This window comes from Ammospiza nelsoni, chromosome 8 (assembly GCF_027579445.1).
Source record: "Ammospiza nelsoni isolate bAmmNel1 chromosome 8, bAmmNel1.pri, whole genome shotgun sequence".
NCBI classification, from domain to species: domain Eukaryota; kingdom Metazoa; phylum Chordata; class Aves; order Passeriformes; family Passerellidae; genus Ammospiza; species Ammospiza nelsoni.
In genome coordinates, this window is record NC_080640.1 from 32999791 (window position 1) to 33069859 (window position 70069).

At 51.2% G+C, this 70069-nt stretch overlaps 1 protein-coding gene and 1 pseudogene across 1 annotated transcript; both read left to right on the forward strand.

Annotated features, from left to right (window-relative positions):
- Positions 1 to 10220: 10220 nt before the first annotated feature.
- LOC132076169 (protein ecdysoneless homolog) lies at positions 10221 to 19543 on the forward strand (annotated as a pseudogene).
- Positions 19544 to 32803: 13260 nt separating this feature from the next.
- LOC132076537 (protein ecdysoneless homolog) lies at positions 32804 to 39409 on the forward strand. Its single transcript, XM_059477672.1, has 12 exons — positions 32804 to 32996; positions 33149 to 33297; positions 33427 to 33581; positions 33671 to 33812; positions 34735 to 34863; positions 35010 to 35135; positions 35865 to 35950; positions 36646 to 36752; positions 37171 to 37348; positions 37794 to 37861; positions 37939 to 38159; positions 38694 to 39409. The coding sequence occupies exons 1-12, from the start codon at positions 32804 to 32806 to the stop codon at positions 38904 to 38906; spliced, it is 1767 nt and encodes a 588-aa protein (XP_059333655.1). The 3' UTR covers positions 38907 to 39409.
- Positions 39410 to 70069: the final 30660 nt, after the last annotated feature.

Sequence of the window (70069 nt, forward strand, 5' to 3'; positions counted from 1 at the left end):
GGGAGCTCGGTGCTGCTTGGGCTGCTGTGACAGGGGTGCAAACTGTTCATTTGCTTCTGTTTTACGAGAAGAAGGCAAAGCTTCTTCTTTCTTTCTTTCTTTCTTTCTTTCTTTCTTTCTTTCTTTCTTTCTTTCTTTCTTTCTTTCTTTCTTTCTTTCTTTCTTTCTTTCTTTCTTTCTTTCTTTCTTTCTTTCTTTCTTTCTTTCTTTCTTTCTTTCTTTCTTTCTTTCTTTCTTTCTTTCTTTCTTTCTTTCTTTCTTTCTTTCTTTCTTTCTTTCTTTCTTTCTTTCTTTCTTTCTTTCTTTCTTTCTTTCTTTCTTTCTTTCTTTCTTTCTTTCTTTCTTTCTTTCTTTCTTTCTTTCTTTCTTTCTTTCTTTCTTTCTTTCTTTCTTTCTTTCTTTCTTTCTTTCTTTCCCCGTCCCCTTTGTGTTTCTTCTTCCTTTCTTCCTCCCCTTTCCTTTCCTTTCCTTTCCTTTCCTTTCCTTTCCTTTCCTTTCCTTTCCTTTCCTTTCCTTTCCTTTCCTTTCCTTTCCTTTCCTTTCCTTTCCTCTCCTCTCCTCTCCTCTCCTCTCCTCTCCTCTCCTCTCCTCTCCTCTCCTCTCCTCTCCTCTCCTCTCCTCTCCTCTCCTCTCCTCTCCTCTCCTCTCCTCTCCTCTTTCTTGACCTGTAGTTACTCAGCACAGCAGCTGCAGGGTACAGAGTCTGTGCTTGAGTCAATAACACACAGAAAGAAGCAAGTCCGCAACTCTGCAAAGAGAACAGGAAAAGTTACAAAAATAGCAAACACTCGCTTAGTGTGTGCTTTGTTTTTCCCCTCCTTTTTACCATTTCCTGCCTACCTGTCTCTCTCTCTGTGGTTGCTGATGTCGTGCTGGAGCAATGTGAGAGCTGCCCCTCAGCATTCAGAGGCAGCTATTCCGTGGCTGTTCAGCTGTACAGCGCTGTTACTCCAGTGTGAGCCCACGCTGCCCTTTCCCTGCCCCTGCAGCAGCCCCAGCAGTCGGGGCACTGCGGGAAGGGCAGGCTGGGCACGGAGAGGCGCGGCTGGCACCGCCTGCCCTCCCGGCAAGGTGCACGAAAGCATCTTCACCGAGGGACAGCGAGCACGGCTGTCAGCACTGACAGACCTTGGGAGGGCCAGGGCTGCCTGTGCAGCACCGAGGGCACCAAAGGGACAGCAGCCACTTCTGTCACCGAGCTGCCAGGCTGCAAACCACGGGGGATGCAGGGCTGGGCTCCCAGCGCTGTGGTTTTTCCTTATTCGGTCCTTGTTGTAATTTTTGTCTAGGTCTAATTAACCTTTTTAAAAGAGAGGGTCGTTTCTCACACTGATTTCCAATCTGCTCTTGTAGCAGCATACTGTCAGTAGTACTGAAGGTTGTTACTGTGAGAGGACAGAGAGCTGGCAAAGCTTTGCGAAGCTTCTGCTTCTCCTTCCTCTGCTTGAAAAAGCCGAGTCTCACAGTGCAATGCAACCTCTGTTACTGCCTGCGGAAATTTAGTTTGTGTGACTCATCTTGAAAATGTGACTGAGAAAACACCTCAAATGCAGTGTTGATTTCTTTAATGCTTCTCCTGAAAAGAATTTCTTTAAAGATTTTCCTGAAATCGTTGGTTTGCAGTTGATTTTGATGCTGAAACCATTCATTGTAGCTGCTCTGCACGCAAATAAGGAAACCTTTAGACATGTTTACTCTTAGTGTAAGTATAACAGAATTTTCAGTAAGTTCTGCACTTTGTAGTAGCAGCCCTAGAATTTGCGTTCATCAGTAATTGTTGTGGTTTGCAATAGGAGGAAAATTTCTGTTGAACAGCAGAGAAGCTGGACATGGCTCTGTGAAACACACAAGTTAAAGAGGAAAAAACCCAGGAGCCTCCTCTTTCTTTCTTTCCCAGTGGGCGAGGAGGCGGCGGGCCCCGGGCCCAGCCCCCGTCTCGGCCGGGCCGGGCCGGGCAGCCCTGCCCCGGGTCGGACCCGTTCCCCCGGGCCGGGCCCTTCCCCCCATCGGCCCCGTTCTGTTCTGGCCGGGCCCAGCAGATCAGGGCAGGAACGGGAGGAAGCTGCAGAGACCAGAAAGGAGCAGGGCTGGCCCGGCTGTGAGATCTTACCAGGAAATCCCTTCTGCCAGCGCAGCTGGAACCGAAACCCCAACAGCCCACAACCCACAGTGAAACGGCCGCGAGAACACAACTGCGAAAAAATAGAGAACAATCATGAAACCAATCCTATCAGAGTCCCGGCTGCAGCGTCCCGTCACAGAGACCGCAAACAAAATGTTAAATCTTTCAATACTTCAATCCTCCCTCGAGTAGAAGAAAAACAAAACAAGCCAAGATACAAGCATATAAAAAACCAGCATACAACCATCAAAATCAGTAAAGAAGAAGTTAAATCCCAAATTTAAAAAAAGGCAAGAATACCTTAATTTTAAAACTGAAATCCTCTGTTAAACTTTGAAGAAAAAAACCACATTTTTTCCTATAACACATGAAACTATAGAAAAATAAAAGTATTCAAATAATATCAAACCTCCTTCAAATCATAAAACCTCCATATTAAAATAAACAAATATTAAAATAACTGTAATCCCATAAAAATTTAAATTAAAAAAGAGAGAAAAATAATACTATACTTTCAGGAAAAGAAAAAAAATCTCTCTTCCCAGAGATCCAAATAATTTTAAAAATAAATTATAAAAGTTTCTACCTTTAAACAACTCATCTTAAAAACATTACCCTGTAAATCAACATAATCCACCAATAAACTATTAAATAATTTATAAAAATAAGGAAAACTTCACAATAGCAAAGTTCCCCAAACAACTACTATCCATAAGAAAATTTAAAACCACAAAAAACCTGTTTTATTTTATAAAAGAATAACAATACCCTTAAAAAAAGGGTTCTGTTCCTAAAAGAACTAAAAAATTATTTTAAAAGTAATAAACTGACTAGAAATTTTAAGTTTAGTTTCTTCACATTATCATTAAAAAATGTAAAGGAAAGAAAAGTGTTCTGAAAAGTTTATTTTAATACTTACTACTTTTTTTCTTTCAGTTACTTTCAGTAAAATTTTATATCCTTTGAAGTTTTAAAACTACTTTAGCTCTCTCCTAATCCTATCTCACAACAAAAAGTAAATACCTTAGAAATTAAGCAACACTAAAACCCACGACACTCAACAACACATTAATTAAAAAATCTCAAAATTAAAGAAATCTGAAATTGACAAACCAGCACCACTCCAGTAGTGTACATCCAGCAACACTTCATGTATAAGACAATTGCCAAAAAACAAATATTTCAAGTTGGAACTAAAGCGTTTATGGATTTTATGTTCTTTTGTGTGTCAGAGAAAATTTGGGATTAAAAGATGAAAATCTGCCTCTGTTGAAAACAAAGAGAAATTTTACTTTTATATGTCCCTCATTTTACCTCAGATGTCTGTGATTCCTTATTGGTTTTGCCCCCTGAATGTGAATGCAATTTTCAGCACCAGCCGGGCTTTGCTGGAAATGGTATTGGGGACCCACAAGAAAAGTTCCTCATTTGAGTGGCTGAGACCATGGTGAGGTTTTTAGCATTTCCTTCTCTCAGGTGGGATCTGATGCCCTGAGGTGGCCTTGTCTCCTCAGGGATTTCATGCCCTGAGGAAGCAAAGGCTGATGCAATGTGCTTGATCCTCTCCTGTCTAATGGGGAGGAGCAGCACCCAGCAGAGCTGGAATCACCTTCTCCATTCCTGATTTCTGCTGCCAACACATCACTGGGCTCACTCAGGGTCCAGAAGCCACTTTTCTTTTTGGATGGATGGCCTGAAGGCACCCAGGGGCTGCAGGCTGGGGCTGCCTCAGAAATCCCTTTGGCTTGGAAGGATCCTTCTGCCTGAGAGCTGAATTGAGAAACAGACAGATGTAGTGAGGCAGGGAGCTCACTCAGAACTGTTAGGAGGATCCCAAAGGAAAAGATCCCTGGAAACGACTGCAGCTGTTTTTATAACAGCAAACTTCTAGCGGAAGTTTCTGGACTCCAGGGGAGCCATGGAATAGTTTAGCAGTATCAGAAACAGCAAATCCACTCTTTGCCAGGATTTAAGGTTAGGGTTAGCAACTAAACCTAAAATTCTTGCAGTGGCACTAGGAGTAGTTCCTGTCACCATGCTTACCCAGCAGTAAGCACACATGACCACAGGATGTGACATTCTCCTGTTAAACAAAATTAATCACAGACAGCTCATTTTCTCCACGTGACCCTCTGACAGCTGGGTCTCAAAGGCTTGGTTACTCTGCAGGGATTCAGATGCTCCTAGAATCTCTAGCACTGCTGTAGAAAACTAAATATATGCCTTGTAAAAGTGTACCTTAAGTCAGCACTGACAGCTGTAGATCAGAAAGTGACTTTCACTCTGACTGAAGCAAAACTTCTTTAGAAAACAGGAGACCTTACTTTGATGAGAATTCTTTATTAGAAATTGCACTCAATTAGAAATTTCCACTTTATTAGAAATTTGCACTCAAATTTCCATGTATAACACAGACACCTTTCCCCCTTTCAGTCCGAGATGAAATCTTGATGAACACCTTTGTTTCAAAGTCCCTGTCCCCCTGCAGAGAGCCCTGGAGCTTTCCTTTCCCTGTCCCCAGGGCACTGTGGGCTGCCCTCCCCAGCACCAGAGCCACACGTTCCCCTGCCCAGGTGAGGAGTGAAAGGGGCCCTGGACAGAGCACAAGCTGCTGAGGCAGTGGGCTCGGGCTGTTGTGAGTTCCTGCCCCAACAGCCCATGGGAATGCAAGGGGTGAAAAATGCCCCGAGTGCTGAGCACCAGCAGTGACCCTCAATCAACCTTCCCAATGCTCTCCCTCGAGCTCCTCAGGCTCTGGGGAACACAGGACAGCAAAAGGGGCTCAGTTTGGCCCTGGGAGGGTGAGAGGCAAGCAGCAGAATCCAGCCTGGTCTCTCTCTGACCTTTCCTTTAGCACAGGCCTGTGTGTCCCCAGCCCAAAGGCACAGAGGGGGCTCTTTAAACGGTGCCACAATGTCCCCGTGCCCACCGTGTCACTGTCCCACGAGGAGAGAGCCCGGTGGCATCAGGGCCAGGAGAGTGTGCCCGAGTGTGCCCGGCCCTGTGTGCCCGAGTGTGCTGTGCCCAGGTGTGAGGGCCCACGTCCTGCTCTGCCATGGGCACTGTGTGTGTGTGCTGTGCCCAGGTGTGAGGGCACACGTCCTGCTCTGCCATGGGCACTGTGTGTGTGCTGTGCCCAGGTGTGAGGGCACACGTCCTGCTCTGCCATGGGCACTGTGTGTAAGTGCTGTGCCCAGGAACACAAGCAAGCACAGGCGCACACTCCAGCCACAGAGAGCAGTAGATGAATGAAAGATAGGAAAGGTGAGTTGTATGGAGTTCTGTTGGGCTTTATTTCAACTACACACTAAAGGGCTGCAGGGACAATTTTAATTTCATTTATTATTAAACAAATCAGAGCAAGAAAGTGAGAAGTATGCCAAATCCTAAAAATGAACCTTGCCCACATTGTTCGCCCCTTCCTGGGCTTAACTTCATCTCCGATCTCCTCCCTCCCTCCTCCCCACATAGTGGCACAGAGGGATGGGTTGTTTTGGTTTGAAAGACAGGGATCTGCTAAGGAAGGCAGGAGCCTACCTGGCAATGGAAAGTGTAAATCTCTCCCCTCTAAATTATTATAATTTTGAAATTAAGAGGCTCTCAGGCAAAGATATGAGAATATTCATACAAGCCTTTATTAGTATAAAAAAGAATAACCAAGTCTAACGCGCGGCGCTGCCCGAGCAGGCCCAGCCCCAGCCCCGCCTCTCTCGCTGCAGTTCCGGGCGCGGCCGGCAGGGGCGCTGTGGGCAGCGGCAGCCGGGTGTGAGCAGGGCAGGGAGAGGCGAGCTCAGGATCCCGGGCACCCGAGCAGGGGGGACAGGGCCCTGCGGCACTGAGGGGTGACACTGAGGGGCCCGTGCAGGGGCTGCTCTCACCAGCACAGGCTCAGCCCACAGCCCCACAGCAGGAGAAGCAGCTCTGGGCTGGGTTGTGGCGGTGGCAGAGAATTCCCTTCCCCAAGCAACGTCCTCCAAAGACGAGAGAGAGAAAGAGAGAGAGCAGCTGAGAGACCCTTCCTCACAATCAGGTGCCTGATGGCAAAAGTTGGCAAAAAAGTTGCTCAAGACTTGTCAGTGGTTATTCTTCCTCTTCCAAGGACAATCCGAAAGTGTCACATTCAGACAAGTTCGTGATGATTTCCAAGCTCCCAGGGAGATTTGGATTTCCCATTAGAGCTCATTGTGTCATGAGGGCAATGCCCTCACTGCAGGCAGCATCGGCGGCAGGATGGATTGCAGAGACTTTTCCTTTGCAGCCCCAGCCCAGCGCTGGCACTGGGGATGAAGAGGCACTGAGGTGGCCCTGAGAGGAAGTGCAAGGCACAGGGCGCAGCTGAGGAAGGACAGCGCTGTGCTGGGCTCAGAGGTGAAGCTGGCACTGCCCAGCATGGAGAAGGTCCTTTGTGCAGCCCCTGTTACAGGGGAGCTTGGGCCTTGCTGCAGACATACGGACGCTCATTGGAGCAGTTCCCACTCCTGAATTTATCGTCAGCCAGGTACACGCACTCGGAATTGCCAAAGACAGGAGCCCTGCAGGGAGGAGCAGAGGCAGCGCTGGCTGCCAGGGGAAGCCCTTGTGCCCCTGTGCCCCCAGGCCCTGCCCGGCTCCCCGGCACTCACCGGGAGCTGTAGCTGCTGCCGTCCCCCCAGTGCAGGCGCTCGCCCCGTCTGCGCAGCCCGAGCCAGAAATCGCCGTTCCCGCGGAGGCGGAAGAGCAAATCCTGCCCAGGAGAGAGGAGTGGGAGCTGCCCCGGCCCCTCGGGGGGACACGTGCCCGGGGCTGCCCCCGCACGCCGGGGCTCCTTCCCTGCAAGGCCCCGGCCCAGGGCTGCAGCCCCGGCCCTGCGAGCACCGAGCCCGGCCCAGGAGCGCCCCCAGGCTGCCCTCAGCCACCCCACAGCGCCCGCAGCCCCTCACTCACCATGGCCTCCTCATCCTTGGCAATGGCCAGGGAGGCATTGAGCTCGGAGCACCGTTCCTGACCCTGCTCCCACGTGCTGTAATCCCGTGAGAAGTAGTAGCAGACCCCATTGTAGCCCACCCAGCCACGGGGACAGCCCAGAACCAACAGCGGTGTCGCAGGTGTGACTGGAACCTGTGGTGCTGCAGGGGGAAGAGGAGAAGGTTTTGAGGATTCCCCTGTGCAGGGAGCAGGGAGCCCGCTCTGCCCCGAGGGGCTGGGCCCAGGCTGCTGCCCCTCCCTTACCTGCCAGCACAGCCAAGGCCGCCCCCAAAGCCAGCACCAGCACCAGGAGCAGCAGAATCAGCACCGCCGTGCCCACGGGATGGCATCTGAACCATTCACCTGGAGCAGGAAAGAGCTGCTGGCTGCCAGAAGCAGAGCCGGCCTCGCAATCTGCTCAGCCCATGGCCAGGGAGCAGAGCAGGGAGCCCTGAGGCAGTGTGGGCCTCCCTCAGCTGGCAGCCAGAGAGCCAAGAGCCTGGCCACAGGCAGGGACACAGCTGTGGGCACAGGCTGCAGCAGGAGAACTGCACAGCCTTGGGGGCAGCTGGGGCTCTTGCTTCCAGCCACGGATGGGGCCCAGCAGAGCACGAGGCCTCTTCCAGACTTCGGGAAACAGCCACACACCTGCCAGCCCTGGCCTTGGGAGGGGATACGGGCCCCTGTCTAGAGGGCACCAGGGTGGCCCTGTACTCACCCAGGAATCTTGAGAGGTTCCTTCTCTGTTCATTGCCCGTTGCTGCTGTGCCCTGGGGAGCCAGGGGCTCCCTCACACTCCCATTTTTGGTGCAGAATCCATTCTCCACATCTGCACTCGCTGCACGCTCACAAGTGGCATCCCCCTGCTTATGCCAAGAGGCTTCTTCGGCCCCAGGCAAGTGTGGAAGTGCGGCTCCTAGTTCCTCCTGGAGATGCTCATTCTCAACTCCTCTCATGGAGCAGAACTCTCTCTTCTTCTGCTCAGAGGTGTCATCTCTCTGGCTGGAAGAAGCAGCACCTTGCTCTCGAGACATCAGGAATGCTGACAGATCCTTTGCGAGCTTGGCCTCGGGAACAGCTTTCCAGCCGCGCTGATGGCGCCCTGAAAGGGACACGGTGAGAGGTCGCTGCTGGTGCCGGCCGTGCGGGGGCTCAGGAGGGCGGTGGCAGCTGTGGCTGCGCTGTCGCCGCTGCCCAGAGGTGCGGCAGCAGGTGCGGAGACAAGCGCAGCCTCCGGGAGCTCTGCGGTGGCCGCAGCCGCGGCCCCTGTGGCTCTGCAGCCGCTGCAGCCCAGCTCCGTGCCGGGCCGGGCGCTGAGAGCGCCTGCGAGCTGCCGGCTGCTGCTGGCCCGGGGCAGCTGCGGCTCGGAGTCCGCCTGCCGAGGGGCGAGAAGCAGCAGCCCCGGGCTGCTCACCATTGTGCCCCGCATGATTCCCTGCCCCGGCGCCTCGGAGCCCGGGCACACCGAGCGCCGGCACGGCCGCCGCGTCTCCCTGCCTGGGCACACGGAGCGGCTCCCGGCACAGAGCGGAGCGCCGAGGAGCCTCGGCCCCGGAGCAGGCTGCATGCACCGCTTTGTGCCCGCACTCGGCGCCTGCAGCGCTTTGGGCTCTGAGGCACTGGGTTCAAGTTCATGCCGTGCCAGCCCCGAGCCGGGCACGGACACCTCCCGCCCGAGCAGCGGCCCCGAGCCCGGTGCCGCACGGGCGGGAACGGTGCCGGGCACGGAGCAGCCGCCTCCGTCCTAGCGAGAGCAGCCGCGATGAGCCATCGCTGCCGCGGCACCGGCTCCATGCCGGCCATCCAGGCAAGGAGGAGAGCGCGGGCAGCCGCTCCCTCGGCTGCGATCCCAGCGCAGGGGGCACACGGGGGAAGCCGGCACCAGGAACTCGGCAGAACCCCCCGGCCCTCAGCGCGGCCCCCTCCGCCCGCAGCGAGCCCCGAGCTGGGGCAGCACCGACCGCGGTCCCACCTGGGCTGCAGCCGCCGCCTCGCCGGGGTCCCGGTAGCACCGCCGCTGTAGAATGAGATGAACCCGGCGCCCGCCGCCCCTCCCATCCCGGCCAGGTTCCTGGAGCACTCGGGCTGGCGCCACCGGAATGAAACTCCACGAGAGCACTCGGGCTGGTGCCGGAGTTGGGCTCGGACGTCGCTGTGGGAGCGGCTTTTGTGCGGTTTGACCAATCAGCGTGCGGGGCAGCAGCGCGGGGCGGGGAGCAGCGTGGGCGGTGTCGTCCTGGGCCGGGCCGGGCCGGGCCGGGCGCGTTATGGAAATTACCGGAGCGTTTTTGCTTTCTTGTACGAAAGTCACTCTCTGTGCCACATTGGGAGCCAGATCCAGGGGCATCTTCAGAAACAGAAGCGATGCGAGGAGAGGAGTCAGGTCACTCCTGTCCGGCAAAAACCTTGCTAAGAAAAGGGCCCCAGGCCGTTGCCCTGGTGAAGAACCGGAGCCCCGGGGAAGCCGCTTCTGTGGGTCTGTACAGGGAATTGCGGCAGGGATTCTTCGGCCGGGCTGGGCCCGGCCAGGTGCTCGGTGCCAGCAAAAGCGCTCTGTGCATCTCCTTCTGCCCCCGGCAGAAAACCCAACACAGCAGGAAAAGCCTTCATTTGCACAGTAGATTTTTAACCATCATATTCACATCTCCAGGACTTGTAGAAACCATTCTAATTTCAAGAAAGGAAAAGTGTCTTGGATATTTTTCATTTCAGCAGGAGCCTAAGGAAGCCCTCAGCAGCAGGAGATTGGGATAACTGCAACGCTGCTTTCTGGAGCAGAGGGAGCCGGATGCTCCTCATAGCCAGACCTTCACCCACAGCAGCCAGAAGGTAGAAAAACAAGGACCCAGCAAAGCCTTAAGTGGTGAACGGGTTATCAAGGATTTTGGAAGGAAAGAACACGGTCTGGGAAACAGAACCTGGAAGGTGACAGAGGAAGGAAAACGGGAGGCAGCTGCGGCCTCTTCAGGTTCGAAAAGAGAAGAGAAAAGAAGGGAGGAGGAAAGGAAAGCCTGGCACTACATTCTAATGCAGCCGGCCCAACCGCTTTGGTCTCTGCCAGTGAACACGCAGCGGCTCCAGGCACAGAGCGCAGCGCTGCCGCCGCCATCGCGCCGCTCCTCCCCGGGGGCGGAGCGCTTTGGGCCCCGGCGCGATGGAGGCGCTGCGGCGGCCGGCGCTGCCCGAGGTCGCGGTGCGCTCCCGCCTGTTCGCGGCGGCGGCGGCGGGCCCGGGCGGCGAGGCGCTGCTGCGGCGCTGCGCTGAGCTGGCCCTGGTGCGCTTGGCCCCGCTCCTGGCCGCCTGCGTGTGGCAGCGGCAGCCGTTCCGCCTGCGCTACGTGCCGGGCCGCGGTGAGCCGGGAGCGGGCCGGGAGGCGCGGCGGGAGGAGCGCCCGGAGGCGCCGGACACGGCCGGGGACCGGGAGAGCGTGAGGGGGATCCGGTGGCAGGGAACCCGGGAGCCTGTGAGGGGAATCCGGCGGCCGGGAACCGACGGCGTTTGAGGGGAAAGCGGGGGTGGGGGGTGGTGTGAGGAGAACCCGGCGGCCGGAATCAAGGAGCGTGTGAGGGGGAACCGGGAGCTTGTGAGGGGCAACCGGGAGAGTGTGAAGGACAGCTGGCGGCCGGAGACCGGGATCTTTTGAGGGTAATCCGGCGGCCGGGAAGCAGAAGCGTGTGAGGGGGGTCTGGGCCGTGTGAGGAGGACCCGGTGGCCGGGAATCAAGGGCGTGTGAAGGGAAACCGGGGGGGTGTGAGGGGAACCTGGCGGCCTGGAACCAGAAGCGTGTGAGGGGGAACGGGGATCGTTTGAGGGGACCCGGCGGCCGGGAACCGGGAGCCTGAGAGGGGGACCTGGCCGGTTCGAACCAGGAACGAGTGAGGGAGAACCGAGGCCATGTGAGGGGCACACAGCGGCCGAGAATCGGGATCTTTGTAGGAGAGACCGGCGGCCGGGAACTGACGGCGTGTGAGGGGGACCCGGGGCGGGAGTGTGAGAGGAACCCGGCGGCCAGAAACCAGGAGTGTGTGAGGGGGAACCGGGATCGTTTGAGGGGAATCCGGCGGCCGGGAACCGACAGTGTGTGATGGGGAACTGGGGTGTGAGGAGAACCCGGCGGCCTGAAACCAGGAGCGTCTAAGGGGGAATTGTGGCGTGTGAGGAAGATCCGGCGGCCGGGAACCGAGGGCGTGTCAGGGGGGGCCCGGCGGGCTGGAACCGGGAGCGTGTGAGGGGGACCCGGCGGCTTCCCCGACTCTCGGTGTCACAGCACGGGTTAACCCAGTGAGGCATCTGGTGCCACCTCCCTGCTGCAGCCGGGCCGTCCCCGAGCACAGGACACAAGATTCTGTCAGCAGGGTCTGGGATATCCGCAGTGAGGGAGACTCCGTAGCCCGTGTGGACAATCTGTTCCCGGGCACGGCGTTGCTGAGCCGCCTCTCCTCTCTGTGCCCCGTGCAGGCGAGATCCCGACGCACTTGGGCGGCACCGCGGTGTTCGGCGATAACGTGGAGGATGAGTGGTTCATTGTGTAGCTGCTGCGGGAGATGAGCAGGGAGTTGCCGGGACTGGCAGCCAGGTAAGGTGGGTGCTGCTGAGCTGCTTTAGTGGGAGGGCTGCCAAGGGGCAGTGCCTGTGCTCTGAAGGTCCTGTCTTACCACGGCCCATCCTTGGAGGTGTTTCCCCATCCCAGACACGTTGGAAGTGTCCAAGGGCAGGTTGGATGGGGCTTGGAGCAGCCTGGGCTAGTGGAAGGTGTGCCTGGCTGTGGCAAGGGTGTTGGAACCCGGTGTTGATCTTTAAGATCCCTTCTAACCTAAGCCTTTTTATGGGTTTGTGAATATTAAAAAAACCCCAGCAGACATGGATTCAGAAGTGTGCTGTTGTGCTCTGCAAGGCTTTTCCTGCTGAATTTCCAATTTCTCCTTGGCCAGTATTGATGACAACGATGGAGAGTTTCTCTTGGTAGAAGCAGCTGATTTTCTCCCAAAGTGGCTGAATCCTGAGAACATAAAAACAGGGTGAGTAAAACTTGTGTGCAGTTGGCAAGGGGGAGCCAGTGGCCTTTTCTGTAGCAGCTGGAGTTTTCTCTTGCACCTCTAGCCAAGTGGTCTGACTGCCTCTGAAAATCCAGAGTGCTGTCTGTGCCTGACTGTTGTTCCCTTCAGGAGCACTCCTGTATCCACCTGAACTTTCAAGTTCTGCTAGAACCAATTTTTTACAATATTGTGGAGTGTTTAGGCCAGAGGATTTGCTGCCCTCAGGGTAGGGAATGCTCAGGGCTGGAGTGTTGCTGTCTCTGTAAGGACACAGGCTTTGTCTAGTCCAGGTGAAATAAAGAGCAGACACCTTCACCTGGGTATGGATGGTTGCTAATGGCAGTGGATTGGAATGGAGATCATTAATTTGGTCATTAGCAAAAAGTTGTTCAATTATTTTTCCCCTACTCCAAGATTCTTACAAGGGCTGGAACACAACACCAAAATGAATTTCAAGTGTGTCCCTGGAGTGTCAGGCTCATACTTTGCTTTGTTTGAGGGAACAGACAGAGTGAGGGAGTTGAGAACGTTGCATTCAGGGCTTTTCTTAGGATCAGGAACCAGCAGAGGTCACATGTGACACCTGAAATGCTGCTTTTTAATGCCTGGGATGTTCTGAAGCAGTTAGGCTGTGCTGGTTCTCCTGAAGCACTTCTCCATTTGAAGAGACATGTGTAACAATTATTCTTGTTAGGGAAACAAGGTATATTTGATGAAATTTGTTGTAGTTCAAACAGGGATTTTTCCTGGTTGGATCGTGGTCTCTGGCATCTCAAATAACCTTTTTAGAAAAGCTCTGCTGCTTCCTGCCTTGGTTCTCTGTTTGTCCTTTCTATTGTCAGTGTCCAAGCAGATGCATTTGTGTGTGCAGTGAACTGTTCCATGGCTGTGTGTGTGAGTGCTCCTGCCCTGTGTGACGGGAGCATTCCTGCCTGCCAGGTGTTCTTTTACAAAGGAGAGCTGCACATCATTGCGCCGGGGGAGCCCTGGGAGCAGGGCTGGGCCCTCTCTGCTCCCCGTGCCACGGTGCCGCAGGCGCTGGCTCTGTTATCCACCCGCGCCGAGGAGTTCCTGGCTGCAGAGCCCATCAGAGCTGCGCTCAATAAACGCCTCCATGGGTACGTGGGGCTGCCCTTGGCTCCTGCAGCTGTGGGGTTTGGGTCTGTGCCCCCTGGGCTTTAAATGTTTCCCCAGCAGATGGGATCAAGTTGGTTCCTTTTTTCCTTTTCAGAAACCAGCAGCTGGAGGTTTTTCTGTGGCACTCTTGGAAAGAGGGGGATCAGTGTCCTGTAGTCTGTGGTGTGGGGATCTGAAACTGGTTCACTGCTGTAATTCCAGCCCTGACAATGACAAGAGTTACTCTTCCTTCACATCTTCCTTAGACTGAAACCTCTGAAAGTTCCATGATCTTTTAGGAGCCCTGTGCCTGAGGAACAAGAGGATTTGATCCAAAATATAGCACCAGCAGAATTGTCAGGGCTTCAGCTTGTCACAGCTGTGCTCCACCCTGTGCTTTATTTTTTGCAAGGATTTGACAGCAGATATGGCAAAGAATACTGGATAGCTGGATATGTTGGTTAAGTCCACAGGGACTCATCTTACCCATGTGGGGGATTCAATTTTATGAGCCATGTACACTTCTATAAATATGTATGATAGAAACAGCCATTCTAGGCATTAGACTGGCCAGGTTTTAACTCCAGACTAATCTGAGCCATGATCCCAGTCAATACTAAAGGGAAGGGGCCTCCTGCTGAAGAAGGAGTGGTTAACGGGCAGTGCCCTCCCCACGCTCTGTTGCCGCTCAGGTATCCCGGGAAGATCCAGGCCTCGCTGCACCGAGCCGGCTGCTTCCTCCCGGCCGGGATCGCGGCCGTGCTGCGGCTGCGCCCGTCCCTGGTGGCTGCGGCCGTCCAGGCCTTCTACCTGCGGGAGCCGGGCGATCTGGGGGCCTGCCGGCGCCCGTTCAGAGCCTTCCCTGCCGAGCAGCGAGTGATGGCCCTGGTAAGTGCTCTCAGAGCCGCTGACGGCCCTGCCGTGTGCTCCTGTAGGCGTGAATTTCCAGGTCCTTGCATTGAGAGCTGCTCTGGATGGGTGTGGCTGGACTTTCAGGGGGCTGATCCTGAGAGAATTGTTTCTGAATCCAGAGGTTGTGATAGCAGTTCCTCTGCTGAAGTGCCTGCTCAGTAAATTGATCTCCTTGTGTGATCAGAGCAGTTTGCCAGCCCTGCCGGCCAACGGGAGCAGTTGCTCCCAACCAGTGGTTCACTGCCAGGCTTTTCACCTTCTCAGCTGTGCTCTCACAGCTCTGGGAAAGCTTTTCTGAAGTGTTGTGTGAGCACTGTCCAAGCAATGTTGTATCTGATGCATTTTGTTACAGAGTTGTACCAATAGACTCCTGAAAAGAAGCTTTAGAGTCAAATTTTGGACTTCAAAACTGTTGCTGAAATCTTTTAATCGAATGTCATTTTAATTGAAAATACACCTTGTTAATGCGAATACAAAACACTGAGGGTTTTTCCAAATGTATTTATACTGACAAAAGTTCGTATTTACTTGGGTATTTCAATTTGGGACAAACTTGGTAAAGCCTGAAAAGCAATTTATCAGAAAAATCTTTCTAAGATGTATTTTGAATGCAGTCTCAGGCACTGCCTGTAATATGGGTGCCTTCAAAGGCACTCTGGTGACCTGGAGGGAGTTTGCTGGCTGTCCCCAGCCCAGTCCCGCTGCAGGGAGTGTTTGTTTCTGCTCTGGCTGTTGCAGGTGACTTTCACTCGGTGTTTGTATGCACAGCTGGTGCAGCAGCAGTTTGTTCCAGACAGACGCAGTGGATACACCCTGCCCGCCCCAGCTCATCCTCAGTACAGAGCCTGCGAGCTGGGCATGAAGCTGGGAATGATTCCTGGGGCATTTTGGCCTTGGCTCATGCATGTCCAGGGAACGGGTCCTTGTCTGGAGGTTGCCTGCTTGTCCAGAGAAATGTGAGCAAAGTCTGTCACACCTTGAGAACCTCTTGTTGTTGCATCTTTTGTCTGCAGGCTCATGGCTTTGAAATTTTGTGCTCCAAGAGCAGTAAAGTGGCTCCTGACGCCAAGAGAAATGTGTTAAGGGGTCCCCTGTGGGAGAGATTCCTCAGGAGCTTGAAGGAGAAGGATTATTTCAAGGTCTGTGAGTATTTCAGTGTCTGTGGCTTTTAAACATTGCAGGAAAAATACATTTTAACCCTTGAACTGGTGTAAGGAGCTTGAATCCTTATCTCTGTGGGAAATGAATTAATGTGTTTAAAGGGGACATGTGCAGTTTGTTCCCCTTTGAAAGGAATTTATTTTGGAAATTAAAAAGGAAAAAGCAAGATGTGGGGATTGATTCATTCATCTAAAGCAAGGGGAGAAATACACTTGAGTGAAGAAAACCCCCATATGTGATTGTGTGAGGTGTAACTGATTTCACTGGTTTACATTTCATTTCTACCCCTCTAGAATTCAATATTCTTCAAGATCCATACATAACACCATAGACCTATCTGGGCCTATGCAAGTGTAATTTTGATGTGTGTGTGGTTTTTGTGGGTTCTGGTGAGGTTCTGTGGGTTTTTATTTTAAAAGATGCCTTTGACTACTTCTTTGAAGTTAATAAATTGGACATAAATTGACTACCTACTTGAGGGTTATAATATTGGACAACTTTATTGAGATTCTTAGGTTAATATCCTTTAATATACTTCAAATACAGGAGTGCCCCTTTGCTGTATTGGGTTCCAAATGTACATGGCCAAGAGTTTTTAGTTGTTCTGGTTCTCTCAGCTTTTCTGTGTGACCAACAGTCACCCTTAGGAAGCCTGGAATTGTTTGGGTTCATGGCTGTGACTTGCATTCAATAGGGAGAAATGGAAGGATCAGCCAAGTACCTGGAGCTGTTGCACATGGCAGAAGATCACTTCCAGCAATCTGTTGCAGTGCCAGAAAGGTGAGAGCTGCTTGAAAATCATGAGTGTCATATACCCTACAAATCCTGTAAGTGACCTTTGAAATCCTTGTGACAAACACCTGAACCCTTTTCTCCACTGCACATTGAAGATGGGAGCTGTGGCCAGGACACACAAGTACTAATTCCTCTGGAATGCTCCAGTGGGAGAAGTTCTGGCTTGAGTAACTCTTTTATCTTGGTTTTGTGAAATGCTGAGCTCTTCCAAGTGGATTCCAAGTGGTGACTGCAATGCAATTTTTGCTTGGTTGACTGTAGAAAGTGTAGAAAAGTTTCATAGAAAAGCAGTGCCAGTGAATAATGAATACAGGGTAATGTGTCTCCTTTGCTCAAGGAGCTGGCTGTGGATTTCTCTGGAAGATCAAATCCAAAAGCTAAATCACTACAGAAATATCTGAGGCTTTGCCAGCCCATAATATCTTGATGTTATTTTTTGAGTTTCCAGTCTGTGGTGTTTGGGATCTGGTAATCTTAATATTTACCAAGGCAAATGAAATGTAAAGAAAAAGAGCCTTGGCCAATGCTCTTGGTAGTGCTCTGGTACTTCCCCCAGATTCATTTCCCTTTTTGATGTGTTTGCACAGAAGGAAAAATGAAGAATTCAAGTGAAAACCTGAATGCAGAGCATGTGATCCCATTGAATCCATTTCAGTAAATTGATGTTGGTTTTTCTTCCAGCTGTGATGAAGTGAGCCCAGGTGATGAAATCCTGGCACTACTACAGACAACCCCCATTGATCTGAAGGAATTGGAGAGAGAAGCAGCTTGTCTTCCTGCAGAGGATGGTGAGCTGGATGGGGAATTATTCCTATTACAGATGGTTATTTGTGGGGGGAGAGGGGCAATGCTGACAGCTGTGAAGGGAGAGCAAATCCAGCCTTCCTCAAGACTAAACACTGGGTTGGCTCTCCCAGTTTAGAGTGAGCCTTTCTTCCTCCACTGAGTGGCCAAAGGCTTCCCAGTGACTGAATGGTCTCTCTGAGTTTGAGCTCTGCAAAGCAGAGTTTGTAAGTAGTGACAAGAAATCTGCACTCAGTTCTTCTCAGCCTCTCTGTGCCTTTGCTGTGTGTGAGCCAGGACCAGCACAAGAGCTGAACTGCAGAACTGAGCTGCAGGATGGTTGCAGCCCTGTCAGTCAGCTGGTTTGGGCCTGTGGGCCAGCAGGCTTGTGCAGAGTAACAGATCTGTGCTGTGTCCTTGCAGATGACAGCTGGCTGGATATGACACCAGGTGCTCTGGATCAGATGCTGAAGGAGACAAGAAATGAGTCCCTTCCTTCCCCAAATGAGGAGGAGCAAAACTATGGCTTGGAAACAGTTGCTGAGAGCATGAAGGCTTTTGTGTCCAAAGTGTCCACGCACGAAGGAGCAGAAATGCCATGGTAGTAGCACCTGGAGTTTGGCTCTGGTGTGGAATGTTGCACTGTGCTGCAGCCCTGTGCTTGGTTCTGTGATGCAGAGAATCAGAGTTTGAAGGTGCTGTGCTGAGCAGGGCCTGAAGCAAAGGCAGAGCAGTGACCCTGTACTTGCTTTAAATCAGCTTGGTGCCACTCTGGCACTGGTGCAGGTTCAAGTGCTGCAAGCTGAGCTGCTCTCTGTCCCTCAGTTGGGTTTTGTGGTCTTCACAATTTTTCTCTTTTTATGCCAAGAATTCTTCCACTCACTGTTTGATGTCTCATCCATACAGGCTTCAAACTTCTGCGGATTTTTAAATTCAAATGTCGAAACTTCAATCCTGTCTTGAGAGACATCATTATGGCTTGTGCCTGTGTCAGGCTTAGGCAAGCATAGAAGCTTTATTTCTTTAAAAATATTTTTATATTTCAGGTCATCTGATGAATCCCAAGTTACCTTTGATGTGGATTCTTTTACCAAAGCCCTGGACAGAATTTTGGGTGAGATTGCTTCTTTCTTTGAAACAAAAGCCAGCACTGATTTCTTTGCTGTTGTACTGACACCAAATCATGTGCAGGGGCAGACTCGGAGGAGCTGGATTCTGATGATGTGGATGAGGAGGAGGAGTTTGGTTTCTCAGATGAGGATGATGAAGAGCTGGATGCTGGGAATGGAAGGCAGGAGCAGAAGGTGTCTCCTGAGGAGCTCGTGGGCAGTCTCAAGGCGTACATGGAGGAGATGGACCGTGAGCTGGCACAGAGCAACGTTGGGAAAAGTTTCAGCAGCCACAAGAGAGGGGTGAGTGTGCCTTGAGCTCTGATTTGCAGCAGTAATTTCCAAGCAGGAAATGTGCTGCAAGGGGCCATTCTGAGTAATGGGATTGGAACCTTCCCACGTGCAGGCAAAGTGTGCTGGACCTGCACCATCATACATTTCTTATAAACTGAAACTTACCTAAACTTGGAATTTGCCCGTCTTTTCCAAGGCTTAGTTTTAGTTTGCCCATCTTTTCTCTGTTTTTGGTAGTAGGGCAAGCAGCTGCAGCTTCATTTGTGAGTTCCTGTAGTAGCTTTCTCCCATAGGAAGCTGAGCCAGGACTCAGCAACACTTTGTGTCCTTCTCTTGCAACTTAATGTGGGTAATGGACAGTGGTGATTTCCAGCTGGCATGAGCATTTGGTGTCTGAATTCCTGTCTGTCAGGACTCAGGAGTGTACTGGACTTTGCTGGCTGCACAATTGTTGTTTCTTTTCTCCTGTGATTTACCCTTTTTTTTTTCCCTTAAATCTGCTCATGCAATTTGATAAAGCTTTCTCTTTGTACTCCCTGCAGGCAGGTTCTGTTGGAGCAGCCCCATGTGAGAGTGCTGGCCCTGACTGTGGAGCTGAGGCTGCTGAGCTGGCAGCCCTGGATGTGGACATGAACCTGGTGGCAAACCTGCTCGAGTCCTACAGTGCCCAGGCTGGCCTGGCAGGACCCACCTCGAGCATTTTACAGAGCCTGGGGGTGAATTTACCTGAGAGCACAGAGCTCACTGGCAGCTGAGCAAGGCAGGGAGAGCCTTGGCACCAGACATGGCTGCTGGGGAGATGGAGCACAGACACACGAGCAGGATGGGGGAGAAGAGGCCAAAGGTTTGAATTTGGAGCATTCTGTTCATTCTGTGTCACTTCAGCAGAGTGAATTCACCTGCAAAAGCTTCTGTTTGCACACTGTCTTGGGTGGAAATGAGATTTTCCCAGTGCTAGCACAATTCCAGAAAACTGAAAAATGATGTTGAATGCATGACTCAAATGATGTTTTCTTTTATTACAAAACCTCTCTCCCATTTTTCCATTCAGTGATCCAATTTGCCACGTTTCTAAAATGTCCTTTTACCCATTGCTGAGTGGGTTCAATATGTGGGGAGCAGTTCTTGTTCTGAAAATGCTGCTGCCTTCAGGGGCAGGTGGGAAAATACCACACTGCAGGAAGAGTAATTGGATCAAATTTGTAAATATTGGCCAGAAGTATTTTTAAATTTTATTTCAATAAAAACAAAAATACAACTTGATTACTGAATTTTTTTTAAGATATGCATAACTTCCTCGGTTCTTGGAGTGAAAGTATTTTTGTAATTGTTCATTTTCTGAATGAATTCCATTACTGCTGAATGTTGATATACAGCTACTGCTGGCATGATGTGAGCCCAGGCTGAGCAGTTTGGGGTTTTTTCAGTGAAAATGTGGCTGGAAGGCATGCAGCCTGTTGCTTTCATGTGGAATGAGCAATCTTTTCTAAATATGACAACTTTAGTTTCAACAAGTTAAATTTGCAATAAAATAGATAGAAATTCTTGATACACAGACAACAGCAGTGCAGTCCTGCTGGGTCCAAATCAGCTTCTTAATTTCTCTTTATTTCATTTTCATTCAGCAATTAATGAGTTGTCCTGCACTGATGTTGTGTAATTCACTTTGTCAGCAGTTCAGGGAGAGCACTGGCAGGTTGGACAGCGATTAGAGATGGACACCAAGAGCTGGGAAGTGTGAAGAAGGTTCTGCTAAATTTCAAGGAATTTGGACTGCTGAGAGGTGAGAGACTCAGACAAATCTGTGGTGGAAAAATGGGGTTCACAGAGGTTTTTTAATTGAGACAAGGCTAATGAGCAGTTAGTGGTGGAAAACAGAGGTACTTGAACCTTGGGAAGGGTTGGTGTTTGACCAGGAAAGGTGATTTACTCTGAAAATACATAAAATTCTCTACTGATGAGTAGCTAGATCAAGTTTAGATACTTTAAAACATAATTGAGTTGAAGAACATGATCACATTGAGCTGCTGTGTGGCCTGTGCTATAGAAAAGGTCCAAATAGATGGAGGGGCTCCCTTAGTGCATGAGGAGAACTCCTAAGCTGGGTTCAGAACAAAGCTGCTCTTTTGCAAACACTCCAGCTGCTGTTGCTGCTTGGATAATCTGACTTTTCCATCAGTGGGGCTGGGATTTCTCTGGGGCTCTGCTCATCCCAACTCTTTCCATTTGTTCAGCAGCTTCCCAGGGGAGCCCTGCAAGGCTCTGGGAGTGCTCCCAGCAGAGTTTGCCATGGCAGAAGAAGCATTTCCATGCTGCCTCTTCCTCTGCTTTGAGGTAACACACCAGGCATCTCCACTTGTAATTCTGAGAGTGTTTTTAGTGAAGGAAGCCCGATGGAATTAATTAGGGAAGACAAGTGGTGTGTGGTTCCCTTTCAATGGATTTCTGTCCAAGTGTATTCTGAAGTTGTTTAACTGGTTAATTTTCCCTTATAGTCTGTGTTTCACCTGGGGGAATCCCCATTCACCTGCAATGCTGAGGGCATCAATGGAAAGGAACCCTGCCTTGGCCATTATTTCAGGGCTATCAATGGATGGGGAAACTCCACTTTCTTGCTGAAACAGATCAGGGAACACCCTTTGTGATGGGATTCTATAGATTTGAAATGAGAACAGACAATTTTCAATTTTCATCCTCTTTAAGTTTAAATTGACAAGGAATCTTTATTGTCGCTTATTTTTTAGAGTTTAAATTGGTAGAAACCCCCACTGATTTCATTGAGGGATTGATACTGAGGGTAAAAAAAAGGGCTGGATAAAAAAGGTGGCACTGAAAGGTAAGAAAAAAAAAAGTTTAAAAAATATTTGCAGAAAAGGGTGAGAAATCAAAGTAGGAAAAATAGGTGGCAAGAAAGGGCAGAATAAAAAAAAAAGGCGGAAAAAAAGTGGCAAAATCTGGGGAAAAAAGGCATCAAAAAAAGGGGGAAGAACGGACAGGAAAAAAGTGGGAAAAAATAGGACAAATAAGGGGGAAAAATGGCAGCAGGAAAAGGGGGGAAGAGTGAAAAAATTGAGATGGCATAATGGTGTAAAGATGGCATTTAGGAAGCAGGAAATCTCTAGAAAGGTGAGGAGAAAAGGGTGCAAAGCATGAGAGGAAAAAGGATGGGAAATATGATGGGAAAAGAGCAGGAGCCCCAGAGACACCCCCAGAGCTCAGGCCACCCTCCCCAATGCCACAGACACCCCCAGGTACCCCCAAGAGAGCCCCTGCAAACCCCACAGACCCCTGGGCCTGGGTTCCTGCAGGAACACTGGGGAACAACTGGGCTCCTTGCAGCGGGATGGAAACAAGGGCCAGGGCTGGCAATGTGTGCCCACTGTGCTGCCAGGCTGGCAATCAGCTGGGTGGGGCCGTGCCATGGCAGAGGCTCCTGAACAGCTGCCAGGTTTGTGGGCTGCAGCTGGAGCTGAGAAGCAAAGGGATTAGTCCAGGCAGGAGAACATCCCATCGTGGGGCACTGCTGCAAAGTGGGCATGTTTGGAACAGAGCCTCTCCTTCAGCAGGCCAACGCTGCCAGATGGAAATTGCCAAGGGCACGAGGCTGGCAAGTGAAGAGCAGAGCTGCTGTGAAGGGAAAGCTCAGTTCATTCAGAGAGATCACACAGGTCACTTGAGTGCAGGTAGGAAACAGAAAATGAGAGATTTCCATTAAAACCTTTGTAGTTTGGTGGGGAAATGGAGTCGTGATACCCAATGGCTGCAGGGATGGTGATCTAAATTAGTTCTGAGCCGGCTTCTGTTGTGGTGTGCTGTAATGTCCCATTTTGGCCTTCCAGGTCATTCCCCCAGGTGTGCCTATACCTCTCTCCCTTCCCCCTTGCCCCCATGCTGAGTGAGTCCTGTCAATCAGGTTTAACATTCCTGCAAGGCGTCGTGTGGTTGGTCAAGTTCAAAGGATGCCCCTATGCCCAGGGGTCATTGGCCTGTCTGGGTGTCATCTTCCCCTGAGACCCTGCCCCTCTCACCTGGTTGGTGGCTCACCTGTACCTCCCCTCCCCCTGTCCTTGAGCTTAAAAGGTGAATGAGACCATGCGGCCGGGATTCTGTTGGAGCAGTTGCTCACATTCAGACCTCTGTAACCATGGAATAAACCTCTGGATTTAAACCCTCCAGCAGAATCATCTCCCTTTTCTCATCACCATCACCTGAAGCTAATCCTCCTGAGGTAAACGGGGTTCCTAACAAGCCTGGACTTGTTCAGTGCCCAGCTGCAATCTCCAGCAAGCCAAGGTATCTCTGGGGTGATACACCACAGTTGCTGCCTTTGGCCCAGCAGCAAGGGTCAGACTGGCCCAGGCACAATCTAACTGGTAATATTGGGAGCCTTATTCCAATAGGCTTCCTTTATTTTTTAATTGGTGAGTGTTGTTAACCTTACCTGCAGTTATAAGGCCAAATAGTTTTGGAATCTATTCTGGTTTAATCTAGCTGTCCTCCATGCTGCATACTCACAAGCAGCCATATTGAACTGTCATATGATGTGTGAATTTGCTTGTGTCCCTATCCCAAATGTCATCCTGCCTGGGTTTTCAGCTTCTTTTTAACATGCTAGTAAATCTTCTGTGACCCTCTGCAGTATTTCCGTGGGTAAACCACTGAAGACCACAAGCTAAAGGATGCCACCTCCAGCTGAGCACAGGGAGCAGTGGGAAAGGATGTTCTATCAGCATTTTCTGTCCCGGTGCTGATACTGTTCTCCCTGGGAGGGAGCTGGGAAATCCCTATTTCTGCTCCTGTGCTCTTCCTGATGTTTGTCAGATGTGATGCAAACCCCAGTTTTCCCCCTGTAACGATGATTCTGGACATCTCTGAGTGTACCTGCTGGCCTTGGAAATGCCACTGATGGTTATTGAGGAGAAGGCAAGTCCCAGCATTTCTGTGTGGGAACGGAAACGTGTGGCCGTCCCTCAGTGCAGCTCTGTCAGTGACAGCAGTCAGTGGCCATTCCTGGTGCAGTTCTGTTATCATTTTTTCTTATGCCATTCTATTTTATTCCCTTCACACTTCCCACCCTTTTATGTGCTTTACTTTGTAACCAGCACTGCCCCAATGGTCCCTGGGTGCAGCTCCTTTAGAGAACAGGGCCCGTCCCCACAGGCGGCTGCTGCAGCCAGGGCAGGGGCAGGGCAAGGCACATCACAGCGCTGGTGGTGCTCAGAGAGTGTTGGCTTTTGCAGTGCAGGCAGATCAAATGAATCCCAATTGTCAGAGATGTCCACCACTTGCTACTTGGCCCCTCTTTTCCTGCATGGATTTGACAGCTCTTCCTTTCCTCGCACGGAGCTGGAAAGCAAAATGCCCACCTGCCCCATGGCCATCCCCACCACCTTGTCTCTCTTTCTCCCTCCTCCTCCTGTCCCTGCCAGCTCCAGCAAAGCCATTTCCCCCACTGGCACCAGCTGCCTCCTGTCCCTCGCTCCCATTTTGCCCACTCTGAACTCCTGGAGCCGCCTGCCCGCGGAGCCGCAGCCGCCGTGGGGCCGGGCAATGGTGCAGGGAATGCTGGCAGGGATTCTGGGGCTGGGCTGGGCCAGGCCAGGTGCCCGGGGCCAGCAAAAGCGCTCTGAGCCTCTGCTCCTGCTCCTGGGCAGGCAACAGAACACAGCAGGAAAGGCTCGGGGCTCTCAAGAAAGGCAGCCAGAGATCTCTCACCCAACATGGGCATAAGAAGCTTGGAGTGGGGCCATTAATTTCCATTGAATATATTATGAAAAAAATTCCAGCAAGGGAGTGAGTAGGCTGCCAAATCCTAAAAATGCACCTTCTCCACACTGTTCTCTCCTTCCTGGGAGAACTTTATCCACAATTCCCTCCCTCCTCCCCACACAGTGACACGGGGGGGCAGGGGCTACAGACACATCATGGCACTGCTTCCTCCTCAGGGAGACAAATCTGCTGTACTTTGTTATCATCTTATCACAGGGGTTCCAGACTGTTGTCTCCTTATGGCAGATGTTTCACACTTTCTTGGTGTTTTCTCCTGGGCAGCTCCTCACAGCACTGACTCTTCATTGTTGACAAAGCAGCCAACTGACTCCAGTTCCCTTCCCAACCTGCCAGCCCACTCTTTCATAGCACTCTTCTTCTCATTGGTTACAGCTGTGGCCTGTTAAAATCAGGCCTGTTCCTAATCTTTGCTAATTGGCCCAGCTGCAACTCCTTAGGGGCAAGATTACTTTCTACACCACCTTTATTTTCTTATGTTCTATCCCCCTACACTGCTCCAGCCTGGGATTCCTCCCACAGGAGGACAGTCAGATCCTTTGTGACAGTGTCCTGGTTCAGGGCAAATTTGGGCTGCACTAGGAAAGCAGATTATTTGGCCCCTCCCTGCAACCAATTTGGGAGGAAATACCTCTTTGGAGAAAAGTGGAAAAAACCTATTTATTAAACAATAAAACCCCTTGCTGCTCCAAAAGAGATGACAAACTGAGAAAGCCCTCCTCCAGGCTGCAGTTCAGCTCACTGAGTCTCCCATCAGTCCCTCTGGTGCTGGAAATGTTGTGCCCCAGGCCCAGCCCGGCAGGCTGCAGGTGTGAGCTGCTGCTGCTCTTCTGGGTGTTCAGTCCAGAGCAGGTTCAAACAGGTCCGAAAAAAGGGAAAAAGGCAAAAAAACAGAGTCCAGGGAGCTTCCTTGCCTCAGCTAGCTAAACTAACTAAAAGCCAAGGAGAGCTCGATCCCGTTGTCTGTCCATCTGCAGAAAACACAGTCCAGGAGCAGGAATGTGGAGGAGTGAGAGCAGTATCTGAAAACAAAATGTGCGCTTCTTCTCTCCCCTCCTCACTCTCTGGAAGACGTCTTAAACACACAAAACTTATTATTCAGCATAAACAGAACAAAACGATTGGGGATAAAAGCATCATATAGTCAACTTGAACAGACAGACAGACCGACCATTCCCCACAGTCAGGTGCCGGATGCCAAAAGTGGGGTTCCTGTTCAGCATGCGTCAGCAATTCTTCCTCCTCTTCCGAAGACAGTCCAAAAGTGTCCCATTCTGGCCACTAGTTTACGATGAATTCCAAGACCACAGGCGGATTTGAATTTCCCATTGGAGCTGATTGTGTCATGAGGGCAATGCCCTCACTGCAGGCAGCATCGGTGCCAGGATGGATTGCAGAGACTTTTCCTTTGCAGCCCCAGGCCAGCGCTGGCACTGGGGATGAAGAGGCACTGAGGTGACCCTGAGAGGAAGTGCAAGGCACAGGGCGCAGCTGAGGAAGGACAGCGCTGTGCTGGGCTCAGAGGTGAAGCTGGCACTGCCCAGCGTGGAGAAGGTCCTTTGTGCAGCCCCTGTTACAGGGGAGCTTGGGCCTTGCTGCAGACATACGGCCGCTCATGGGAGCAGTTCTCACTCTTCAATGTCTTGTCAGCCAGGTACACACACTCGGAATTGCCGAGGACAGGAACCCTGCAGGGAGGAGCAGAGGCAGCGCTGGCTGCCAGGGGAAGCCGTTGTGCCCCTGTGCCCCCAGGCCCTGCCCGGCTCCCCGGCACTCACCGGGAGCTGTAGCTGCTGCCGTCCCCCCAGTGCAGGCGCTCGCCCCGTCTGCGCAGCCCGAGCCAGAAATCGCCGTTCCCACAGAGGCGGAAGAGCAAATCCTGCCCAGGAGAGAGGAGTGGGAGCTGCCCCGGCCCCTCGGGGGGACACGTGCCCGGGGCTGCCCCCGCACGCCGGGGCTCCTTCCCTGCAAGGCCCCGGCCCAGGGCTGCAGCCCCGGCCCTGCGAGCACCGAGCCCGGCCCAGGAGCGCCCCCAGGCTGCCCTCAGCCACCCCACAGCGCCCGCAGCCCCTCACTCACCATGGCCTCCTCATCCTGGGCAATGGCCAGGGAGGCATTGAGCTCGGAGCACCGTTCCTGACCCTGCTCCCACGTGCTGTAATGCCGTGAGAAGTAGTAGCAGACCCCATTGTACCCAATCCAGCCATGGGGACAGCCCAGAACGGACAGTGGAATCGCAGGTGTGACTGGAACCTGTGGTGCTGCAGGGGGAAGAGGAGAAGGTCGGAGGATTCCCCTGTGCAGGGAGCAGGGAGCCCGCTCTGCCCCGAGGGGCTGGGCCCACGCTGCTGCCCCTCCCTTACCTGCCAGCACAGCCAAGGCCGCCCCCAAAGCCAGCACCAGCACCAGGAGCAGCAGAATCAGCACCGCCGTGCCCACGGGATGGCGCCTGAACCGTTCACCTGGAGCAGGAAAGAGCTGCTGGCTGCCAGAAGCAGAGCCGGCCCTGCAATCTGCTCAGCCCACGGCCAGGGAGCAGAGCAGGGAGCCCTGAGGCAGTGTGGGCCTCCCTCAGCTGGCAGCCAGAGAGCCAAGAGCCTGGCCACAGGCAGGGACACAGCTGTGGCCACAGGCAGGGACACAGCTGTGGGCACAGGCTGCAGCAGGAGAACTGCACAGCCTTGGGGGCAGCTGGGGCTCTTGCTTCCAGCCACGGATGGGGCCCAGCAGAGCACGAGGCCTCTTCAGACATCGGGAAACAGCCACACACCTGCCAGCCCTGGCCTTGGGAGGGGACACGGGCCCCTGCCTAGAGGGCACAGGGGTGGCCCTGCACTCACCCAGGAATCTTCTGAGGTTCATTTTGCGTTCATTGCCTGTTGCTGCTGTGCCCTGGGGAGCCAGGGGCTCCCTCACGCTCCCGTCACTGTCGCAGAATCCATTCTCCACATCTGCACTCACTGCACGCTCACAAGTGGCATCCCCCTGCTTATGCCAAGAGGCTTCTTGGGCCCCAGGCAAGTGGGCAACTGTGGCTGCTGGTCCCTCCTGGGGTTGCTGGGGCTCGTTTGCCACTCCAGGAATGGAGCAGAATTCACTCCTCTCCTGCTCACAGCCAGTATCTCTCTGCCCGGAACAAACAGCACCTTGCTGCGGAGACATCAGGAGTGCTGCTGACAGATCCTTTGGGAGCTCGGCCTCGGGAACAGCTTTCCAGCCGCGCTGATGGCACCCTGAAAGGGACACGGTGAGAGGTCGCTGCTGGTGCCGGCCGTGCGGGGGTCAGGAGGGCGGTGGCAGCTGTGGCTGCGCTGTCGCCGCTGCCCAGAGGTGCGGCAGCAGGTGCGGAGACAAGCGCAGCCTCCGGGAGCTCTGCGGTGGCCGCAGCCGCGGCCCCTGTGGCTCTGCAGCCGCTGCAGCCCAGCTCCGTGCCGGGCCGGGCGCTGAGAGCGCCTGCGAGCTGCCGGCTGCTGCTGGCCCGGGGCAGCTGCGGCTCGGAGTCCGCCTGCCGAGGGGCAAGAAGCAGCAGCCCCGGGCTGCTCACCATTGTGCCCCGCATGATTCCCTGCCCCGGCGCCTCGGAGCCCGGGCACACCGAGCGCCGGCACGGCCGCTGCGGCTCCTGCCTGGGCACACGGAGCCGCTTTGTGCCCGCACTCGGCGCCTGCAGCGCTTTGGGTTCTGAGGCACTGGGTTCAAGTTCATGCCGTGCCAGCCCCGAGCCGGGCACGGACACCTCCCGCCCGAGCAGCGGCCCCGAGCCCGGTGCCGCACGGGCGGGAACGGTGCCGGGCACGGAGCAGCCGCCTCCGTCCTAGCGAGAGCAGCCGCGATGAGCCATCGCTGCCGCGGCACCGGCTCCATGCCGGCCATCAGGGCAAGGAGGAGAGCGCGGGCAGCCGCTCCCTCGGCTGCGATCCCAGAGCAGGGGGCACACGGGGGAAGCCGGCACCAGGAACTCGCCAGAAACCCCCGGCCCTCACTGCGGCCCCCTCCGCCCGCAGCGAGCCCCGAGCTGGGGCAGCACCGACCGCGGTCCCACCTGGGCTGGAGCCGCCGCCTCGCTGGCCCCCGGTGCCGCCGCCGCTCCTGTCCCGGCCCGGTCACACCCACCGGCCCGGCACAGCCGGAGTCAGGTTCCGCTGTGGATGTCTGAGCGGGTTTTGCCCGTTTTGCCCAGTCAGCGTTGAAAGCAGCTAGGATCCTGCCTTCACCCGCGGTGCCGCGCAGGGCGTGCCGAGCCGAGCCCCGGCCGGTGGCGATGGCCGGGCCGTGCAGCGCAGGGGCGCGGCCCACGGCGGGGGAGAGCGCCAGGAGCCGCTTCCCCGGGGGCTGAGGTTCTTCTGCAGGTTTTCCAGCGTGGGTGGTTTTGCCTTAGCGCGCGGTTTTCGCACAGGATTCCCAGCGGTCGTCCCGTGCCACCGCGGCTTTGCAGCTCAGGCAGATAAACTGTACTCCAATTCTCGACGATATCCACCTGTTTTAGTTTTGCACGGGAGGTATTTGAAAAAGTGATGTCAAAGTTTTAGCTACTAAAAGCTGTACAGCTTCTGAGACAGTAACGAAGACCTTGAATCCAAAACAAGAGAGATAAAGAAATGCCTTAATCTTAAAGCTAAAACCCTCTGAAAATACTATAGAAAAAATACTTGTTTCTATAAGACTTAAAAGTATGGAGAGATATAGTTCTAATAATATCAAACAAAAGACTCCACAGCAAAGCAAACAAAATTTAAAGTCACTATAATCGTATGAAAAGCTAAAACAGAGAGAAGAGTAATAAAATTAGAGCGGGTACAATAGGAGGCCGGACCGGCCCCGCCCTCGCCCGCCGGCCGGCCCGGCCAGGCCCCGGCCCCCAGGCCCCTCGGCGCCCTTCGGCGTGGCCCCGCTCCTCGCAATGCCGTTGCCCACACCCTCCTCCGCGCCGCCCCTGCCCCCCGACGGTCGCACTCCAAGTCTCTCCGGCCGCTGCCCGCGCTCCTGAGAGCAACACTGCCGGCCCGGCTCGGCTCGTGGCGGCCTCGCCCCTGGACAGGGAGCTGCCGGCTGCTGCTGGCCCGGGGCAGCTGCGGCTCGGAGTCCGCCTGCCGAGGGGCGAGAAGCAGCAGCCCCGGGCTGCTCACCGTTGTGCCCCGCATGATTCCCTGCCCCGGCGCCTCGGAGCCCGGGCACACCAAGCGCCGGCACGGCCGCTGCGGCTCCCTGCCTGGGCACACGGAGCGGCTCCCGGCACATGCAACTCGCCAGAACCCCGAGCCCCGAGCTAGGGCAAAACCGACCGCGACTCGCACCTGGGCTGAAACCGCTTCCAAGCTCTGTTATCGCCTTGCCCGGGTTCTGGGCGCTACCGTCGCGCAACCCCCAACCTAAAGGGCGAGGCTCATGCCGTTTCGAATTTATTCAGGGAGCGCCAGTGTGGGAGGGATTTCGGCCGATCTGACCAATCAGCGGCGGGAGAGCAGCCAATCGCGGCTCGGAGGCGGGGCCTTTTTTCTCCCCCGGCCCGGCCCGGCCCCGCCCCGTCCGCTCTCCCCGGCGCTCCCCGTCGCCTTTTCGGGATCGGTTCCTTCACCGTTCCGCCGCCTCCCGTCGCTGCCGGCCCGGATTGCGGGATGCGAACCCGAGTCCCTTGGGCCCGGCTGAGCGCAGTGCAAACCCCCTGCGGTGGCGGCAGGCGCGGGGCTGCCCCGCCTCACCCCGAGCCCCGGGCGGGTCCCAGCTCGGCTCTCCCCGCTCGGCTTTGCCCTCGCTGCCGCCGGCGCTTTCCCCGCTCCCGGGGCTCGGCTTTGCCCGGCGGCTCCGCTTGGCCCCGGCCGAACTCACTCCCCCCGTGGCTCCCCAGCCCTGCGGCGGGGCGAACCCCCGGCATTTGCCGAAGGGCTCTGACTGCCCCTGGTACTGAAGCCTCACGGAACGTGTCCTAGAATGCCGTAAACGTGTGCTGAAATGCTTATTTGAAGTTAATCTTGTGTTTTTCGTGAACTCTGCTTTCTCCGAGAATTGTTACTGGAGATATTCAAAGCTGTAAATGCAGTGCCTCATAATTATTATCATGTGCAGCATAACACAATCTAATTTCTTTAGCAGAAATGCTGATAACATTTCCCACATGGTATTACACTAAATACAATCGCGAGAAGCTCCCGATCTCTTAGACACTTTGCCAAATTCTACTTTGTTGTTTCTTTCGGTAAAATTGTGCTTTAAAAGCTTTAAGTAAATTTCTGATTTCTTAAAATCTGCGGCTACCATGAGTTTTTTTTCCATGTTGAATTACATAGGGTCAAAGTATCTGTCACACTTCTCTAATCCCTCCAGTAAATCCATCAGGCCATTATTTCAGCTACACTTGGTTCACATTTTCAGTGCCTTTGGTATTAATAGCATCAGACTAAGTTACATTTTGTAAAACCCCGAACGTATAAGGATATTGATTGTTAGTTCAGTTGTGTTTTATTTGAATATGATTTTACTGTTGTTAAGATTAAGCAAAGTTAGTTCGGAGTAATGTTACCTTTATTGCTCTATTGAGGTAATATTTTTAAGAGTTATTTATGTCAAGGTGGATTTCTGTCAGGTTTGAGTGTTGCTGAGTTTGGATGAGGTCACGCTTCATTCTTCTTCATTTTAAGCCATTTCATGTTCTATTCAAGTTTTGTTAAGATCAGTTTTTATTCAGTATTAAAGATGTTACCTTTAAGTTCTCTTAAGTGTACCTCTAATTCTATTGATGTGACATTGAATTACTCTGCAATTGATTTTAAGTTCCAAGTTAATTTTGCTTAAATATGTTTGTTTGCATTGCAAGATGTGGTTCTTTCCTTCTGGAGATAAGACAGATGCCACTGAAACAGCTGTGATGAAACAGTGATAAACACCTGCTTTTGGATAGAAGAAGATACAGTTTGTTGGGCCCTTGATCCTCTCACAGATTGCACAGGTGTCAGTGCTGCACTGCCTGACAGGATCATTGATTGTGATCTCTTCTGGTTTATCTCCCACAGATAACACAGGAGAGTGGGTGGTTGTTCTACATTATGGCTGTTATCCATTGTAAGCTGTTCAGTGTTTCATTGCTATGGATACAGGAATGCTGGAAGAATATTGTCTCCAATTCCTGAGACAGTCACTGCTGATAGATTGGTTCCATCATGTGGATTCACTAATTTTTATAACAGACACTATTCATAAGGTATTATTACCTTATTTATAGCTGGCCTTTCATGACCTTTGACATATCTTTGTGTGAGTATCTACAAGACATGGTGTCACTTTGGGATCTCTCTTGTTTGTTCTCCAGCTGCAGGTGCATCTCTTTGAACAGGTGTTACAGGGCTTGCATGGGTTGCAGGGTGAAGAGAGAGACGAGGATGTTGAATGCATGTTCAGGAGGCTTGATTTATTATTTTATGATATATATTACATTATTTCTATACTAAAAAGAATAGAGAGAAAAGTTCTCCGAAGCTAGCTAAGCTAAGAATAGAAAAGGAATGAATAACAAAGTTCTGTGTGCAGGCAGAAAGCAAGAACAGCTCTGCTGTGAGTGATCAATAAATCCAAACATCCACAGGAGACCAATCACGAATCCACCTGTTACATTCCACAGCAGCAAATAACCATTGTTTACATTTGTTGCTGAGGCCACAGCTTCTCAGAAGGGAGAAAAATCCTAAAGAAAGGATTTTTCACAAAAGATGTCTATGACAAACAGGCTGTCTGCAGCCGTTCCCTGCACTGCCTGCTCAGCCTTTAGTCCCTTCTCTTGTTCCAGCAGGGTTGCTGTGCCCTGACCCAGGGCTGTCTCATGGTTTTCTTGTGTTTTCAGAGTTCCAGGATGAGATCTCTGGGCTCTGTCAAAAGCCTCATCTGAGCTGAGGTCCTGTGGTCTTTCCCGACCCTTTTGTGCCACATCCTCATGGCACAGGGCTGTGACCTGCTGAGGGCAAGGCTGCTCCTGCTCTGTGGCAATCAGACACAGCCCCAGTTATTCTCACAGGAGCACTCCAGCAGTTTGCTGTGCTTGGGGCATCTCACAGCTGCTATTATTGAGAGATTTGTTTTTGAAGTATGTGAGGGAGACCCTCCCACTGAGGGACTGGGCTCTGGCCAGGCCCTGGCTCTACCTGATTGGAAAATTGCCAACAAACCCAGATGTTTTCTGCCTCAAAACTTTATTCAAGTCTCTTGGACTTGGCAATTTGACCCTATACCAATAGCTGGATCAAAATCAGTTGAACTTAAACCTAAGATGCTGCGAATTGATGTACATCTCCCTAAAAGCAGAGATGACGCCATTATCCCTGCAAATTACATAGAACTAAATTAAATACAACAAGAGTAAACGAGCCGAGTAAGTCAGAACTGACCCAACTCTTGGGTCATGGGATAAGAGCCGGTTACAGGGATTTAATCGCGTCTGTCCCACCGGTGTCGGGCCGGGACCGGTGTTCAGGAATGCCGGGAACCATCTCCCGTCGGGGACAGGGGGTGACCGGGCCGTCCCGGGGCCCTGCTCGGTGCTGGGGGCAGCGCGGGCGGCAGGCCCGGGAGCGGGGCAGGGGGGATCGCGACCGGGACCGCGCTGGGGCTCGGGGCCGCGCCGGGCACCGGGGCAGCGGCGGCCACTCACGGCTGCACCGGTTTCCGCGCGTATCGCGATATCACCCTCAGCGCCGCCGCCCCGCCGCCGCCATCGCGCCGCTCCTCCCCGGGGGCGGAGCGCTTTGGGCCCCGGCGCGATGGAGGCGCTGCGGCGGCCGGCGCTGCCCGAGGTCGCGGTGCGCTCCCGCCTGTTGGCGGCGGCGGCGGGCCCGGGCGGCGAGGCGCTGCTGCGGCGCTGCGCTGAGCTGGCCCCGGTGCGCTTGGCCCCGTTCCTGGCCGCCTGCGTGTGGCAGCGGCAGCCGTTCCGCCTGCGCTACGTGCCGGGCCGCGGTGAGCCGGGAGCGGGCCGGGAGGCGCGGCGGGAGGAGCGCCCGGAGCCGGGGGGACTGGGAGGGGGATCCGGCGGCCGGGAACCGTGAGAGAGTGAGGGAGATCCGGGAGCGTGTGAGGGGAAAGCGGGGGTGTGTGAGGGGGATCTGGAGGTCGTAATCGAGGAACATCTGAAGAGGACCCGGGAGCGTGTGAGGGGGACCCGGAGGCCGGGAACCGAGGGCATGTGAGGGAGAACCGGAATCGTTTGAAGGAACCGGCGGCCGGGAACCGGGAGCTTGTGAGGGGGAATCGGGAGAATGTGAGGGACACCTGGCGGCCGTAACCGGGATCTTTTGAGGGTAATCCGGCGTCCGGGAACCGGCAGTGTGTGAGGGGGAGCTGGGCGGTGTGAGGAAGACCCGGTGTCCGGGAACCCGGAGCCTGTGAGGGGGACCCGGCGGGTTCGAACCGAGAACGAGTGAGGGAGAACCGAGGCCATGTGAGGGGCACACGGCGCCGAGAATCGGGATCTTTGGAGGAGAGACCGACGGCCGGGAACCGAGGGCGTGTGAGGGGGACCCGGCGGGCTCGAACTGGGAGCGTGTGAGGGGAGACCCGGCGGCTTCCCCGACTCTCGGTGTCACAGCACGGGTTAACCCAGTGAGGCATCTGGTGCCGCCTCCCTGCTGCAGCCGGGCCGTCCCCGAGCACAGGACACAAGATTCTGTCAGCAGGGTCTGGGATATCCGCAGTGAGGGAGACTCCGCAGCCCGTGTGGACAATCTGTTCCCGGGCACGGCGTTGCTGAGCCTCCTCTCCTCTCCTCTCCTCTCTGTGCCCCGTGCAGGTGTGCCTGGCTGTGGCAAGGGTGTTGGAACCAGGTGTTGATCCATAAGGTCCCGTCTAACCTAAGCCTTTCTATGGGTTTATGAATATTAAAAAAACCCCAGCAGACATGGATTCAGAAGTGTCCCTGAGGGTAGGGAATGCTCAGGGCTGGAGTGCTGCTGTCTGTGTAAGGACACCGGCTTTGTTTAGTACAGGTGAAATAATGAGCAGACACCTTTACCCGAATATGGATGGCTGCTAATGGCAATGAATTAAAATGGAAATAATTTATTTGGTCATTAGCAAAAAATTGTTCAATTATTTTCCCCTACTCCAATACTCTTTAAAGGGCTGGAACACAACACTAAAATGGATTGCAAGTGTGTACTTGGAGCGGCAGCCTCATACTTTGTTATTGTTTGAGGGAAAAGAGTGAGGGAGTTGAGAACGTTGCATTCAGGGCTTTTCTTAGGATCAGGAACCAGCAGAGGTCGCCTGTAGCACCTGAAATGCTGTTTTTTAATGCCTGGGATGTTCTGAGGCACTTAGGATATCTGGATTCTCCTGAAGCACTTCTCTAGTTGAAGAGAAACGTGGTGTTATTGTTGTTAAGGAAACAAGATACATTTGATGAAACGTGTTGCAATTCAAATGGGGATTTTCCAGAATATCAAGGATTTTTCCTAATGTATTTAGAATGACCAAAGTTTATATTTGCTTGGGTGTTTCAATTTGGAACAAACGTTGTATAGCCTGAAAAGCAATTTATCAGAAAAATCTTTCTAAGATACATTTTGAATGCAGTCTCAGGCAGTGCCTGTAATATGGGTGCCTTCAAAGGCACTCTGGTGACCTGGAGGGAGTTTGCTGGCTGTCCCCAGCCCAGTCCCGCTGCAGGGAGTGTTTGTTTCTGCTCTGGCTGTTGCAGGTGACTTTCACTCGGTGTTTGTATGCACAGCTGGTGCAGCAGCAGTTTGTTCCAGACAGACGCAGTGGATACACCCTGCCCGCCCCAGCTCATCCTCAGTACAGAGCCTGCGAGCTGGGCATGAAGCTGGTAATGATTCCTGGGGCATTTTGGCCTTGGCTCATGCATGTGCAGGGAATGGGTCCTTGTCTGGAGGTTGCCTGCTTGTCCAGAAAAATGTGAGCAAAGTCTGTCCCACCTTGAGAACCTCTTGTTGTTGCATCTTTTGTCTGCAGGCTCATGGCTTTGAAATGTTGTGCTCCAAGAGCAGCAAAGTGGCTCCTGATGCCAAGAGAAACGTGTTAAGGGGTCCTCTGTGGGAGAGATTGCTCAGGAGCTTGAAGGAGAAGGATTATTTCAAGGTATGTGAGTATTTCAGTGTCTGTGGCTTTTTAACATTGCAGGGAAAATACATTTTAACCCTTGAACTGGTGTAAGGAGCTTGAATCCTTATCTCTGTGGGAAATGAATTAATGTGTTTAAAGGGGACATGTGCAGGTTGTTCCCCTTTGAAAGGAATTTATTTTTAGAAATTAAAAAGGAAAAAGCAAGATGTGGGGATTGATTCATTCATCTAAAGCAAGGGGAGAAATACACTTGAGTGAAGAAAACCCCCATATGTGATTGTGTGAGGTGTGACTGATTTCACTGGTTTACATTTCATTTCCACCCCTCTAAAATTCAATATTTTTCAAGATCCATACATAACACCATAGACCTATCTGGGCCCATGCAAGTGTAATTTCTATGTGTGTGTGGTTTTTGTGGGTTCTGGGGGTTTTGGTGAGGTTTTGTGGTTTGTTTTGTTTTTTTAAGATGCCTTTGACTACTTTTTTGATGTTAATAAATGGGACATAAATTGACTACTTGTTTGAAGGTTATAAAGTTGGACAACTTTATTGAGATTCTTAGGTTAATATCCTTTAATATGCTTCAAATACAGGAGTTCCCCTTTGCTGTATTGAGTTCAAAGTGTTCATGGCCAAGAGGTTTTAGTTGTTCTGGTTCTCTCAGCATTTCTGTGTGACCAACAGTCACCCTTAGGAAGCCTGGAATTGTTTGGGTTCATGGCTGTGACTTGCATTCAATAGGGAGAAATGGAAGGATCAGCCAAGTACCTGGAGCTGTTGCACATGGCAGAAGATCACTTCCAGCAATCTGTTGCAGTGCCAGAAAGGTGAGAGCTGCTTGAAATTCATGAGTGTCATATACCCTACAAATCCTGTAAGTGTCCTTTGAAATCCTTGTCACAAACACCTGAACCCTTTTCTCCGCTGCCCATTGAACATGGGAGCTGTGGCCAGGACACACAAGTACTAATTCCTCTGGAATGCTCCACTGGGAGAAGTTCTGGCTTGAGTAACTCTTTTATCTTGGTTTTGTGAAATGCTGAGCTCTTCCAAGTGGATTCCAAGTGGTGACTGCAATGCAATTTTTGCTTGGTTGACTGTAGAAAGTGTAGAAAAGTTTCATTGAAAAGCAGTGCCAGTGAATAATGAATACAGGGTAATCTGTCTCCTTTGCTCAAGGAGCTGGCTGTGGATTTCTCTGGAAGATCAAATCCAAAAGCTAAATCACTACAGAAATATCTGAGGCTTTGCCAGCCCATAATATCTTGATGTTATTTTTTGAGTTTCCAGTCTGTGGTGTTTGGGATCTGGTAATCTTAATATTTACCAAGGCAAATGAAATGTAAAGGAAAAGAGCCTTGGCCAATGCTCTTTGTAGTGCTCTGGTACTTCCCCAGATTCATTGCCCTTTTTGAGGTGTTTGCACAGAAGGAAAAATGAAGAATTCAAGTGAAAACCTGAATGCAGAGCATGTGATCCCATTGAATCCATTTCAGTAAATTGAGTTTGGTTTTTCTTCCAGCTGTGATGAAGTGAGCCCAGGTGATGAAATCCTGGCACTGCTACAGACAACCCCCATTGATCTGAAGGAATTGGAGAGAGAAGCAGCTTGTCTTCCTGCAGAGGATGGTGAGCTGGATGGGGAATTATTCCTATTACAGATGGTTATTTGTGGGGGGAGGGGGGCAATGCTGACAGCTGTGAAGGGAGAGCAAATCCAGCCTTCCTCAAGACTAAACACTGGGTTGGCTCTCCCAGTTTAGAGTGAGCCTTTCTTCCTCCACTGAGTGGCCAAAGGCTTCCCAGTGACTGAATGGTCTCTCTGAGTTTGAGCTCTGCAAAGCAGAGTTTGTAAGTAGTGACAAGAAATCTGCACTCAGTTCTTCTCAGCCTCTCTGTGCCTTTGCTGTGTGTGAGCCAGGACCAGCACAAGAGCTGAACTGCAGAACTGAGCTGCAGGATGGTTGCAGCCCTGTCAGTCAGCTGGTTTGGGCCTGTGGGCCAGCAGGCTTGTGCAGAGTAACAGATCTGTGCTGTGTCCTTTCAGATGACAGCTGGCTGGATATGACACCAGGTGCTCTGGATCAGATGCTGAAGGAGACAAGAAATGAGTCCCTTCCTTCCCCAAATGAGGAGGAGCAAAACTATGACTTGGAAACAGTTGCTGAGAGCATGAAGGCTTTTGTGTCCAAAGTATCCACGCATGAAGGAGCAGAAATGCCATGGTAGTAGCACCTGGAGTTTGGCTCTGGTGTGGAATGTTGCACTGTGCTGCAGCCCTGTGCTTGGTTCTGTGATGCAGAGAATCAGAGTTTGAAGGTGCTGTGCTGAGCAGGGCCTGAAGCAAAGGCAGAGCAGTGACCCTGTACTTGCTTTAAATCAGCTTGGTGCCACTCTGGCACTGGTGCAGGTTCAAGTGCTGCAAGCTGAGCTGCTCTCTGTCCCTCAGTTGGGTTTTGTGGTCTTCACAATTTTTCTCTATTTATGCCAAGAATTCTTCCACTCACTGTTTGGTGTCTAATGCACACAGGCTTCAGACTTCTGAGGACTTTTAAATTCAAATGTCCCAACTTCAATCCTGTCTTGAGAGAAATCATTATGGCTTGTGCCTGTGTCAGGCTTAGGCAAGCATAGAAGCTTTATTTCTTTAAAAATATTTTTATCTTTCAGGTCATCTGATGAATCCCAAGTTACCTTTGATGTGGATTCTTTTACCAAAGCCCTGGACAGAATTTTAGGTGAGATTGCTTCTTTCTTTGAAACAAAAGTCAGCACTGATTTCTTTGCTGTTGTACTGACACCAAATCATGTGCAGGGGCAGACTCGGAGGAGCTGGATTCTGATGATGTGGATGAGGAGGAGGAGTTTGGTTTCTCAGATGAGGATGATGAAGAGCTGGATGCTGGGAATGGAAGGCAGGAGCAGAAGGTGTCTCCTGAGGAGCTCGTGGGCAGTCTCAAGGCGTACATGGAGGAGATGGACCGTGAGCTGGCACAGAGCAACGTTGGGAAAAGTTTCAGCAGCCACAAGAGAGGGGTGAGTGTGCCTTGGGCTCTGATTGGCAGCAGTAATTTCCAAGCAGGAAATGTGCTGCAAGTGGCCATTCTGAGTAATGGGATTGGAACCTTCCCACGTGCAGGCAAAGTGTGCTGGACCTGCACCATCATACGTTTTTTATAAGCTGAAACTTACCTAAGCTTGGAATTTGCCCCTCTTTTCCAAGGCTTAGTTTTAGTTTGCCCATCTTTTCTCTGTTTTTGGTAGTAGGGCAAGCAGCTGCAGCTTCACTTGTGAGTTCCTGTAGTAGTTTTCTCCCATAGGAAGCTGAGCCAGGACTCAGCAACACTTTGTGTCCTTCTCTTGCAACTTAATCTGGGTAATGGACAGTGGTGATTTTCAGCTGGCATGAGCATTTGGTGTCTGAATTCCTGTCTGTCAGGACTCAGGAGTGTACTGGACTTTGTTGGCTGCACAATTGTTGTTTCTTTTCTCCTGTGATTTACCCTTTTTTTTTTTCCCTTAAATCTGCTCCTGCAGTTTGATAAAGCTTTCTCTTTGTACTCCCTGCAGGCAGGTTCTGTTGGAGCAGCCCCATGTGAGAGTGCTGGCCCTGACTGTGGAGCTGAGGCTGCTGAGCTGGCAGCCCTGGATGTGGACATGAACCTGGTGGCAAACCTGCTCGAGTCCTACAGTGCCCAGGCTGGCCTGGCAGGACCCACCTCGAGCATTTTACAGAGCCTGGGGGTGAATTTACCTGAGAGCTCAGAGCTCACTGGCAGCTGAGCAAGGCAGGGAGAGCCTTGGCACCAGACATGGCTGCTGGGGAGATGGAGCACAGACACACGAGCAGGATGGGGGAGAAGAGGCCAAAGGTTTGAATTTGGAGCATTCTGTTCATTCTGTGTCACTTCAGCAGAGTGAATTCACCTGCAAAAGCTTCTGTTTGCACACTGTCTTGGGTGGAAATGAGATTTTCCCAGTGCTAGTACAATTCCAGAAAACTGAAAAATGATGTTGAATGCATGATTCAAATGATGTTTTCTTTTATTACAACACCTCTCTCCCATTTTTCCATTCAGTGCTCCAATTTGCCACGTTTCTAAAATGTCCTTTTACCCATTGCTGAGTGGGTTCAATATGTGGGGAGCAGTTCTTGTTCTGAAAATGCTGCTGCCTTCAGGGGCAGGTGTGGAAATACCACACTGCAGGAAGAGTAATTGGATCAAATGAACAAATATTGGCCAGAAGTATTTTTTAATTTTATTTCAATAAAATCAAAAATACAACGTGATTACTGAATTTTTTGAAGATATGCATAGCTTCCTCAGTTCTTGGAGTGAGAGTATTTTTGTAATTGTTCATTTTCTGAATGAATTCCATTACTGCTGAATGTTGATATACAGCTACTGCTGGCATGATGTGAGCCCAGGCTGAGCAGTTTGGGGTTTTTTCAGTGAAGATGTGGCTGGAAGGCATGCAGCACGTTGCTTGCATCTGGAATGAAAAATCTATTTTAAATATGACTACTTTAGTTTCAACAAGTTAAATTTGCAATAAAATAGATAGAAATTCTTGATACACAAACACCAGCAATGCAGTCCTGCTGGGTCCAAATCAGCTTCTTAATTTCTCTTAATTTCATTTTCATTCAGCAATTAATGAGTTGTCCTGCACTGATGTTGTGTAATTCACTTTGTCAGCAGTTCAGGGAGAGCACTGGCAGGTTGGACAGGGATTAGAGATGGACAGCAAGAGCTGGGAAGTGTGAAGAAGGTTCTGCTAAATTTAAAGCAATTTGGACTGCTGAGAGGTGAGAGACTCAGACAAATCTGTGGTGGAAAAATGGGGTTAAGAGAGGCTTTTTTAATTGAGACAAGGCTAATGAGCAGTTAGTGGTGGAAAACAGAGGTACTTGAACCTTGGGAAGGGTTGGTGTTTGAGCAGGAAAGATAATTTACATTGAAAATACATAAAATTCTCTACTGATGAGTAGCTAGATCAAGTTTAGATACTTTAAAACATAATTGAGTTGAAGAACATGATCACATTGAGCTGCTGTGTGGCCTGTGCTATAGAAAAGGTCCAAATAGATGGAGGGGCTCCCTTAGTGCATGAGGAGAACTCCTAAGCTGGGTTCAGAACAAAGCTGCTCTTTTGCAAACACTCCAGCTGCTGTTGCTGCTTGGATAATCTGACTTTTCCATCAGTGGGGCTGGGATTTCTCTGGGGCTCTGCTCATCCCAACTCTTTCCATTTGTTCAGCAGCTTCCCAGGGGAGCCCTGCAAGGCTCTGGGAGTGCTCCCAGCAGAGTTTGCCATGGCAGAAGAAGCATTTCCATGCTGCCTCTTCCACTGCTTTGAGGTAACACACCAGGCATCTCCACTTTTAATTCTGAGAGAGTTTTTAGTGAAGGAAGCCCGATGGAATTAATTAGGGCGGACAAGTGGTGTGTGGTTCCCTTTCAATGGATTTCTGTCCAAGTGTATTCTGGAGTTGTTTAACTGGTTAATTTTCCCTTATTGTCTGTGTTTCACCTGGGGGAATCCCCATTCACCTGCAATGCTGAGGGCATCAATGGAAAGGAACCCTGCCTTGGCCATTATTTCAGGGGTATCAATGGATGGGGAATCCCCATTTTCTTACTGAAATTGATCAGGGAACACCCTTTGTGATGGGATTCTATAGATTTGAAATGAGAACAAACAATTTTCAATTTTCATCCTCTTTAAGTTTAAATTGACAAGGAATCTTTATTGTCCCTTATTTTTTAGAGTTTAAATTGGTAGAAACCCCCACTGATTTCATTGAGGGATTGATATTGAGGGTAAAAAAAAGGGCTGGATAAAAAAGATGGCACTGAAAGGTAAGAAAAAAAAGTTTAAAAAACATTTGCAGAAAAGGGTGAGAAATCAAAGTAGGAAAAATAGGTGGCAAGAAAGGGCAGAATAAAAAAAAAAGGTGGAAAAAAAGTGGCAAAAAATTGGGGAAAAAAGGCATCAAAAAAAGGGGGGAAGAACGGACAGGAAAAAAGTGGGAAAAAATAGGACAAATAAGGGGGGGAAAATGGCAGTAGGAAAAGGGGGGAAGAGTGAAAAAATTGAGATGGCATAATGGTGTAAAGGTGGCATTTAGGAAGCAGGAAAGCTCTAGAAAGGTGAGGAGAAAAGGGTGCGAAGCATGAGAGGAAAAAGAATGGGAAATATGAGGGGAAAAGAGCAGGAGCCCCAGAGACACCCCCAGAGCTCAGGCTCCCTCCCCAATGCCACAGACACCCCCAGGTACCCCCAAGAGAGCCCCTGCAAACCCCACAGACCCCTGGGCCTGGGTTCCTGCAGGAACACTGGGGAACAACTGGGCTCCTTGCAGCGGGATGGAAACAACGGCCAGGGCTGGGAATGTGTGCCCACTGTGCTGCCAGGCTGGCAATCAGCTGGGTGGGGCCGTGCCATGGCAAAGGCTCCTGAACAGCTGCCAGGTTTGTGGGCTGCAGCTGGAGCTGAGAAGCAAAGGGATTAGTCCAGGCAGGAGAACATCCCATCGTGGGGCACTGCTGCAAAGTGGGCATGTTTGGAACAGAGCCTCTCCTTCAGCAGGCCAACGCTGCCAGATGGAAATTGCCAAGGGCACGAGGCTGGCAAGTGAAGAGCAGAGCTGCTGTGAAGGGAAAGCTCAGTTCATTCAGAGAGATCACACAGGTCACTTGAGTGCAGGTAGGAAACAGAAAATGAGAGATTTCCAGGAAAACCTTTGAAGTTTGGTGGGGAAATGGAGTCGTGATACCCAATGGCTGCAGGGATGGTGATCTAAATTAGTTCTGAGCCGGCTTCCTTTATTTTTTAATTGGTGAGGGTTGTTAAGCTTACCTGCAGTTATAAGGCCAAACAGTTTTGGAATCTATTCTAGTTTAATCTAGCTGTCCTCCATGCTGCATACTCACAAGCAGCCATATTGAACTGTCATATGATGTGTGAATTTGCTTGTGTCCCTATTCAAATATCATCCTTCCTGGGTTTTCAGCTTCTTTTTAACGTGCAGGTAAATCTTCTGTGACCCTCTGCAGTATTTCCATGGGGAAAACCACTGAAGAGCACAAGCTAAAGGATGCCACCTCCAGCTGAGCACAGGGAGCAGTGGGAAAGGATGTTCTATCAGCATTTTCTGTCCCTGTGCTGATACTGTTCTCCCTGGGAGGGAGCTTGGAAATCCCTATTTCTGCTCCTCCTGATGTTTGTCAGATGTGATGCAAACCCCAGTTTTCCCCCTGTAACGATGATTCTGGACATCTCTGAGTGTACCTGCTGGCCTTGGAAATGCCACTGATGGTTATTGAGGAGAAGGCAAGTCCCAGCATTTCTGTGTGGGAACGGAAACGTGTGGCCGTCCCTCAGTGCAGCTCTGTCAGTGACAGCAGTCAGTGGCCATGCCTGGTGCAGTTCTGTTATCATTTTTTCTTATGCCATTCTCATTTATTCCCTTCACACTTCCCACCCTTTTATGTGCTTTACTTTTTAACCAGCACTGTCCCAATGGTCCCTGGGTGCAGCTCCTTTAGAGAACAGGGCCCGTCCCAACAGGCGGCTGCTGCAGCCAGGGCAGGGGCAGGGCAAGGCACATCACAGCGCTGGTGGTGCTCAGAGAGTGTTGGCTTTTGCAGTGCAGGCAGATCAAATGAATCCCAATTGTCACAGATGTCCACCACCTTCTACTTGGCCCCTCTTTTCCTGCATGGATTTGACAGCTGTTTTGTTTCCTCCCATAGAGCTGCAAAGCAAAATGCCCACCTGCCCCATGGCCATCCCCACCACCTTGTCTCTCTTTCTCTTCCCGTTACTTTGCAGCACTTCCTCCCCCCTCCTCCTGTCCCTGCCAGCTCCAGCAAAGCCATTTCCCCCACTGGCACCAGCTGCCTCCTGTCCCTCGCTCCCATTTTGCCCACTCTGAACTCCTGGAGCCGCCTGCCCGCGGAGCCGCAGCCGCCGTGGGGCCGGGCAATGGTGCAGGGAATGCTGGCAGGGATTCTGGGGCTGGGCTGGGCCAGGCCAGGTGCCCGGGGCCAGCAAAGCGCTCTGAGCCTCTGCTCCTGCCCCTGGGCAGGCAACAGAACACAGCAGGAAAGGCTCGGGGCTCTCAAGAAAGGCAGCCAGAGATCTCTCACCCAACATGGGCATAAGAAGCTTGGAGTGGGGCCATTAATTTCCATTGAATGTGTTATGAAAGAAATCCCAGCAAGGGAGTGAGTAGGCTGCCAAATCCTAAAAATGCACCTTCTCCATACTGTTCTCTCCTTCCTGGGAGAACTTTATCCACAATTCCCTCCCTCCTCCCCACACAGTGACACAGGGGGGGCAGGGGCTACAGTCACATCATGTCACTGCTTCCCCCTCAGGGAGACAAATCTGCCGTACTTTGTTATCATCTTATCACAGGGGTTCCATACTGTTGTCTCCTTATGGCAGATGTTTCACACTTTCTTGGTGTTTTCTCCTGGGCAGCTCCTCAGAGCACTGACTCTTCATTGTTGACAAAGCAGCCAACTGACTCCAGTTCCCTTCCCAACCTGCCAGCCCACTCTTTTATAGCACTCTTCTTTTCATTGGTTACAGCTGTGGCCTGTTAAAATCAGGCCTGTTCCTAATCTTTGCTAATTGGCCCAGCTGCAACTCCTTAGGGGCAAGATTACTTTCTACACCACCTTTATTTTCTTATGTTCTATCCCCCTACACTGCTCCAGCCTGGGATTCCTCCCACAGGAGGACAGTCAGATCCTTTGTGACAGTGTCCTGGTTCAGGGCAAATTTGGGCTGCACTAGGAAAGCAGATTATTTGGCCCCTCCCTGCAAGCATTCTGGGAGAAAATACCTCCTTGGAGAAAAGTGGAAAAAAACTATTTATTAAACAATAAAACCCCTTGCTGCTCCAAAAGAGATGACAAACTGAGAAAGTCCTCCTCCAGGCTGCAGTTCAGCTCACTGAGTCTCCCATCAGTCCCTCTGGTGCTGGAAATGTTGTGCCCCAGGCCCAGCCCGGCAGGCTGCAGGTGTGAGCTGCTGCTGCTCTTCTGGGTGTTCAGTCCAGAGCAGGTTCAAACAGGTCCGAAAAAAGGGAAAAAGGCAAAAAACCAGAGTCCAGGGAACTTCCTTGCCTCAGCTAGCTAAACTAACTAAAAGCCAAGGAGAGCTCAATCCCGTTGTCTGTCCATCTGCAGAAAACACAGTCCAGGAGCAGGAATGTGGAGGAGTGAGAGCAGTATCTGAAAACAAAATGTGCGCTTCTTCTCTCCCCTCTTCACTCTCTGGAAGACGTCTTAAACACGCAAAACTTATTATTCAGCATAAACCGAACAAGACGGTTGGGGCAAAAAGCATCATATAGTCAGATTGAACAGACAGAAAGACCATTCCCCACACTCAGGTGCCAGATGCCAAAAGTGGGAATCCTGTTCAGCATGTGTCAGCAATTCTTCCTCCTCTTCCGAAGACAGTCCAAAAGTGTCCCATTCTGGCCACTAGTTTACGATGAATTCCAAGACCACAGGGGGATTTGAATTTCCCATTGGAGCTGATTGTGTCATGAGGGCAATGCCCTCGCTGCAGGCAGCATCGGTGCCAGGATGGATTGCAGAGACTTTTCCTTTGCAGCCCCAGCCCAGCGCTGGCACTGGGGATGAAGAGGCACTGAGGTGACCCTGAGAGGAAGTGCAAGGCACAGGGCGCAGCTGAGGAAGGACAGCGCTGTGCTGGGCTCAGAGGTGAAGCTGGCACTGCCCAGCGTGGAGAAGGTCCTTTGTGCAGCCCCTGTTACAGGGGAGCTTGGGCCTTGCTGCAGAGATATGGACGTACATTGGAGCAATTCCCACTCCTGAATCTCTCATCAGCCAGGTACACACACTCAGAATTGCCAAAGACAGGAACCCTGCAGGGAGGAGCAGAGGCAGCGCTGGCTGCCAGGGGAAGCCCTTGTGCCCCTGTGCCCCCAGGCCCTGCCCGGCTCCCCGGCACTCACCGGGAGCTGTAGCTGCTGCCGTCCCCCCAGTGCAGGCGCTCGCCCCGTCTGCGCAGCCCGAGCCAGTAACCGAAATTCCCACAGAGGCGGAAGAGCAAATCCTGCCCAGGAGAGAGGAGTGGGAGCTGCCCCGGCCCCTCGGGGGGACACGTGCCCGGGGCTGCCCCCGCACGCCGGGGCTCCTTCCCTGCAAGGCCCCGGCCCAGGGCTGCAGCCCCGGCCCTGCGAGCACCGAGCCCGGCCCAGGAGCGCCCCCAGGCTGCCCTCAGCCACCCCACAGCGCCCGCAGCCCCTCACTCACCATGGCCTCCTCATCCTGGGCAATGGCCAGGGAGGCATTGAGCTCGGAGCACCGTTCCTGACCCTGCTCCCACGTGCTGTAATCCCATGAGAAGTAGTAGCAGACGCCTTTGTGCCCAACCCAGTCAAAGGGACAGCCCAGAACACACTGTGAGGTGGCAGGTGTGACTGGAACCTGTGGTGCTGCAGGGGGAAGAGGAGAAGGTTTTGAAGATTCCCCTGTGCAGGGAGCAGGGAGCCCGCTCTGCCCCGAGGGGCTGGGCCCAGGCTGCTGCCCCTCCCTTACCTGCCAGCACAGCCAAGGCCGCCCCCAAAGCCAGCACCAGCACCAGGAGCAGCAGAATCAGCACCGCCGTGCCCACGGGATGGCACCTGAACCATTCACCTGGAGCAGGAAAGAGCTGCTGGCTGCCAGAAGCAGAGCCGGCCCTGCAATCTGCTCAGCCCACGGCCAGGGAGCAGAGCAGGGAGCCCTGAGGCAGTGTGGGCCTCCCTCAGCTGGCAGCCAGAGAGCCAAGAGCCTGGCCACAGGCAGGGACACAGCTGTGGGCACAGGCAGGGACACAGCTGTGGGCACAGGCTGCAGCAGGAGAACTGCACAGCCTTGGGGGCAGCTGGGGCTCTTGCTTCCAGCCACGGATGGGGCCCAGCAGAGCACGAGGCCTCTTCCAGACATCGGGAAACAGCCACACACCTGCCAGACCTGGCCTTGGGCGGGGACACGGGCCCCTGCCTAGGAGCCACAGGGGTGGCCCTGTACTCACCCAGGAATCTTCTGAGGTTCCTTTTCTTTTCATTGTTGGCTGCTGCTGCTGTGCCCTGGGGAGCCTGGGGCTCCCTCACACTCCCATCAGTGGTGCAGAATCCACTGTCCACATCTGCACTCACTGCATGCTCACAAGTGGCATCCCCCTGCTTATGCCAAGAGACTTCTTGGGCCCCAGGCAAGTGTGGAACTGCAGCTGCTGGTCCCTCCTGGGGATGCAGGAGCTTTTCCCTGACTCTGTGAATGGCGCAGGATTCACTCTCATCCAGGTCACAGCCGGAATCACTCCGCATGGAACATTCAGCAACTTGCTTCTGACACATCAGGAGTGCTGACAGATCCTTTGGGAGCTGGGCCTCGGGAACAGCTTTGCAGCCGCGCTGATGGCACCCTGAAAGGGACACGGTGAGAGGTCGCTGCTGGTGCCGGCCGTGCGGGGGCTCAGGAGGGCGGTGGCAGCTGTGGCTGCGCTGTCGCCGCTGCCCAGAGGTGCGGCAGCAGGTGCGGAGACAAGCGCAGCCTCCGGGAGCTCTGCGGTGGCCGCAGTCGCGGCCCCTGTGGCTCTGCAGCCGCTGCAGCCCAGCTCCGTGCCGGGCCGGGCGCTGAGAGCGCCTGCGAGCTGCCGGCTGCTGCTGGCCCGGGGCAGCTGCGGCTCGGAGTCCGCCTGCCGAGGGGCGAGAAGCAGCAGCCCCGGGCTGCTCACCATTGTGCCCCGCATGATTCCCTGCCCCGGCGCCTCGGAGCCCGGGCACACCGAGCGCCGGCACGGCCGCTGCGGCTCCTGCCTGTGGGAAAAATGACCCAATAATTTTGGATTTTGCATTTATGTATTAACCTATGCATGTTATATAGTGGTTATAATGATTTAGATATAGTATCAATTATAACTCTTCCTAGTTGTATACTTGCATAATATAATCTATACTCTGAAGTACACACTGTATTGCTGACAAACATAGTATTGTAATGAATATCTGTGCAACACTTAGGAAAATAATAGTGTGATCAGTGTACTGTGTTATAGACCTTAGCAAAACATCAGATGTGATAAAGGGTTTTGTGTAACTAAAAACTGTGTAAGGCCATCCACTGACCAACTTGCCCAAGAGATAAAATGACGGTGACAGAAACCAGAGCGCCGCAGGACAATTAGAGACTACCACCTTAAAATTTAGGAGAAAATACTAAAATTGTATCAGAGAATGTGAAACAGTAGGATGGAGACACAAGAAGAAATAAAATACATTGACCTAACACCCAAGAAGTCATGCAGATATGAGTGTGAAGAACTCAGACAAAGGAGTTCCCTGGACACAACAAACTTCAAAGGAATGTTTGGATAATGCATTAAATACACGAATATGCATGTACCTCAGCGATGTAACAGTATAAACAGAATATTATCTATACCCAGGTGTGTTTTTCACTGTTGACCGGCAGCATCCAGCGCAGGAAATATTATCCCTTTTTATCCTATTACAACCATTATTATTATTGACCTTTCAAAAACACTAAGCAGTGAATTCCATTTTCCTCTCCTGTGAACGGGAGAACCCAGCACAAGGAATTCACCAGAACGCCCCACCCCCCCCCACCGCAGCCCCCTCCACCCGCGGCGAGGCACAACCGAGCGCGGGTCTCACCTGGGCTGGAGCCGCCTCCGAGCCCCGGGCGGGTCCCAGCTCGGCTCTCCCCGCTCGGCTTTGCCCTCGCTGCCGCCGGCGCTTTCCCCGCTCCCGGGGCTCGGCTTTGCCCGGCGGCTCCGCTTGGCCCCGGCCGAACTCACTCCCCCCGTGGCTCCCCAGCCCTGCGGCGGGGCGAGCCCCCGGCATTTGCCGAAGGGCTCTGACTGCCCCTGGGCACTGAAGCCTCATAGAACGTGTTCTAGAATGCCGGAAACGTGTGCTGAAATGCTTCTTTAAGGTTAGTCTTGTGTTTTTCGTGGACTCTGATTTCTCTGAAAATTGTTACTGGACAGATTCAAAGTGGTAAATGCAGTGCTTCATTATTATTATCATATGAAGCATAACACAATCTAATTTCTTTAACAGAAATGCTGATAACATTTACCATATGCTATTACACTAAATACAATCTCGAGAAACTCCGGGTTTGTTGGACAGTTTGCCAAATTCTACAACGTTGTTTCTTTCACTACAATTACCCTATAAAATGTCTTAGTAAATTTTTGGTTCCTTAAAAATTGCAGCAACCATGAGTTTTTCTCAATGTTAAAGTACACAGACTTAACATATTTGTCAGACTTCTGTAATCCCTCCAGTAAATCCATCAGGCTGTTATTTTAACATGTGTTGAAATTGTTGCTTTGTTTACATTTTCAGTGCCTTTTGGTATACATAGCAGCAGACTAAGTTACATTTTGCAGTACCTAGAACTTTTAAGGATATTGATTGTTAGTTCAGCTCTAATGTTTTATTTGAATGTGATTTTAGTGGTGGAAAAATTAAGCAAAATTACATCTGAGTAATGTTATGTTTTATTACTCTATTGAGTTACATTTGGTTATGAGTCATTTATGTCAAGGTGGATTTCTGTCAGGTTGGAGCGTTGCTGAGTTTGGACAAGGTCAAGTTTAAGTCTTCAGTTTAAGCTTTACATCTTCTATTCCAATTTCATTAGGATCAGTTTTTAATCAGTATTGAAGATGTTAACTTTAAGTTTTCTTAAGTGTACCTCTAATGTTACTGAGGTGACATTGAATTCCACTGCAATTAAGTCCTAAGTTAATTTTGTTTAAATATTTTTGTTTACATGGCAAGATGTGGTTCCTTCCTTCTAGAGATAAGACAGATCCCACTGAAACAGCTGTGATGAAACACTGATAAACACCTGCTTTTGGATAGAAGAAGATACAGTTTGTTGGGCCCTTGATCCTCTCACAGATTGCACAGGTGTCAGTGCTGCACTGCCTGACAGGATCATTGATTGTGATCTCTTCTGCTTTATCTCCCACAGATAACACAGGAGAGTGGGTGGTTGTTCTACATTATGGCTGTTATCCATTGTAAGCTGTTCAGTTTTTCATTGCTGTGGATACAGGAATGCTGGAAGAATATTGTCTCCAGTTTCTGAGACAGTCACTGCTGATAGATTGGTTCCATCATGTGAATTCACTCATTTTTATAACAGGAATTATTCATAAGACAACATTACCTTATTTATAACTGGCTTTTCATGAACTTTGACATATCTCTGTGTGACTATCCACAAGACATGGTGTCACTTTGGGCTCTCTCTGTTTTGCTCTCCAGCTGCAGGTGCATCTCTTTGAACAGGCTGTCTGCAGCCGTTCCCTGCGCTGCCTGCTCAGCCTTTAGTCCCTTCTCTTGTTCCAGCAGGGTTGCTGTGCCTTCACCCAGGGCTGTCTCATGGTTTTCCTGTGTTTTCAGAGTTCCAGGATGAGATCTCTGGGCTCTGTCAAAAGCCTCATCTGAGCTGAGGTCCTGTGGTCTTTCCCGACCCTTTTGTGCCACATCCTCATGGCACAGGGCTGTGACCTGCTGAGGGCAAGGCTGCTCCTGCTCTGTGGCAATCAGACACAGCCCCAGGTATTCTCACAGAAGGGATTTCCTCCCAATTTAGCCTCCATAAACGAGGGGAAATGCAGTTTCCCTCTACAAAGACCACTCTGGGGGCTTTTGCACATCTTTTTCATCTGTGGAGGTCCCATCAAACGGAGGGTCCCCCTCGATGGAACTCTTACAGTGGCACATCCAGAGGTTCCTCTCAAGGGAAGCCCTTTCAGACCAGAGACAGCCGTGTTTGCTCTCAGTTTGAACCAGGAGATGATGAAAATGGGGCTCCTTCCCTCAATTCAAACAGAACCATAAAGGGTTTCTCCTTCCATATAAACATGAAAATCAAGGACAACAGTAATTGCCTGCCTAGTGAGACACCAAAAATGATGACAAAGGTGTGTTTTCCGTCAACTGACACCCTTCAAATCACAGGTGAATGGGGATCCTCCCCAGTTCAAACACAATTACAGAAAAGCTTTCCCCCCTCCATTTCAATCCCATTTTTTGGGGCACTGGAGAGGGACTGGGGGCACTTCCCCCTCCTCACTGCTCACCCCTGGGGCTGCTGCCCCTCGCACAGTGCTGAGCAGTTCCCTCCCAGTTCCCTGCCAGTTTCCCTCTTCCTGGCGAGCCCCGGCAGGGATGGGGAGAGCACTGGGCAGGAGCTGGGAGCGCTGTTCCTTCCCAGGGCTCCTGATATCCCTGCCAGTGCTCCTTCCTGCTCACTCCGCTGCTCCCACTCTCCCTCCCAGTTCCCTCCTGGCATTCCCTGTGCTCCCAGTTCCCTCCCAGTGTTCCAGGATCTCTCCCAGTGCTGCCAGCGGCAAAGCCCTGGGGGCACAGCGTGCTCTGCTCTTGCAGAGGCGAGACTGGAGCTGTCAGGAGAGCAAACCCGCCTGGGAAACTACACACTGTCACACAGGAACAAAACCCTTGACGAGGATGGATTCCTCTTGCTGGCACAAGGAGAGAAGCAGAAATCTGACAGGAATATTCTTCATCATTCTGCCCAGGCTTTGTCAAACCTTCCAGCTCCTGCACCTCGGGAAATAACAAGTGGCTTCTAAGCAGTGACTTTGATGTCATTGAGCAGGTTATTATGGATTAATCTCACACTGGAAAGCAGCCTTCACACCCTCCTTCTCTTGGCATCACCCAAAGAGTTTGGAGGCTGCTGCCCAGGGAGTTCCTGAGTTTTATCTTCCTTGTCAATCTTATCAGCCCCTTGTGTAATTGTAAAAACATAAATAAAATGCAGGGAGCATTGGCCCAGGGTCTCAAGACTTGCAGACCTCTTTCCAAAGAAAGGGAAAAAGCAGTGTTTGTCCCAACCCAGAGAACATGAACATATATATTCATGCAATGTACATATATTTTTAAAGGTAAAGGAGGAAGAGTAAAATATCAATTACTGTGCCAGTAGTGCTCCAGACTATTCTGTTCTCTTCTTTCACTTGTAGCATCTCTAAAAATACTTTAAAAGCAAAAAGAACAAAAAAGAAGAAAAAACAAACAAAAACCGAAAAGAGACAAACAAAAAAAAAATTTAAAAAAAGCAAACCACCAACCAAACAAAAAAGCCCCATTGAATTTAAGGTGAATGAGAAGCAATCTGGCTGCAGGCTTGTGGCACTCCACTGCCCGAGTTCCAGTAAGGGAGCTCATCCCCTCCCCAGTTCCAAGCCAGATCCCAAAGTCCTGAGCATCAGCTTTTAGCCTTGTCCCTCTTTCTCTCCCATTTACTTGATGCCACTTTCTCCCTCCTTCTCCTCTCCCTACCAGCTCCAGCAAAGCCATTTCCCCCACTGGCACCAGCTGCCTCCTGTCCCTCGCTCCCATTTTGCCCACTCTGAACTCCTGGAGCCGCCTGCCCGCGGAGCCGCAGCCGCCGTGGGGCCGGGCAATGGTGCAGGGAATGCTGGCAGGGATTCTGGGGCTGGGCTGGGCCAGGCCAGGTGCCCGGGGCCAGCAAAAGCGCTCTGGGCCTCTGCTCCTGCCCTCGGCCCGGCCGCCTCATGGCGGCCCCTCACCCGGCCTGCGAGCTGCCGGCTGCTGCTGGCCCGGGGCAGCTGCGGCTCGGAGTCCGCCTGCCGAGGGGCAAGAAGCAGCAGCCTCGGGCTGCTCACCATTGTGCCGCGCATGATTCCCTGCCCCGGCGCCTCGGAGCCCGGGCTCACCGAGCGCCGGCACGGCCGCTGCGGCTTCCCGCCTGCGTGAGCGGGGGAAGCCGCCATAAAGAACGCGCCAGAACGCTCCCGGCCCCCTCCGCCAGCAGCGAGCCCCGAGCTGGGGCAGCACCGACCGCGGGTCCTACCTGGGCTGGAGCTGCCGCCGAGCTCCGCCGCCGCCCCGCTGGGCTCCGATTGCCATCCAGCGCGGTTCCCGGCCCAGCTTGACCCAGACGGCACGGTGGCTGCCATCCGCGCCGATTTGCCCAGCAGCAATGAATGGAGGCCACGAGGGTGATGGCGCGCTTTGCGCCGATTGGACTAAGCAGAGGGAACACACCCATCGCGGTGCGCCTGGAGTGGGGAAAGGAGAAAACTTTCATTTGCACAGAGGGGTTTTAACCCTCATGCTCACACCCCAAGGAATTGCAGAAACCATTCTAACCTCAAGAAAGGAAAAGCTCCCTGGATATTTTTCATTTCAACAAGAGCCTAAGGAAGCCCTCAGCAGTAGGAGATTGGGACAACTGCAAGGCTGGTTTCTGGAGCAGAGGGAGCAGGGATTGCTCCTCAAAGCCAGACCTTCACCCACAGCAGCCAGAAGGTAGAAAAACAAGGATACGACAAAGCCTTATGTGAGGAACGGGTTATGGAATGGTTTTATAAGGAAAGAGCAAGGTCTGGGAAACAGGACCTGGAAGGTGAGAGAGAAGGGAAACAGGGAGGCAGATGAGCCCTCTTCAGATTCGAAAACTAAAAGTAGGAAAGAAAAGGCTGGCCCTAAATTCCAACACAGCCGGCACGGCCGCCGCGGCTCCTGCCTGGGCACACGGAGCGGCTCCCGGCACAGAGCGCAGCGCCGAGAAGCCTCGGCCCCGGAGCAGGCTGCATGCGCCGCTTTGTGCCCGCACCCGGCGCCTGCAGCGCTTTGGGCTCTGCGGCACTGGGTTCAAGTTCATGCCGTGCCAGCCCCGAGCCGGGCACGGACACCTCCCGCCCGAGCAGCGGCCCCGAGCCCGGTGCCGCACGGGCGGGAACGCTGCCGGGCACGGAGCAGCCGCCTCCGTCCTAGCGAGAGCAGCCGCGATGAGCCATCGCTGCCGCGGCACCGGCTCCATGCCGGCCATCCGGGCAAGGAGGAGAGCGCGGGCAGCCGCTCCCTGGGCTGCGATCCCAGCGCAGGGGGCACACGGGGGAAGCCGGCACCAGGAACTCGGCAGAACCCCCGGCCCTCACTGCGGCCCCCTCCGCCCGCAGCGAGCCCCGAGCTGGGGCAGCACCGACCGCGGTCCCACCTGGGCTGGAGCCGCCTACAAGCTCCGCCGCCTCGCCGGGGTCCAGGTGTCGCCCCGGAATGACGCGCACGCACCACCCCCCCATTCCACCGTAGCTCAGAGCCCGGGGCGCCGTGGGAGGGGTTGTGGCCGATTTCACCGTCACCCTGAGGGGAAGCAGCGACGGGTCGGGCGGGAGCGGTGACTGGAGAGGCCGTGTGCAGCGGGAGAGGAAGGGAAGGGCCGTGTGCACAATGGGTGGGGGAGGAGAGGGCCGTGTGCAGGGGGAGGGCCCTCAGACGCCGCTGCCCCGGGCTCCGAGGTTCTCCTCCAGCCCCTCCGCTATGGGGCCCTTTTCCTTAGCGCGAGTTTTCTGGGACGGCCGCGCCTGCCACCCTCCCACCAGCGGAGCCTTTGTGGCAAAAGCAGATTAAATGAATCCCAATTGTCACCGATTTCCACCACCTGCTATTTCTCCCGTCTTTTCATTAATGGATTTCACAGTTCTTTTGTTTCCCCCCATAGAACTGGAAAGCAAAATGACCGCCCGCACCATGGCAATCCCCACCACCTTTCATCACTCCAGCCTTGTCCCTCTTTCTCCCACCTTTACTTTGCTCCGCTTTCTCCCTCCTCCTCTCCCTGCCAGCTCCAGCAAAGCCATTTCCCCCACTGGCACCAGCTGCCTCCTGTCCCTCGCTCCCATTTTGCCCACTCTGAACTCCTGGAGCCGCCCGCCCGCGGAGCCGCAGCCGCCGTGGGGCCGGGTAATGGTGCAGGGAATGCTGGCAGGGATTCTGGGGCTGGGCTGGGCCAGGCCAGGTGCCCGGGGCTAGCAAAAGCGCTCTGAGCCTATGCGCTCTCCCCGGCCCCTCACCCGGCCTGCGAGCTGCCGGCTGCTGCTGGCCCGGGGTAGCTGCGGCTCGGAGTCCGCCTGCCGAGGGGCAAGAAGCAGCAGCCTCGGGCTGCTCACCATTGTGCCCCGCATGATTCCCTGCCCCGGCGCCTCGGAGCCCGGGCACACCGAGCGCCGGCACGGCCGCTGCAGCTCCCTGCCTGTATGAACGGAGGAAGCCGGCATAAGGAACGCGCCAGAACCCCCCCGGCCCCCTCCGCCCGCAGCGAGCCCCGAGCTGGGGCAGCACCGACCGCGGGTCCCACCTGGTTGGAGCTGCCGCCGAGCTCCGCCGCTCCGGTGCCGCCCAGACACAGCGGGCACGGCCGCTGCCGCTGCTCTGTTAAAGCTGATGTTGGTGTGGGAGGGATTTTGCCCTTTTAATTATTCAGCGTGCGGGAACACAGCCACGCGCGGCTCGGAGGCGCGGCCGCTCTCCCCGAGGTTCCCGCCGCCTTCTCCGGGATCGGTTCCGTCACCGTTCCGCCGCCTCCCGTCGCTGCCGGCCCGGATTGCGGGATGCGAACCCGAGTCCCTTTGGCCCGGCTGAGCGCAGTGCAAACCCCCTGCGGTGGCGGCAGGCGCGGGGCTGCCCCGCCTCACCCCGAGCCCCGGGCGGGTCCCAGCTCGGCTCTCCCCGCTCGGCTTTGCCCTCGCTGCCGCCGGCGCTTTCCCCGCTCCCGGGGCTCGGCTTTGCCCGGCGGCTCCGCTTGGCCCCGGCCGAACTCACTCCCCCCGTGGCTCCCCAGCCCTGCGGCGGGGCGAACCCCCGGCATTTGCCGAAGGGCTCTGACTGCCCCTGGGCACTGAAGCCTCACGGAACGTGTCCTAGAATGCCGGAAACATGTGCTGAAATGCTTATTTGAAGTTAATCTTGTGTTTTCCGTGAGCTCTGATTTCTCTAAGAGTTGCAACTGGAGAGATTCAAAGCACTAAATGCAGTGCCGCATTATTATTTTTATCATGTGCAGCATAACAAAATCTAATTTCTTTAGCAGGAATGCTGATATGCCATTACACTAAATACAATCTTGAAAAGTTCCCGGTTTGTTGGACAGTTTGCCAAATTCTACATTGTTGTTTCTTTCAATAAAATTGCACTTTAAAAGGTCTCAGTAAATTTATCATTCCTTAAAATTTGGGGCTACCATGAGTTAACCCCCATGTTAAATTACATAGGGTCAAGGCATTTATCACACTTCTCTAATCCCTCCAGTAAATCCATCAGGCTGTTATTTCAAACACGCCTGGTTTACAATTTCAGTGCTTTTTGGTATTAGTAGCAGCAGACTAAGTTACATTTTGTAATACCCAGGATATTGATTGTTAGTTCAGTTATGTTTTATATGAATATAATTTTAGTGTTGGTAAGATTAAGCAAAGTTAGATCCGAGTAATATTATGTTTTATTGCTCTATTGAGTTAATTTTGTTAAGAGTGATTCATGTCGAGGTCGATTTCTGTCAGGTTTCAGCATTGCTGAGTTTGGATGAGGTCAAGTTTCAGTTTTCTTCAATTTAAGCCTTTACATCTTCTACTCCAATTTTATTAAGATCAATTTTTATTCAGTATTAAAGATGTTAACTTTAAGTTTTCTTAAGTGTACCTCTAATGTTACTGAGGTGACATTGAATTCTGCTGCAATTAAGTCCTAACTTAATTTTGTTTAAATATTTTTGTTTACAAGGCAAGATGTGGTTCTTTCCTTCTAGAGATAAGACAGATCCCACTGAAACAGCTGTGCTGAAACACTGATAAACACCTGCTTTTGGATAGAAGAAGATACAGTTTGTTGGGCCCTTGATCCCCTCACAGATTGCACAGGTGTCAGTGCTGCACTGCCTGACAGGATCATTGATTGTGATCTCTTCTGGTTTATCTCCCACAGATAACACAGGAGAGTGGGTGGTTGTTCTACATTATGGCTGTTATCCATTGTAAGCTGTTCAGTGTTTCATTGTATGGATACAGGAATGCTGGAAGAATATTGTCTCCAATTCCTGAGACAGTCACTGCTGATAGATTGGTTCCATCATGTGAATTCACTCATTTTTATAACAGGCATTATTCATAAGACAACATTACCTTATTTATAACTGGCTTTTCATGAACTTTGACATATCTCTGTGTGACTATCCACAAGACATGGTGTCACTTTGGGCTCTCTCTGTTTTGCTCTGCAGCTGCAGGTGCATCTCTTTGAACAGGCTGTCTGCAGCCGTTCCCTGCACTGCCTGCTCAGCCTTTAGTCCCTTCTCTTGTTCCAGCAGGGTTGCTGTGCCTTCACCCAGGGCTGTCTCATGATTTTCCTGTGTTTTCAGAGTTCCAGGATGAGATCTCTGGACTCTGTCAAAAGTCTCATCTGAGCTGAGGGTCCTGTGGTCTTTCCCGACCCTTTTGTGCCACATCCTCATGGCACAGGGCTGTGACCTGCTGAGGGCAAGGCTGCTCCTGCTCTGTGGCAATCAGACACAGCCCCAGGTATTCTCACAGAAGGGGATTTGCCTGAATTTAGCCTCCTAAAACGACAGGAAATGCAGTTTCCCTCTTAAATTTCCCTCAACAAAGACCATTCTGGGGGCTTTTGCACATCTTTTCCATCTGTGAAGGTCCCTTCAAATGGAAGGTCCCCCTCGATTGGACTCTTACAGTGGCCCATCAGGAGGTTCCTCTCAAGGGAAGCCCTTTCAGACCAGGGACAGCCGTGTTTGCTCTCAGTTTGAACCTGGAGATGATGAAAATGGGGCTCTTTCCCTCAATTCAAAATGCACCATAAGGTGTAGGGTTTTCTGTGTTGCTGTTCGGGTGGCCTGGAAAGGCCCAGGGATGGCCTTGGAGAGCTGACGCTTCAAAGGACGAGGAGAGACTTCTGATCTTGTCTCGGTCTTGGTGTTTATTAATTGTTTATCTAAAAGATTTTCTTTCAGCCCGACAGAGGTCTGCACAGCAAGTCAGCCATGGGCACACTGCGAGCCCCCGGGGCGGTCACTTATCTTTATACCTGAAGTTACGTATACAATATTTATCATTTCTCCCCAATACCTTCTACCCTTATTAACCGGTGCACTTTTAGTAATAACCAATCCCAAAGTGCCACCACCACCACAGAAGATGGAGGCCAAGAAGAAGAAGAAGAAGGACAGGACACGCCCCAATTCCTCCATCTTACTTCTTTAGACCCCCCTGTACCAAAATCCTAAACCCTGTGTTTTACACTTTAACTAACTTATCCCTTCACCATTCACCCAGTGAATTCCTCCCAGTCCTCATACAGGTCTCATCTCCTGTGTAGGATCAAAATCCTGCCACCAGACACTTCTGGCAACATTCCAGGATTCCCGAGCCCCCCAAGGGTGGTCTCGGCCTCTCTGCACCTCCATCCTGAGGTGCTGAGATCCCACAATAAGGAGTTTCTCCTTCCATTTCAACATGAAAATCATGGAACACTGTAATTGACTGTGAGACACCCAAAATCATTAAGAAGCCAAACACCCAAAATCTTGTTTTCCTTCAAATCGCAGGTGAATGGGGATCCTCCCCAGTTCAAACACAATTACAGAAAAGCTTTCCCCCCTCCATTTCAGTCCCATTTTTGGGGCACTGGGGAGGGACTGGGGGCACTTCCCCCTCCTCACTGCTCACCCCTGGGGCTGCTGCCCCTCGCACAGTGCTGAGCAGTTCCCTCCCAGTTCCCTGCCAGTTTCCCTCTTCCTGGCGAGCCCCAGCAGGGATGGGGAGAGCACTGGGCAGGAGCTGGGAGCGCTGTTCCTTCCCAGGGCTCCTGATATCCCTGCCAGTGCTCCTTCCTGCTCACTCCCGCTGCTCCCACTCTCCCTCCCAGTTCCCTCCTGGCATTCCCTGTGCTCCCAGTTCCCTCCCAGTGTTCCCAGGATCTCTCCCAGTGCTGCCAGCGGCAAAGCCCTGGGGGCACAGCGTGCTCTGCTCTTGCAGAGGCGAGACTGGAGCTGTCAGGAGAGCAAACCCGGCTGGGAAAGCGTTCCCTGCACAGGAAGGTGTCTCCCCTCTCTGATCACAGATGGAGCTCAGGCTCCGCTCTTGACTCCAAACCCTTGAAGCTCCGAGCCCGACTGCCCGAAATTGGCTCGGCCCCACTGCCCAGCGCACTGCTCAGAGCTCACACGGCTGAGGGGGCAGCGCAGATTGAATAATGAACGCTCCTGGGCACGGCTTTAGCTCTGAACTACACACTGTCACACAGGAACAAAACCCTTAACGAGGATGGGTTCCTCTTGCTGGCACAAGGAGAGAAGCAGAAATCTGACAGGAATATTCTTCATCATTCTGCCCAGGCTTTGTCAAACCCTCCAGCTCCTGCACCTCGGGAAATAACAAGTGGCTTCTAAGCAGTGACTTTGATGTCAGTGAGCATGTTATTATGGATTAATCTGGCACTGGAAAGCAGCCTTCACACCCAACTGCTCTTGGCATCACCCAAAGAGTTTGGAGGCTGCTGCCCAGGGAGCTCCTGAGTTGTATCTTCCTTGACAATGTTATCTGCCCCTTGTTTAATTGTAAAACATAAATAAAATGCAGGGAGCATTGGCCCAGGGTCTCAGGACTTGCATATCACTTCCAAAGAAAGGAAAAAAAGAATGTTAGTCCCAAACCACAGGTTTTAAAATTCATATTATCTGCATGCAGCTTTAAAAGGAAAAGAGTGAGAGTAAAATATCGATTACTGTGCCAATGGCACTCCAGCCCATTTCTCTTCTCTTCTTTCACTTGTAGCATCTCTAAGGATATTTTTTAAAACCAAAACAAGTAAACAAAGAAAAAAGAAAAATCACAACAAGAAAAAAATTTAATTCAAGCTGAATGAGAAGCAATCTGACTGCAGGTTTATGGCACTCCAGTGCCTGGGTTCCAGTAAGGGAGCTCATCCCCTCTGACGTTCCAAGCCAGATCCCAAAGTCATGAGCATCAGCTTTCAGCTTTTTGAACACTGAACTGTAAGCAAAGCTGCTGGGGAGGGCCATGCTCCAGGCACATCTGTGCCATTTCATCTCTCCAGCTCTCTCAGCTCAGCTCGGCTCTTTCCCTCTCCTTGCTGGCTTTGGCTCATGCATTTCTTGAGGGGCTGCCCTGCACTGAGCAGAGCATGAACTGACCATCAGACAAAGAGCTTCTGGCACTGTGGCTCTATCCTAAATGGAACATTGCCCAAAGGAATTCCAGGGCCTTAATTTCACTTAAAATGCCTTTTAAAGGAGCCTGGTTTGATGCCCTCCATTTCTGAACAAGGAGTGCACAACGCTCCTGCACTCCCTGCCAGGGTCATTCTTTGAGCCTTGCGGAAAGGCTTTAAAGCATCACAGACCTTGTTAGGCACCCACAACTTCATCCAAAATTCAAATCAACAGCATGGGCAGAGCCTGACTTTAAAACCTGTTTTAAAAGTGAATTAAAGAGCAGTTGCATTGCCAATTGACAAGATGAGAATGGTTTCCTTAGCAGTTGTTGAGATGGCAAAGTAAGGGAGAGGATGGAGCATGGAGTGGGGGAAAGAAGGGGAAAACTTTCATTTGCACGGTTGGTTTTTAATCATCATGCTCACACTCCAAGGAATTGCAGAAACCATTCTAATATCAAGAAAGGAAAAGGTTCCTGGGTATTTTTCATTTCAGCAAGTGCCCTCAGCAGCAGGAGATTGGAATAATTTCCAGGAATCAGACATTTTATTGTGTATGAAAAACACTGGGGAAGTCTAAGGGCTATTTGTGGGTTTGATATTATTTTTTGGTAATTGTTCATTTATTATTTTCTGAGGGTAGTTAGTTTTTTCCCTGCTGGCGGCTCCTGACTCCCTTAGACAGGGTTGCTAGTTTTTGATGATAACTTTGGAGTGGTCGGTGCTGCTCTGGCTCTCATTAAAAACTCCCTTCTGTTTCTGTTCTGCACTGGGCCAGCGAGTCTCCCTTCTCTGCTGGGATGGGTTTGTGCCCCACGAGGGCCCGGGTGATCCTTGGCTCACCCTCAGCACTGGTGGCAGTCCCCATGAGCTCACTGTGCACACTCAGTGTGACTGTTTTGGCTCTTGGGAGAGCCCCCATGGGCGCTCCCAGATTGTAATGGCTGGGCTGAAGCACAGCAGGAATTGCAGTGCCCTCTGTGCCAGTGCCCAGCACAGCTGTGACATTCACTGTTCCACTGCCCTGGCTCAGCCTGCAAGGGGGCTGTGGCTGCTCACTGGGGACACCTCCCACCCAAAGGCCATCAGCTGTGGGCTACAGCTCTCGGTGCTGTTCCTTGGTGCACAGTTGGCTTAGTTAAAAGCACAGGCTCTCCATGGATGTCTTGCTCAGTTACAGTCCCTGGCAATGCAGCAGTGATAGCTCTCAGTGGTTTGGGTTGAATTACTGCTGGAGGGCTGTAAGTAAGAGCTAAAGCTGTCAGCTCTTGGTTACAGTGTACTGAAATGATAGTTGGGAACACTGAAAATTTAAGAATTATGTTTTTGTCTCTGCTTAGAATTATAATATCTTCTCTCTGTTTTGAAGTCCTAGTAACCCCTGTGGGCAGAAATTAATGACAAAAGTTTGTTTAGAGGTATGTTAATGTAGAAGTTGTTAGTCTGCATCTTGCTCCTGGGGGTAATAAGTCGGGGTTGCTGGGGAGATTTCTGGTGATTTTACAAATTGCATCTGCTCTAAGTTTGTTTGGGATGGAGCCGCCGTTCTTTGTTTTGTGACACGGTGGCGCTGTGAGCTCTTGTTCAAGCTCCAGACAGAGGCTTTTCTGTTATGTTAAATTTGGAGCGACAGCCATCGGTATAATGCCTCTCTTTTTTTTCTACGGAGGGTAAGTATTAGGTAATTTTGTGTTTTTCTCTGCTTCAGAACTGTCTTTTTAAAAATGACTGAGTTTTTTACAGGTAAAACATGACTCTTTAATGGGCTCTTCCTGGAAAGCAGTGAGGGTCTCTTCAATAGTTTTGGTTTGAGCCTCAACACTGTTTGGAATTTATTTCCCAGCAGATCTCGGGACTTTGTAAGTTGTTCCCCCAGAGCAGGAGCTTGTATGGTCACGATGTGCTGTGCAGTGCTGAGCTCACCACAAGCTGAGAGCATTCATGGCACTGTTGGTGGCTGGGCTGGTAAAAGAACCCTTTTACATTTATTGTTTGTATCAGTAAAGGCAAGGCTTTAATTCCATGAGGATGTGCTGTTTCCTTGGGACACTGCTTTTGAACTGCTTGTGCCAAGCGATCTAAAAAGGCAAGAGGTGGTTTAGTTGTGGCTTGTTGAATCAGAGAATCGGCATTTTCATGGGTTCTTGCAGTTGTACAGTTAAAAGAGTCTTTCTGGGTGCATTTCTAATGTCTCTTATTCCTGCTCTAGAAAGAGATTCGGCTTGGTCTTCAGCTTTATGGTATGGAGCATCACCAGCTACTTGGCTGATGGTTAGTTGGGCTTTAGGACTTCTAGCAGAGCTCTCCATTGATCTGTGAAGATGCTTTCACTGTTCCAAGTCCCACAGAATATATTGTGAGTTTGTTAAAATTACATATGAAATGTTACAGCAGTCTCTGAGGGTGCGAAGTGATAAGGATCATATCTACTTCTCACCACATTATTGAAACACGGGGAGTTTAAGCTGTTCTCTTTAAAAGGTTTTCGTAACTTCTCAATATCCCAATGTGCTGTAGGCTCCCACCGAGGATTAGCATTATTTTCCTTATATCGAACTGGCACAGCAAGGAGTTTTCTGAATGGTGAATGAAAATCCTTATCTTGCAGGAGTTTAGGTCTAATCTCAGCCCAGTCAGTCAGTTCCCGTTGTGTGTTCACGGGGCTGGGATGGAACGGGTTAAACTCTTCCTCTGATCCAGAGTCCGTGCCCTGCTTCATTTCCCTGTGGAGGAGTTTGCCAATCGCGGGTTTTTCTCTCGTTCCTCTCTCTCCCGCAGTCAGAGCTCGGGTTTTTGCAGCGCTGGCAGAGCAGCCTCGCTCCTTTAGCTGGGCAGAGCTGCCCTCGCTGCCGGCCGGGCAGGGCTGGAAGATGCCGGGCGGGCCGGGGATGGCAGCGGGGGCTGAGCCGGGAGAGCGGCGGGGGCTGCGGGGCAGCGCCGGGGGCAGCGCGGCTCCGCTCGGGCTTGCGGGGCCTCTGGGCAGGGCTGGAGGGAGGGAGGGCTCGGAGACACGGCTGGGGACGCGCAGGGGCTGCACACAAGAGTGGGGAAGGGGAAAGCTTTGCAGGTTCTTCAAACAAGTTCATTAAAGTGTTATCTGGAATTTATAATTATGTGTTTGCGTGGTTTTGGTTTATGGTAAAAGTTTTGTGGAGTTTGAGTTTAACTGTGTCTCAGAGGGAAGGTGAACATGGCGCTATTATTTATAGTTGGAAACTGCTTTTCGACTTAAGTTAGTACATTTTTAGATTTTGTTTTGAAATATTATAAGAATTAGATCTTTAAGGATCTTTCAGGCTTTTATGAACATCTTTGGGTTGCTTGGATATTTTGTGCTTGATTATGTTTTTTAAAGCTTGCTTGATTTTGTGTAATAGGAGATAATATTGGTTTCTGTTTGACTTGAACTCATGAGGTAGGTAGAAATCTTGACTGGTTTTTGGGTTTTTTGTAGAAGAACTAATTCTTTAGGGTCTTGTTTCTTTGTAGCAGCGCTGAACAAAAAATACTATGAGGTTTTTTTACTGCTTAAAAGATAGTTGAGTTTTTGTTCTTATTCTAATGGAAGTACTGTTCTTTTGGTTTAGTTCCTACAAAGACGGGGTAACTGAGAAGTGTTTTAAAAGATTTTATTATTAGTCTTAATAACGAATGAAACATAACTCAGCGTTATTTTCTTAAAAGCTAACTTCTTTCCTAATTACAATACCTTACATATGCTTTTCAAGCTACAAGCTTTTACTACACAATACTACTATATTACTTCTAACACCAATCACCTGTATTTTTACGTCACATATTCCTATTACAATGCATCCTTCATGGTTCTAATTCTCTAAAATATCTACTTTTTTTTATCAAGCCTCGTTTATATTTATACTCTTTTAAATAAACTTATTGTATTTTAGAACTTGTTTTGAATTCAACCGGACAATAACACCATCTCTATTCCATAGCTTTCCTAAGTCAACACATCTGATCTCAGTATTTCCATACAGATATACAAGACCGTGTGAACTTTCTATCAATTTTTAAAGATTTTGTACCAATCCGTTCCTCGCAGCTCCGGGGCAGCCAAAGCTCGGAGCAGCGCCCGAGGGGCAGCGGGGGCGCGGCAGCGGCAGCCGGGTGTGAGCAGGGCAGGGAGAGGCGAGCTCAGGATCCCGGGCACCCGAGCAGGGGGGACAGGGCCCTGCGGCACTGAGGGGTGACACTGAGGGGCCCGTGCAGGGGCTGCTCTCACCAGCACAGGCTCAGCCCACAGCCCCACAGCAGGAGAAGCAGCTCTGGGCTGAGTTGTGGCGGTGGCAGCGAATTCCCTTCCCCAAGCAGCGGCTCCGACCGTCCTCCTCCGAAGCAGAGAGAGAGAGAGAGAGAGAGAGAAAGACAGCAGCTGAGAGACCCTTGTTCACAGTCAGGTGCCTGATGCCGAAAGAGGGATTCCTGCTCAGCACGTGTCAGCTGTTCTGCCTCCTCTTCCACAGACAGTCCAATTGTGTCACCACATTCCGACCAGTTTGTGATTTCCCGGAGCCCAGTGCGATTAGGATTTCCCATTGGAGCTGGTTGTGTCATGAGGGCAATGCCCTCACTGCAGGCAGCATCGGTGGCAGGATGGATTGCAGAGACTTTTCCTTTGCAGCCCCAGGCCAGCGCTGGCACTGGGGATGAAGAGGCACTGAGGTGACCCTGAGAGGAAGTGCAAGGCACAGGGCGCAGCTGAGGAAGGACAGCGCTGTGCTGGGCTCAGAGGTGAAGCTGGCACTGCCCAGCGTGGAGAAGGTCCTTTCTCGCCAGAACCCCCCGGCCCTCACCGCGGCCCCTCCGCCCGCAGCGAGCCCCGAGCTGGGGCAGCACCGACCGCGGGTCCCACCCGGGCTGGAGCCGCCTCCGAGCTCCGCCGCCGCCTCGCCGGGCTCCGGTGCCGCCGCCGCTCCGCTCCCGGGCAGACACAGCGGGCACGGCTGCTGCTGTCACCGCATTTCTGCACAGCAGGGAAATGGGAGACGCCGCTTTGGCCCATTCAGCGTGCGGGGAAAGCGGCGAGGAGCTCCCTGGCGGCCGCCAGGAGAGGAGATCGCATGGACGTGCTATTAGTGTCAGGAAAGATGTTCTCGGATGTTCATGAGAACGTTGGATACAGGATGGAGTATTGTCATAAGCAATATCCTAAAATCGAATCAGTCTCTGATGAGCAAAGTTGGGACGATTCCAAATGTGGAATCTGCAATACCAGTCTTATGTGTAAAATAATACAGCTTAGTTCGAGCATAATGCTTACTTACATAACACAAAGGTTAATGCACATGCCCAACCTGCCAGGTTATTCAGAGGACAGTGAGGAAGACAGTGAGCCTTCCTCTGAAGAGACCCCCGAAAGGTCAAAAGACCCCTCAGCAACAGGCGGAGCATGCACTGTGCAGTGCAGTGACATAGATTTAAAGAACCAAAAATAGGAGGGGATTTACAGGAAAATACTGATGAATATGTGTTATCATTCAGTATATAAGTTGTGTTTGGATCCTTTTGTCCTTTGTACGTGAGGCAGGGTGAGAAAAACCCTCCCTGTACCTCGATCGATTTTGATTATGCTTTATCCAAACGACTGCCAATTGTTTTTTTTTTAATTTTTGCATCTGTTTGATTATTTTTAATTGTATTATTTTATATAAAATTGTTGCTCAATTAAAATTGGTGCTAAATTCTATTTTGTGGTTTATTAAATTAGACATATAGGGACTTCATTCATAAAAATTTGGAGCCAGAACCCAGGAACTCCGGCCCTGGGAAGGATGGCTAGCCTTGGGAAGGAGCTCCACACCAGTTTTTAGGTGTTCCCAAGGCCAGACCCGACTCCCTTGGAGAAGGAGTTCCAATTTTGATAAAGCATAAGCAAAGGAATCTAGCAGTAGTAAGCACACAAAGGGGCTGCCTTAAGAGTGCCAGCTAAAGTTGAGAGCACCCATAAAACTTCTGTGTGCACAAAAATCCCCATGAGAAATGGAAGCTGTGAGTATCCCAAGGTGGGCCGAAGGCAGTTGTGTGCTTGCATTTGTGTTTGTGTGTATGTGTGGGTGCTTGTGACGTGACCTCACACTCCGAGGGCCGCAGTAGTCACAGTCCTGCAGGGGCATCAGCCACCTAAGGACAGGTGTTTGTGTGTTTGTGTGAGTGTTTGAGACTGACCTAGTCACAGAGCAGGTGGGGACCTGTGTTTGTGTGTTTGTGTGTTTGAGATGTGACCTCATCACAGAGCAGGTGAGCACTTCCCTTTGTGTGTTTGTGTGAGTGTTTGAGATGTGACCTAGTCACGAAGCAGGTGGGCACCTGCATTTTTAAGTTTGTGTGGTTGAGATGTGACCTCATCACAGAGCGAGTGGGGACCTGTGTTTGTGTGTCTGTGTGAGTGTTTGAGATGTGACCTCATCACAGATCGAGTGGGCACCGCCGAGGGTCGCGGTTCCACAGTCCTGGCCAAGGAAGGAAGCGACAGTTTTGTTCTGTTAAGGGTTTTGACCAGGCTTTGTAATTCCTGTGAGAAGGGGGTGACCAGATGAGCTGACCCAGCTGTGCCGTGCATGTGTAAAGGGTGGGTGAGTGTGGTTTAATTTTAGCAAGAGTAATAAGAAAAGGGCTTAGTAAGCGAGAAAGGAGGATTGTGGGGACTGAAGGCAGAAAGAGTGAGAGGCAGGAGCTTGTCGGGGTGAGTGGAATCAGGCAGGAGCAAGTGGGTGACAAGAGATGAGCAAGTATTAGAGGGGATTAAACCATGAGTGAAAAGAGTGAGTGAGGATTTCCCAGGTGCCTGGAGCTCCTGGTTATTTACCTGCCAGAAACGAGGGCAAGAGAGGTGGCATCTTGTACCTGGGAGCGAGTGCTCAGGAGGGAGGCTCACAGGGTTACCCAGGAACAAGGGGATTTCTGAACAGGGTGGGGAGCAATTCTTTGGGACAGTCCCCTGGGGATGGTAGTGAATTTTAACTGTTGCAACATTTTTAAGAGGTTTGCATTAGCTTTCAGAAATGAACCCCGATACTAGATCTTGGGGAGACGTGATGAGCATATTAGATGGCTTGGAAAATTTAAAGGAAGAGCTTCAGAAAGTTGTAGAAAAAGTGCAGGAACTGTTTGTGTGCAAAGATTCTATGTGTATGAGTGCAGGGTGTGGAGGTTCAGGGACATCACACCATAACCAAAATGATCCAGGGAAGCCAAATTCATTATCCCTAGAAAGACTCTATTTATAAAAAATCTCTACTGTGCACGTCTCTCTAGCTAATACATGATTGGTTAATCCTAGCTGTCTACGCATCTAAATTGGAATGCTGATTGGATCATCTAATTTTTCACACATCTTGCTGTGGTCATCTGGCCCACCCATGATTTACTTTTTTCTTACTTTGCCAAACTTGCTGACAAACTTGCTGAGCCCTGATGACTCTTCTTTTTTTATCTTTTTCAAGAATATACTGACCCCTTTACTGAATATGTACATTATTCATTGTTTGTGAACGTGTCCATTGTCCATTAGTACAAGCAGCCTGGATTGTGCATTGGCTGAATATGGCCACTGTCTAGCAAGAACTCCTCAATCTGCAAAAAACTCTCAACATATGAGGGTCAAGCATAGTGGAAAGGAAAGGAGTAGAGGGAGAGAAGATTTTAAAACAATGAGGAAAATGCAGAAGGGTTCACAAAAGCATTGAGACATCAGGGTAATCTAAATTCTACCCCTAATGACTCGAGACCCACCTGTTTCTATTGCCATGAGAAGGAACACCTGTGGAAATTTTGCAGGAAAAGGAAGCAGGATACAAAGAGGTTTCAGGAGGAGTAGGGGTGTCAGGGGCTCTATTTAATGAGGACTGAAACACCACAAGAGCCCTGGATAAAATGAAGAATTGGTCCTCACAAGGACAAGCACTTTGTGATAATTTTTTTTTAACTGTTATGGGTATATAGGAATATTTGAAATCAGAAAACAAATTACTCAGGGATGTTTCACATATTAAAAAGTGAACAAAAAGGTGTGGAGGACTCATCCCTCTGGGGGCTGCTATATAGTATACAGGCCATTGAAAAGGATCCAGGTTGATTTTACCAATTACCCAGAGTGGGCAGGTGGAAATATCTATTAATTGACTCAGTGGGTAAAAGCATTCCCTGCAGCTCGGGCTACAGCTCAAGCAGTGGCCAAAATTTTGTTGAAGCATATTATTCCAAGATTTGGATTAGAATTTGAAATTCTAAAACCAAATAATTTGGGGCAAAAGGTTTTATAGTAATGAATGTATGTTTTATGTAGTTTGGCCAAACTGAGTGTGTGTTTGATGAGTGATTTGTTTTGTTTGTCAAAGTAATTGTGTTACAGCAAAGAGAAAATATGCAATGTATACCAAAGGCTGGCTAAAAAGTGTCATTTATGTCAACCAGAATTTTTCTTTACACAAGCCACTAATTGTAAGCTTGTAACTACTTGCTTACACTTTTTACTTGCATGTGACTATTGTAAGGAGAAGTTGTATAAACATTGCCACAGGGGTTATCTACTATCAGGGTTGTGTCTGGAGCGTAAACACACTGATAAGTCATACAGTAGTGAGCGCAGTTGGAAATACAAACAGCTTGACTACAGATGAAAAACTTGGTAATTTTGTAAATGAAATTTTAACCTTTGCTCAAACACCAGCTTGCCATCAGTTCTGGAATCATTGGGTTGAGTAATCCCACTGTGTTTGGAGGCCAAACAACATCACAAAGAACGAATTCAGCATCTCCTGAGACACTGGGATCAGGGACTGATGCCAGCAGCAGAGGTCCAGAAAGAAACAGAGCACTGGACGTGTGCTGGGCATGGCCTAGGCTGTGCCCCGTGGGCTTGTATTGTCTGTGCAGTTTAACTCGTGGGGGAAGGGAACCAAAATAAGAACAAGGGGAAAATCAACTGCTTTGTTTAACCTGCTTAAATCACTTATGTGACCAGCTTACAATAGCATGACTTTACAGTGATTTTATAGGAACACCTTTAAGTAATAGAGATAGAACCTTTCATGCAGCTGTTCAATGAAGAGAAGACAGAGACCAACGAATTTTAACTGTAACAGCCTATGAACAGGCAAGAGAGCAAGTGTGCCATTGTGGAACAGATTCTTTTGTTATCACTGACAGCTGTTGGGGGAAGGAAATTTATGAGTTGCACCATAGATTCATTCTCACTACAGATGGGCCTTGCAGGTGTGTTTACTGGTGGAAGAGATTATTTAGTAATTATCCCCAATGTCACAGTAAGTGACATCCCCAAAAGCAACCAGTAAGTTGGATCTTGTAACAATATTTTTTTATTGCTTAACTAAATTGATTTAGTATTTGTTTTATAGAAAAGAGTGTTAAAACATTTCCTGTGGTTGGCACATCTCTGAAGCCCCTTTTATTTAATAAAAATAGAACTGTCAATTAACCCAGGGAAAGCGATAGGACAGTGCCTCCAGACTGTAAGGATCCTGCGCCATCATCCTTGCACCCAGGTGGGCTACACAGAAATAGTATCCTGTGCTATAATCATTGTATTGAGGGGTGCACACAGAAATAGTATCCTGTGCTATAATCACTGTACTGAGGGGTGCACACAGAAATAGTATCCTGTGCTATAATCATTGTATCTGAGGGGTGCACACAGAAATAGTATCCTGTGCTATAGTCCCTGTATCCAAGGTTTAAGAGCGGAGATTGGCTCAGCAGAAATGGTACCAGCAATGAGGTTCCAGGACAGAGATTGTGATACCCAGAAGACAATCTCAGCCCTTGGCTGCAGCCCAAGGGGCCGTGAGAGAGGTGGAGAGTCCAGACTCCTGAGGTACCTGCTCCTGACATGGATCCTGGTACCCTGTGCGTCTGCAACCCCTGCAATAAATGCTGCCAACTCCTGTGGGACAGCCACAATTCAATGACTGTTTTTGCAGTTCATCACTCTGTGGATGCTGAATGTTACAACCAGACAAGTTTACAAACTTGCCACAGAAATGGCTGAGCCTATTGGGGGGGAGTTAATCTAGGATTGGGCCAATGGACGCCTTTATGCCCAGACTGCCCCACAGAGGGAGAATTCCTTTGTTTCCCAAATAGAGAAGAGTGGGGAAATGCCAAACAAAACCAGCAAGGTAAGAAGAAAGGGGAAAATCCAAGGGTGTTGTATAACCAATGAAGGCAGCAAGACAGCAACTGGGATTTGCCAACTTCATGTAGAAATCTTTTTGTAGATTTAATGCACAAAATGACAGCCGAGTTGGATTTATCAAGGTTGCATTTGTGGGGGAACTCAAATGGCTGAAAGATGGCCATGGAGGGGTGAAGGTCTAGCTCCAGAACACTTTTTAAAAGGGAAATACACCCAAATTTCTGAGAAAATAAAATGGCCTGAACGGTGTACTTTAAGTCACCAGGTAATTGGAGCAGTTTGTATAACTTGAGAAGGAAAGAACTATACCAAAGAGGTGGGACATACCCCCTGTGAATCTACCTTAATTGTAAATTCAGATAATAGAACTAAGACCTTGTAGCCAAGCACAACCAACGGGTATTGGAGAACAACAAAGAGAAACGATTGCAAGTGGTACAGTCAAATTAGTCTGTGCTGGTATAATAGTTCTGTAGCTGGCCCTTACCATTCCATGGAAAATACAGATCCCAATTGGAATCAACCAGACAATGTAAGTAGAACATGGAAGGCCCCTGATGGGCTATATTGGATTTGTGGACAGTGAGTGTGCAGTCAGTTACCCCGGAGATGGAAAGGGACCTGTAGGTCAGGAGTTATCCAACCCTCCCCCTGCACCCTGCCCTGGTCCAAGGGAAA

Bases quoted from the DNA above. Each gene is read 5' to 3' on its own strand.
- LOC132076537 (XM_059477672.1), top strand. From the start codon at position 32,804: ATGGAGGCGCTGCGGCGGCCGGCGCTGCCCGAGGTCGCGGTGCGCTCC. The intron at 32,997-33,148 runs GTGAGCCGGGAG...GGGGATCTGGAG, and splicing joins GCGCTACGTGCCGGGCCGCG to GTCGTAATCGAGGAACATCT. The intron at 35,951-36,645 runs GTGAGAGCTGCT...TTTTTCTTCCAG, and splicing joins TCTGTTGCAGTGCCAGAAAG to CTGTGATGAAGTGAGCCCAG.